The 72,089-nt window shown below is 38.6% G+C and overlaps 1 protein-coding gene, 2 non-coding genes and 1 pseudogene across 3 annotated transcripts; 2 read left to right on the plus strand and 2 right to left on the minus strand.

The window, feature by feature from the left end:
- Window positions 1-12,210: 12,210 nt before the first annotated feature.
- LOC107633241 (uncharacterized) lies at window positions 12,211-41,993 on the minus strand (annotated as a pseudogene).
- On the plus strand, window positions 24,187-24,294 carry LOC148570777 (small nucleolar RNA R71). The gene has a single exon (XR_015908024.1). It is a non-coding gene; the product is annotated as a small nucleolar RNA R71 (small nucleolar RNA).
- On the minus strand, window positions 32,169-32,276 carry LOC148570778 (small nucleolar RNA R71). Its single transcript, XR_015908060.1, has one exon. It is a non-coding gene; the product is annotated as a small nucleolar RNA R71 (small nucleolar RNA).
- A 4,131-nt stretch (window positions 41,994-46,124) lies between the features above and the next one.
- On the plus strand, window positions 46,125-46,478 carry LOC107633239 (uncharacterized). Its single transcript, XM_016336881.1, has one exon. It carries the CDS (start codon window positions 46,125-46,127, stop codon window positions 46,476-46,478), a length of 354 nt encoding a protein of 117 aa, XP_016192367.1.
- Window positions 46,479-72,089: the final 25,611 nt, after the last annotated feature.

Raw genomic sequence — 72,089 nt, forward strand, 5'->3', positions numbered from 1 at the left:
TGAATGCCCAAAAGAAGCACAGTTCTGGCGTTCAGACGCCAGGAACAGATGAGGAGTTGGCGTCTAACGTCACTCCAGCTTCTAACTCTGGCACTCAATTGCCAGAGAGGGATCAGACACACACAAGTGCTGATGACAACCCATCTAAAAAGGCTTCTTCAACCACTTCTGTAGGAAATAAACCTACAGCAACCAAGGTTGAGGAATATAAAGCCAAGATACCTTATCCTCAAAAACTCTGCCAAGAGGAGCAGGATAAGCAATTTGCTCGCTTTGCAGATTATCTCATGACTCTTGAAATAAAGATTCTGTTTGCAGAAGCACTTGAGCAAATACCTTCTTACACCAAGTTCATGAAAGAGATCTTGAGTCATAAGAAGGATTGGAGAGAAACTGAAAGAGTTCTCCTCACTGAAGAATGCAGTGCAGTCATTCTGAAAAGCTTTCCTGAAAAGCTTAAAGATCCCGGAAGCTTTCTGATACCATGCACATTAGAGGGAAATTGCACCAGGACAGCTTTATGCGATCTTGGGGCAAGCATCAACCTAATACCTACATCCACCATCAGAACGCTTGGTTTAACTAAAGAAGTTAAGCCAACCCGGATATGTCTCCAACTTGCTGATGGCTCCATTAAATACCCATCAGGCGTGATCGAGGACATGATTGTCAGGGTTGGGCCATTCGCCTTTCCCATTGACTTTGTTGTGCTGGAAATAGAGGAGCACAAGAGTGCTACTCTCATTCTAGGAAGATCTTTCCTAGCAACTGGACGAACTCTCATTGATGTTCAAAAGGGGGAAGTCACCCTGAGAGTCAATGAGGATGAGTTTAAATTGAATGCTGTCAATGCCATGCAGCATCCAGACACACCAAGAGACTGCATGAAAGTTGATCTTATTGACTCTCTGGTGGAGGAGATCAACATGGCTGAGAGTCTCGAATCAGAGCTGGAAGACATCTTTAAAGATGTTCCGCCTGATCTAGAGGATTCAGAGGAATTGAAAAAGCCTCTGAAATTTCCTCAGGGAGAGGAAAAACCTCCTAAATCCGAGCTCAAACCATTACCACCATCCCTGAAATATGCATTTCTGGGAGAAGGTGATACTTTTCTAGTGATCATAAGCTCTGCTTTAAATCCACAGGAAGAGGAAGTACTAATCCAAGTGCTAAAGACACACAAGGCAGCTCTTGGGTGGTCCATAAGTGACCTTAGGGGCATAAGCCCAGCTAGATGCATGCACAAAATCCTATTGGAGGATGATGCTAAGCCAGTGGTTCAACCACAGAGGCGGCTAAATCCAGCCATGAAGGAAGTGGTGCAGAAAGAGGTCACTAAATTACTGGAGGCTGGGATTATTTATCCTATTTCTGATAGCCCCTGGGTGAGTCCTGTTCAAGTTGTCCCTAAAAAGGGAGGCATGATAGTGATTCATAATGAAAAAAATGAACTGGTTCCTACAAGAACAGTTACAGGATGGCGCATGTGTATTGATTACAGAAGGCTCAATACAGCCACCAGAAAGGATCATTTTCCTTTACCATTCATAAACCAGATGCTAGAAAGACTAGCAGGTCATAATTACTACTGCTTTTTGGATGGCTATTCAGGCTACAACCAAATTGCAGTAGATCCCCAGGATCAAGAGAAAACATAATTCACATGTCCATCTGGAGTATTTGCTTACAGAAGGATGCCTTTTGGGCTGTGTAATGCGCCTGCAACCTTTCAGAGATGCATGCTCTCTATTTTCTCTGATATGGTGGAAAAATTTCTGGAAGTCTTCATGGATGACTTCTCAGTATATGGAGACTCATTCATCTTCTGTCTTGATCACCTGACACTGGTTTTGAAAAGATGCCAAGAGACCAACCTGGTTTTAAACTGGGAAAAATGTCACTTTATGGTGACTGAAGGGATTGTCCTTGGGCATAAAATTTCAAACAAGGGAATAGAGGTGGATCAAGCTAAAATAGAGGTAATTGAAAAATTACCACCACCTGCCAATGTTAAGGCAATCAGAAGCTTTCTGGGGTATGCAAGATTCTATAGGAGGTTTATAAAGGATTTTTCAAAAATTGCAAAACCTCTAAGCAACCTGCTAGCTGCTGACACGCCATTTGTGTTTGACACAGAATGCCTACAGGTGTTTGAAACTCTGAAAGCTAAGCTGGTCACAGCACCAGTTATCTCTGCACCAGACTGGACATTGCCATTCGAATTAATGTGTGATGCCAGTGATCACGCCATTGGTACAGTACTGGGGCAGAGGCATGACAAGCTTCTGCATGTCATTTATTACGCTAGCTGTGTTATGAATGATGCCCAGAAAAATTACACAACCACAGAAAAAGAATTTCTTGCAGTGGTTTATGCCATTGACAAGTTTAGATCATACTTAGTAGGATCAAAGGTGATTGTGTACACAGATCATGCTGCTCTTAAATATCTACTCACAAAACAGGATTCAAAACCCAGACTCATAAGATGGGTGTTACTTCTGCAAGAGTTTGATATAGAAATAAGAGACAGAAAAGGGACAGAAAACCAAGCGGCTAACCATCTATCCCGGATAGAACCAGTGGAAGAGGCATCTTCCCCCTCTATTGAGATCTCTGAAACCTTTCGAGATGAGCATTTGTTCACCATTCAGGAATTACCATGGTTTGCAGACATTGCAAACTACAAAGCTGCAAGGTTCATTCCCAAGGAGTACAGCAGGCAACAAAAGAAAAATTAATTACTGATGCAAAGTACTACTTGTGGGATGAACCCTATCTCTTTAAGAGATGTGCAGACGGAATAATCCGTAGGTGTGTGCCTAGAGAAGAAGTGCAGAGGATCCTATGGCATTGCCATGGATCACAATATGGAGGCCATTTTGGAGGTGAGTGAACAGCCACGAAGGTCCTCCAATGTGGTTTCTACTGGCCTACACTCTATAGAGATTCCCGAGAGTTTGTACGTAACTGTGACAGTTGCCAGAGAGCTGGTAATTTGCCTCATGGTTATGCCATGCCTCCACAAGGAATCTTGGAGATTGAGTTGTTTGATGTATGGGGAATTGATTTCATGGGGCCTTTCCCACCATCATACTCAAACACTTATATTCTGGTGGCAGTTGACTATGTATCAAAATGGGTAGAGGCCATTGCCATACCCACCAATGATACTAAAACAGTACTAAAGTTCCTCCAGAAACATATATTCAGCAGATTTGGTGTCCCTAGGGTACTAATCAGTGATGGGGGCACTCACTTCTGTAACAAACAGCTTTACTCTGCCATGGTCCGGTATAGGATTCGCCATAAGGTGGCAACTCCATATCATCCACAGACAAATGGACAAGCTGAAGTTTCTATCAGAGAACTAAAAAGAATCCTAGAACGGACTGTGAGTACCCATAGAAAGGATTGGGCACGAAGCTTGGATGATACTCTGTAGGCTTACAGAACAGCATTCAAGACTCCTATAGGGACCTCTCCATACCAACTTGTGTATGGTAAGGCATGCCACCTGCCCGTGGAACTGGAACATAAAGCCTACTGGGCAACCAGATTCCTAAACTTTGATCCTAAATTAGCTGGAGAAAAAAGATTGCTCCAGCTGAATGAGCTAGAGGAATTCAGATTCACTGCTTTTGAAAATGCCAAGCTTTACAAAGAGAAATAAAAAAGGTGGCATGACAGAAAGCTATCATCTAGAATCTTTGAACCAGGACAAAAAATTCTGTTGTTTAACTCTAGGCTCAGGCTATTTCCCGGGAAACTGAAGTCCCGGTGGAGAGGACCATATGTGATTACAAGTGTATCGCCATATGGTTATGTGGAGCTTCAAGATATTGATTCTGATAAGAAGTTCATTGTTAATGGACAGAGAATCAAGCACTATCTTGAAGGCAATGTTGAGCAAGAGTACTCAAGGCTGAGGCTAGATTAAAAACTCAACAAAGTCCAGCTAAAGACAATAAAGAAGCGCTTGCTGGGAGGCAACCCAGCCATGGGGCATCACTTCCTCTAAGCATTTTGCCCTATTCTTGATTTTATTTGTTTATATAAAGTTCATTGATACTAAGGTAAAGAGTCAATTGTATAAGTTTACAGGGTTACAGAAGGATTCTGCACACAAAACAGAGAAAAAGAGCTCACTGGCAAGAAAACGCCAGTAAAAGTCTATTTTGGGCGTTCAACGCCCAAAAGAAGAATCCACTGGGCGTTGAACGCAAGTAAGGATAGCCATCTGGGCGTTAAACGCCAGAAAGAAGCTCCTTCGGGGCATTTAACGCCAGATTTACAGCGTCCTGGGCGTTCAAAAAAATGCCTAGTGACAAAGGAGTTCCTGGCGTTCAACGCCAGAAAGAAGCAACAGCTGGGCGTTGAACACCCAGGAGAAGCAGCAGTTGGGCGTTGAACGCCCAAAACATGCAGCGTTTGGGCGTTCAAACGCCAGGATGGTGGGGAGGAGGTAAATTCGTTTTTTTCTTCATATTTTTCATTTTAATCTTAATTTTCATGTTTCAATTCATGATTTCTTGCATAAACATGTTACAAACCCTGATTTCTAAAATCCCTAATTTCTAAAAAAAAACCCTACTTTAAAAAAAAAATAATATATCAAATGTATCTTAATCCATAAGCACAAATCCTTTTTTTTCAATCCAATTCAACTCTTTTTCAAATTTTCAAAACAAATCTATCTCTTTTCATTCAAAAATCTTTTCAACTAATTAATATCTTTTTCAAATCTCCATATTATCTTTTTCAAAAATCCAAATTTATCTTTTTCAAATATCTTTCATATCTTTTCAATTTTAAATTATATCTTTTCTTATCATACTTATATCTTTTTAAATCATATCTTCTATCTTATCTTTCTCCCTATTTTCGAAAACCCACCCCCCTCCCTTTTAAAAACACATTCGGCCTCCTTCCTCTCATCCACCATTCAACACTAGCTCTCCTTCTATCCCTCTCCTTTCTTTGCTTTTGCTTGAGGACAAGCAATCCTCTAAGTTTGGTGTGTTTATCCGTGATCACTAAACCATACCCACTAAGATCATGGCTCCTAAAGGAAAACAACCCACTCCAAGAGGCAAGAAAGAGAGTGTTCCAAAACCACTTTGGAATCAAGGGAGGTTCTTAACCAAAGAACATTCAGACCATTACTACAAAATAATGGGTCTAAGATCTGTGATCCCGGAAGTCAAGTTCAATCTGAAAGAAGATGAATATCCGGAGATCTAAGAGCAGATTCGAAATAGGAACTGGGAAGTCCTAGCTAATCCTGAAACGAAAGTGGGAAGGAATATGGTTCAAGAATTCTACGCTAATCTGTGGCAAATAGACAGGCAGGGAATATCTGGAGCTGCCCTCTATGACTATAGGACTGTGGTCAGAGGAAAGATTGTTCACATCCACCCTGACAAAATCAGAAAGATCTTTAAGCTACCTCAGCTGAAAGATAACTCAGACTCCTTCAATAGGAGAATGATGAGAACAAACAAGGGCCTGGATAAGATTCTAGAGGATATATGCATCCCTGGAGCCAGGTGGACCACCAGCACGAAGGGTGCTCCAAATCAACTCAAGAGAGAAGATCTCAAACCAGTCGCCAGAGGATGGCTGGACTTCATTGGGCATTCTATATTGCCCACCAGCAACCGTTCTGAAGTCAATATTAGAAGAGCAGTGATGATCCATTGCATTATGTTGGGAAAAGAAGTAGAAGTTCATCAACTGATCCCATCTGAATTCTACATACTTGCCAACAAGAACTCCAAGGATGCCAGGTTGGCTTATCCAAGCCTAATCTCTATGCTCTGCAAAGATGCTGGAGTAAAGATGGGAATAATAGAGTATATCTCAGTGGAGCAACCAATCATTAAAATCACAATGGAAAAACAACAAATGCAGGATGACCCCATCAAGAGGAGGGCGCAAGAATTCCTACCAGAACTCCCTCAATTTGAATACTGGGAGCATCTTGAGGCATCTGTCACTAAGTCGCAAGAAACCATGGACCAATTGAAGGAAGAACAGCAAAATCAAAACAGCATGCTTTGCAAACTGCTCAGAGAACAAGAGGTGCAAGGGCGTAAATTAAGAGAACTAAAGTGTCAGAAACTATCTCTTGAAGGGCCAAGCACCCCACAGACTAAAGAGGCATCCGCTTCCCAAACTCAAGGTTGTTGAGTTCTGATCTTAACCTTAACCCTGTGATAACTTTTTTTTCTATTATTTGAGTTTCACCTTAGGAGTCATATAATGGTAATTAGTATTTATATTTTGATTTTATCCCCAATTAAGCTATAATTTATTTTTTTTTATTATCATTAAACATGAATAAAATAGAAGATTTTCTTTAGAACAAGGAGGCAATAATTTTCGAGTTTTTAATAAAACAAATTCTAATTGTTTACATGTGGTGGCAATGCTTTCTGCCTTCTGAATGAATGCTTGAACAGTGCATATGTCTTTGGAATTTGATGTTCTTGAATGTTGAATATGTTGGCTCTTGAAAGAATGATAAACATGAGACATGTTATTGGTAATCTGAAAAATCATAAAAATGATTCTTGAAGCAAGAAAAAGCAGTGAATACAAAGCTTGCAAAAAAAAAAAAAAAAGAGAAGAAAGCAAGCAGAAAAAGCCAATAACCCTTAAAACCAAAAGGCAAGGGTAATAAAAAGGATCCAAGGCTTTGAGCATCAGTGGATAGGAGGGCCTAAGGGAATCAAATCCTGGTCTAAGCGGCTAAACCAAGCTGTCCCTAACCATGTGCTTGTGGCGTGAAGGTGTCAAGTGAAAACTTGAGACTGAGCGGTTAAAGTCAAGGTCCAAAGCAAAAAGAAGAGTGTGCTTAAGAACCCTGGACACCTCTAATTGGGAACTTTAGCAAAGCTGAGTCACAATCTGAAAAGGTTCACCCAATTATGTGTCTGTGGCATTTATGTATCCGGTGGTAATACTGGAAAACAAAGTGCTTAGGGCCACGACCAAGACTCATAAAAGTAGCTGTGTTCAAGAATCAACATACTGAACTAGGAGAATCAATAACACTATCTAAATTTTAAGTTCCTATAGATGCCAATCATTCTGAGCTTCAATGGATAAAGTGAGATGCCAAAACTGTTCGGAAGCAAAAAGCTACTAGCCCCGCTCATTTAATTAGAATCTGAGCTTCACTCAAAAACTCTGAGATATTATTGTTTCTTGACTCATTTATATTCTATTTTATTTATCTAGTTGCTTGAGGACAAGCAACAGTTTAAGTTTGGTGTTGTGATGAGCGGATACTTTATACGCTTTTTGGGGTTAATTTCATATAGTTTTTAGTATGTTTTAGTTAGTTTTTAGTTTATTTTCATTAGTTTCTAGGCAAAATTCATATTTCTAGACTTTACTATGAGTTTGTGTGTTTTTTTGTAATTTCAGGTATTTTCTGGCTGAAATTGAGGGAGCTGAGCAAAAATCTGATTCAGGCTGAAAAAGGACTGCTGATGCTGTTGGATCCTGACCTCTCTGCACTCGGAATGGAATTTCTGGAGCTACAGGAGTCCAATTGACGCGCTTCCAATTGCGTTGGAAATTAAACATCCAGGGCTCAACGCCAGTTCAACGCCAGTTCAAGGATAGATGACGTAAACTGGCGTTCAATGCCAGTTCCATGTTGCAGTCTGGCATCCAGCCCAGAAACACGTTACAAGTTAGAGTTCAACGCCAGAAACAGGTTACAGCCTGGCGTTGAATGCCCAATACAGCCCAGGCACGTAAGAAGCTTTAGTCTCAGCCCCAGCACATACCAAGTGGGCCCCAGAAGTGGATTTCTGCACAATCTATCATAGTTTACTCAGTTTCTGTAAACCTAGGTTACTAGTTTAGTATTTAAACAACTTTTAGAGACTTATTTTGTATCTCATGACATTTTTAGATCTGAATTTTGTACTCTTTAATAGCATGAGTTTCTAAACTCCATTGTTGGGGGTGAGGAGCTCTGCTATGTCTCGATGAATTAATGCAAGTGTTTCTGTTTTCTATTCAAACATGCGTGTTCCTATCTAAGATATCCATTCGCACTTCAATATGAATGTGATGAACGTGACAATTATCATTATTCACCCATGAACGCGTGCCTGACAACCACTCCCGTTCACCGTAGAATGAATGAATATCTCTTGGATCTCTTAATCAGAATCTTCGTGGTATAAGCTAGATTGATGGCAGCATTCAAGAGAATCCGGAAAGTCTAAACCTTGTCTGTGGTATTCCGAGTAGGATTCAGGGATTGAATGACTGTGACGAGCTTCAAACTCGCGAGTGCTGGGCGTAGTGACAGACGCAAAAGGATAGTAAATCTTATTCCGGTACGATTGAGAACCTACAGATGATTAGCCATGCGGTGACAGCTCACCTGGACCCTTTTCACTGGAAGGATGGATGGTAGCCATTGACAACGGTGATCCACCAACACACAGCTTGCCATAGGAGGACTTGCGTGCGTGAATCAGAAAACAGAGGAAAGCAGAATTTCAGAAGACAAAGCATCTCCAAAACTCCAACATATTCTCCATCATTGCACAATAAGTATTTATATTTATGCCCTCTCATTTTTTACAATTGAACTTGAAAAACACTGTTGTTGGCATCCTGACTAAGAATAATAAGATAACCATAGCTTGCTTCAAACCAACAATCTCCGTGGGATTCGACCCTTACTCACGTAAGGTATTACTTAGACGACCCAGTGCACTTGCTGGTTAGTTGTGCGAAGTTGTAAGAGAGTAATGTGAACATTGACATTACAATTTCGTGCACCAGTGACAGAGGCGCGATTCATGGCTCCGTGGACGGGACGACCATGGCAACACGGATTAGGTAGCAGCAGCAAGTGACGGCACGAGCAACTCTTCCCTCTCCCTTCCTTCTCTGTTCGGTGGTGCCAAGTTTCCTTTCCACTATCAATGGGTGTGGGATGCGCAGGGAAGAGGGTGAAGAGAGAGGTTGGAGCTGCTGTGTGTTTTGGTTTGAGGAAAGGGGGGAGCATTTGTGTTGCTGCCGCTGGGTTGGGGGAGAATGTAATTGGGTCACGGGTTAGAGTTTCAGGGTTAGGGTTTCATTTTCAAAAATTAGGGTTAGGGACCTTATGGTAATTTCACATAAAATTGGGAATAATATAATAATTGAAACCCAAATTAAATCCAACACTAATTATATATAGAAAATACTATTTGCTTATCAATTTCACAAGTTATTTTTAATTAAATGTCCAAATCTAAAAATTAGAAATAATATAATTAATTTCTCTATTTTTCAAAATAGCAGTTTTAATATTTAAAATATTAATTATTTAATCCAAATCATATAGAAATCCTTATTATTTCACAACTACCAACTTTATAATTTGAATGTAGAAAACAATCCAATAATTATAAAATTGGATAATAATCTCAATTTATTTCAAATTCAATAAATCAAAACTTGCTTTAAATTTCTTTAATAGAGAAATTTCTAAAATTAAAGCTACAGAAACACTGAATTTGAAATTAGCTAATGATATCCCTTTTTCAAAGGTTTTGGGTCTTACATTCTACCCACCTTATAAAAATTTTCGCCCTCAAAAATTGATACAAAACAAAGGAAATTTCATAACAGTTCATCCTGGAACACATTTCAGGAAGAAGCAAAAATAGCTCAACATATAAACACATATATACAGTTTTAAAATACTTTGATTGTTATATGCATAAGGATGCAAAGGTAGGAGTATGGTTGCAAAGCAAACATTACAAGACAGGCTCAATGCAAAAAGGTGACATGGTTCAACATGTGGTAGAAGAGCAAGGCATCGAAGGCTATAAAATAGGATGGAGTTAAAACGACGTGCTTAACATCTGCGCACTAATCTCATAACAACCTCAAGGCTTTAACTTTCAAACCCCATTAAGCACTTTACAATCCTCATATCCGATCATAAGCCTGACAACTGCAAGCCCGTTCGCAAGGAATGAAACACCCAAAACACATAACGTTGCACACCTACCGCTTCAACTTTTGTATACACATGTCACCTCTTAAAGAACTAACGCATTGCGTTACTACGTCTACAAGTCGCACGTGATATCAAAACAATTCTCGAGTCTACTAAGAAGGATACAAGATTCTAGCAAGGAGAAACAATATCAAGGATAATGCTCATAGATTTAAGAGAATGTATCCAATTCCCAGATAAACAGAGACGCTCAAGTAATGAAGTTTGCTAGAAATAAATCAATTGACAACTTCAAAGATAACCCTTGGAACCAAGAAATTCAATAGGACCAATAAGAAGAGAACCAGTGCCTTAGTTCGAAACAAATTCAAATTGAGTCGAAGAAGTAGGAGGTTTACAGGAAAGAATATCTCGAACCCAAGACAAAGCTCACAGAACTCAAGAGCACGATTACAAATACTTTCGGATACATTGTTCATGAAAGAGTCGAAAACTTGCGAAAAAACCACTTTGTAGTCTAGAAGAAAAGTTGAGCAACAAACATTCTTCAAGAGAGTAGCAAAAGCATAAATGTGGCTTTACTTCAATACAATTTCATGTTGAAGTAGATCATGTAGAGTTTTAAAAACAAAATGCATACAAGTTTCGCTAACAGCTAAAATATTTCCTCAAATATTTTAGGATAGTTAGGTGCACGACCTAACCAAAAGCAATTTATAAAAACTCGGAAGTAATCAAATGCTTGTTCAAAATTCTCAAAATTTCATATTCAAACAAGCGTGTATAACATTTATAGCAAGTACAAAAGAGGAAGTTAAAGTCTTTTTAGAAAAGAAACTCCGAAGTAAAAATTTGCTTACAATTTGGTAAAGGAAATAAGTGGTGTGTTACAAACGAACCGATTTCCACTAAACAAGGAAGCTTTCCAAAACTTCATTTAAAATAGTGTATGCCAACTTTAAATTAACTTCATCAAAATTGAACAATGGTTTCAATCTCAATCAAATAACAGAAAATAAATTCTGTTTAATATTTCTTCAAAAAGAATTCAAAACTTCTTTAAAAAGTTCAGAACAAGACTCCAAAAGTGTTATTGAAATCACCATCTCAGAAGAACATTCAAGAAGTTTAAGATGTACTAAATAGGTGTCAAGCCATACTAGAAAGGATCTTAAATCAAAGTAGTTCAAACAAGATTCACTAGGCATGAGTCATCAAACAAGCTTTCAATTGATCCAAAAGAATACAAAAGTCATTCGAAAGACAAATCAATCATTAGTAATTTCTCAAGGATAAATCTTTGACTAAAAACTCTGGTAGAAACAATGAGAGGATAAATGATGCACTATTTTGAAACGAATCAAACTGACTCATAAGAATGAGATTCACCAGAGAAGGAAAGTTGAGATTGATTGTAGTGCTCCCAAAAGGTACATGTATATTTAAAAACAAAACCACGTATGACATTCATAGAGGTGAAAATCTTAAGAAGGAGTGATAAGGAATAAAGTTGGGGTTTAAGGGTTTAATACATTCAAAGTAATAAAATCCTAATGGAAGGGGACAAGAAAAGAATGACATCAAGAAGAGGAATTTATTGGCATAAAGAGACACAGCGGAAACATAAAAGATAGATAAAGAGAAAACAAAGGATAGATAAAGTTTTCCTACTAGACCTCTAAGGTACCTGTTCTTAGCAACTTGGTCACCGGAAAGGATTCCCTACTAGACCTTCAAAGAACCTGTCCTTGACAACCTAGAACAGAGGGACGAAAACTGAAAGAAACCACCACGCAGATAACCTTAGTGTTGGATCCTCCAATCTTCCTCATGCAACAGGTGAAGCAAATCACTCACCTCACTTCTCACACAATAAAAAGTGCTTAAAAGCAACTGAAATTTATTCATCAAAGTTATGTAAATTGTCTCACCAAAGGTGTTTAAATAGGCACCTAGCAACTAACTAAAAGATAAGATAACTAATTTAAATCAGATTTGATTTTATTGGATTAGATCAGATTTGATTTAAATTTTAAAATCCTAAAGATATGATAACTAATTTAAATCAGATTTGATATTATTAGATTAGATCAGATTTGATTTAAATTTAAAATCCCTAAAATACTACTAAGCATAGCAGATTTAAAATAAGTATTCTAACAAACTTTTGACCACATGACAAACTAAAACAAAAGTCTAGAATTTCGAAATTTAAAGATAAATTATGCCTCCCATTGAATTCGGAAAGCATTATTGGGCTTCTTGCTGTCCTGACTTAGCCCAATGGGCCTTGCCCATTCTTCCTTGGTTAGAACTTGATGTAACTTCATATGCACAAGCACTGCCAGGTTCCCAAAACTCTCCTTGAGCTTCTTTGCACGTGCTCTAGTGATGGGGCCCTCTGGAAGTGTGAAATTCCCATTCTGCCCTTTTGTCTTAGAATGTCTTTCCGAGCATGTATCATTCCCTCCTTCCTCAAAAAGATTCGTCCTCGAATCTGTCTCTATATCAAAAGGAGAGAGATCAGTAACATTGAAAGTAGCAGAGACATGATACTCACCTAGTAGGTCAATCTTGTAGGCGTTGTCATTGATCTTCTCAAGCACTTGGAATGGGCCATCCCCTCTACCATCAAGTTTAGTCTTCCTCTGAGTAGGAAATCTCTCTTTCCTCAAATGTACCCAAACCCAATCTCCTGGTTCGAAGACTATATGCTTTCGACTCTTGTTAATCCTTTCAGCCGTGGTTTTATTCTTCCTCTCAATTAGGTCACGAGCCCTTGCATGTATTGCTTTAACTTTCTCAGCCTTGCTAGCTCCATCTAAACTAATAAGATCACTCAAAGGTAAAGGCATTAAATCCAAGACAGTGAGAGGATTAAAACCATAGACAAGTTCAAAGGGTGAAAAACCAGTGGAAGAATGGATTGTCCTGTTATAAGCAAACTCAATAAAAGGTAGACAATCTTCCCAGGTTTTCAAATTCTTACCAACAATAGCATGCAATAAGGTTCCCAATGTCCTATTTACGACTTCAGTTTGACCATCAGTTTGAGGGTGACAAGTAGTTGAGTATAACAATTTTGTTCCCAACTTGCTCCACAAAACTTTCCAAAAGTGACTTAAGAATTTGACATCACGATCAGAAACAATAGTTTGGGGAACACCATGTAAGCGCACAACTTCTCGAAAGAATAGGTCAGCAATATGTGTGGCATCATCAGTTTTATGGCAAGCAATGAAATGAGCCATTTTACTAAATCTATCTACCACAACAAAAATGCTATCTCGACCTCTCCTAGTTCTAGGCAAACCAAGAACAAAATCCATAGAAATATCAACCCATGGATGCACAGGAACAGGTAAAGGAGTATACAAACTATGTGGTAAAGACTTAGATTTAGCTTGTTTACATGCAATGCATTTGGCACAAAATTTATCAACATCTTTACGCATGTGGGGCCAGTAAAAATGCTCAGATAAAACATTCAAAGTCTTATGCACACCAAAATGACCCATCAAACCCCCACTATGTGATTCTAGAACAAGTAACTCCCTAATAGAATAAGTAGGTACACAAATCTTATTACCCTAAAAAATAAAGCCATCATGCTTATAGAATTTGTTATATGCACCATGTTCACATGCAGTATAGATAGAGGCAAAAGCAGAATCAGTTGCATACAATTCCTTCATACACTCAAACCTAACAGTTTAGAAGTAAGGGTTGTGATTAAGGAATACCTTCTAGATAATGCATCAGCAACCACATTCTCTTTACCTTGCTTATAGGCGATTACATATGGAAAGGATTCAAGGAATTCTATCTATTTTGCATGTCTCTTGTTCAGCTTCTCTTGGCCCTTCAAGTGTTTGAGGGATTCATGGTCAGTATGTACCACAAATTCCTTAGGTAGCAAATAATGCTGCCACACTTCCAAAGCTTGCACCAAGGCATAAAGCTCTTTATCATAAGTGGAGTAGTTGAGACGGGCCCCATTCAACTTCTCACTGAAATAGGCGATTGCTTGCTTTTCCTGCATCAAAACAGCACCTATACCAATTCCAGAAGCATCACATTCGATTTCAAAAGTTTTAGAAAAATATGATAAAATAAGAATGGGGGCAGAACACAATAATTCTTTCAAGGTGTTAAAGGTAAGTTCTTGTTCCTGATCCCATTTAAAGTTGACATGTTTCTTGATGATTTCAGTTAAAGGTGCAGCAATAATAGAAAAATCTTTAACAAACCTCCGATAAAAACCCGCAAGACCATGAAAACTTCTAACATCAGAGACATTCTGAGGTGTGGGCCATTGTCTAATAGCCTTCACCTTCTCGTCATCTACCTCAATTCCTGCAGAACTTATCACAAAACCTAGGAATACGACTTTACTAAGACAAAACGAGCACTTTTGGAGATTAGCATACAATTTTTCCTTTCTAAGTACCTCTAAAATAGATTGAACATGCAAAATATGATCATCAAGACATTTACTGTAGATAAGGATATCATCAAAATAAACAACCACAGATTTACCTAAAAACTCTCGCAACATATGATTCATTAGTCTCATGAATGTACTAGGTGCATTTGTCAAACCAAATGGCATAACTAACCACTCATACAAACCATATTTAGTTTTGAAAGCTGTTTTCCATTCATCACCAAGTTTCATTCATATTTGATGATAACCACTCCTTAAATCTATTTTAGTAAAAATAACAGAACCATGCAATTCATCAAGCATATCATCAAGTCTAAGAATAGGATGGCGATACTTTACCGTAATCTTATTTACAGCTCTGCAGTCAACACACATCCTCCATGAGCCAGCCTTCTTGGGCACCAATAGTACCAGAACAGCACAAGGACGCATGCTTTCTCTCACAAAACCCTTAGCCAAAAGGTCCTCGACTTGCCGTTGTAGTTCCTTCGTCTCCTCAGGATTGGTCTGGTAAGCTGGCCGGTTAGGAATACTTGATCCGGGGACAAAGTCAATCTGATGTTCTATGCCTCGTAGTGGAGGTAAACCTGAGGGCATCTCATCCGGAAATACATCGCCAAATTCCTGCAAGAGTGAAATAAAAGTACTAGGCAGGTTATGGTTAGTTTCAATGGTAGAAAGGAAAGACTCTCTAAATCGTACTAACACCAATGCTTTTTTTTCCTAAACTAGCATGTTTCAGATCCCTCTCTTTTGCATAAAAACATATTTGGTGAGCACTCTCACTCTCCAGAGATGCTTCTCTTTTAGAAATCTCTTTTTTACTCAGACCCTGAATCTTTTTCTCACACGTTTCATCTCTCAAAGCCCTCTCTTTACCCTCTTATTTTTCAATTTTCTCACATCCTAAAGACTCTTTAGTAGATTTGCACATGCTCAGTTGCTCCAGGTATACTTCTTTAGGTGTCAAAGGTGCAAGGGCAATCTTCTTCCCAAGATAAGTGATGGAGTATCAGTTTGTGAAACCATCATGGACCACCTTCCTATCATACTGCCATGGACGGCCTAGGAGTAGATGACAAGCCTGCATGGGAACCACGTCACAAAGTACCTCATCACTATATCTCCCAATAGAGAACTGTATGCGGGCTTGCTTCATAACCTTCAATTCACCAACATCACTTAGCAACTCCAGCTTGTAAGGGTTATGGTGTTTGGTGCATTTCAACCCCAATTTTGTGATCAAAGTAGAGCTAGCAACGTTTGTATGACTTCCAGCATCAATGATCATGAGTCCAACCTTACCTCCCAATAAAACTTTTGTATGAAAGATGTTCTCTCGCTGTTCTAGACGATCATCTTTGGCTTGTACATTTAAGATCTGCCTAGTAACAAGGGTATCGCCACTAACAGCATACTCAACTATATCTTCATTATCTGTAGCATCATCCGCATGTGGCATGTTTTCATACCCATCTGAGTTATCAGATTCTAAGAAAATATCATTTGCTTTAATTACCATGGTCCTTTTATTTGGACACTCGGAAGCATAATGGCCTAATCCGCGGCACTTAAAGCAGGTAATATCACGATGCCGTGTAGGAGGTTTAGAAGTGGAATTAGGCGTGTGCGTCTTCCTGTGCTGCTCTGTGGGCTTCTCCTTTAATTCGGTAGGTTTGGATCCAGTCTTCTCCCCGAAATTAGCACCTCTCGAATCCCACCTTGAAGTAGAATTACGCAGCCCTTTCGCCTTTTGCTGTCTTTCTACCTTGATAGCTAGGTTCACCAAGTCTTCTATAGTCACAAATGGGAGATGTTCTACAGTATTTGCAATGTCTTGGTTTAGCCCACTCAAGAAACGTGCCATAGTAGCCTCAGACTCCTCCTCAATGTTTGCTTGGATTAGCAGCATCTCTATCTCCTTATGATACTCATCTACAAACTTAGAACCTTGGTATAACCGTTGGAGCCATTGATGTAGCTCCCTGTAGTAGTAAGAAGGGACAAACCATTGTCGTAGGACCTTCTTCATCTTCTCCCAAGACAGAATTGGTAGTTTTCCATTCCACCTCCTCTGTTTGTCCAGCTCGGCCCACCAGACAAGGGCATAATCTGAGAATTCTACAGCCGCTAGTCTTACCATTTTTACATCAGAGTAGTTATGACACTGAAATAAGAGCTCTACCTTGCGTTCCCATTCCAGGTACGCCTCAGGGTCACTTCTGCCTTTAAATTCTGGGATGCGCATTTTGATAGCATTAAGGTTATTATCAACATCTGTCGGTTGTCTATGATGCCGGGATCTAGATGAAGTCTCCTCCTCAGACTCCGTAGAATCATTATGAATAGATTCTCGTGACCATACTTTTCGCCTAGGGGAAAAAAGTTAATTCGAGAATCCATGTCATCAAGACGTTGTTGAATCCCTGTAAGGATGCTGAAAAGTGCGTCGAGGCGAAAAGTTAGTTGTGGATCGGGGTTCCCTTCAGTGTTAGCCATCAATGAACCTGTAAAAAAGAAGACCTTACAGCACTCTTCTCACGTGTATCATTCGGAATAGGACACTCGTGTTTCACTCAATACGTGGCTTTTACCCTCTGATGAGCTCACCACTCTTGCCTTTTTCCACTCTTGGATTGCCTTAACAAGTTGCACTTCGGAAGATGAGGAATTGAGACACCAAACTAAGATAATCTGAATGATAGAAATGTTCAACTTGACAAGAAGACAATTAAAGTATGTGAAAAAGGAATCAAGGAGTGATACTAGGATGACAAAAACTAGCAAAATTGAATCCTAAGTGGAACCCAAGGAAAATTTGAAAAGATAAAACAAAGGGAAAATTTAAATTTTTTTTTTGCCTTTTTTTCGTTTTTTTTATGCTTTTTTTTTCATTTTTTTTTTGTTAACTAGAATAAACAGAAATTGCAGTAATAGAATTTAACGAGGAATTTTTTCTTTTTTTTTAATCTAAAGTAAATTTGCAGAAATTGAAGAGAAAAATAAAGAGATTAAACAAGACCCAAGGAACGTGTGGATAAATAAGAATCTACATACGACCTGTAATTGATACCAGATGATAAAGAATAAAGTTGGGGTTTAATGGTTTAATACATTCAAAGTAATAAAATCCTAATGGAATGGGACAAGAAAAGAATGACATCAAGAAGAGGAATTTATTGGCATAAAGAGACACAGCAGAAACATAAAAGATAGATAAAGAAAAAACAAAGGATAGATAAAGTTTTCCAACTAGACCTCTAAGATACCTGTTCTTAGCAACCTAGGTCACCGGAAAGGATTCCTGGTGCACGAAATTGTGATCATCAACAATGGCGCCAAAGGACTTGGAGCTCTTAAACGTGAATCACACTTTGTCACAATTCCGCACAACTAACCAGCAAGTGCACTGGGTCGTCCAAGTAATAAACCTTACGTGAGTAACGGTCGATCCCACGGAGACTGTCGGCTTGAAGCAAGCTATGGTCACCTTGTAAATCTCAGTCAGGCGAATTCAGATGGTAATGGAGAATTGATAATTAAAAGATAAATAAATCATAAAATAAAGATAGAGATACTTATGTAATTCTTCGGTTAGAATTTCAGATAAGCGTATGAAGATGCTTTGTTCCTCCTGAACATCTGCTTTCCTATTGCCTTCTTCCAATCATTCATACTCCTTTCCATGGCAAGCTTTATGTTGGGCATCACCGTTGTCAATGGCTACTTTCCGTCCTCTCAGTGAAAATGTTCTAAATGTGCTGTCACCGCACGGCTAATCATCTGTCGGTTCTCGATCATGTTGGAATAGGATCCATTGATCCTTTTGCGTCTGTCACACGCCCAACAATCGTGAGTTTGAAGCTCGTCACAGTCATCCCTTCCCAGATCCTACTCATAATACCACAGACAAGATTTAGACGTTCCGGATCTTAGGAATGACCGCCAATAATTCTAGCCTATACCACGAAGGTTCCAATCTTAGATTAGAAACCCAAGAGATATCATTCAAGCTTGTTTGCATGTAGAACGGAAGTGGTTGTCAATCATGCATTCATAGGTGAGAATGGTGATGAGTGTCACATAATCATCACATTCATCATGTTCTTGGGTGCGAATGAATATCTTGGAGAAGAAATAGACTTGAGTTGAATAGAAAAACAATAGTACTTTGTATTAATTCATGAAGAACAGCAAAGCTCCACACCTTAATCTATGGTGTGTAGAAACTCCACCGTTGAAAATACATAAGTGATAATGGTGTAAGCATGGCCGAATGGCCAGCCTCTAAGGTCTAGGGAGTAAACGTCCAAAGATGAAAATACAATAGCAAAAGGTCCTATTTATAGAAAACTAGTAGCCTAGGGTTAGAGAAATAGGTAATTAATGCAGAAATCTTCTTCCGGGCCCACTTGGTGTGTGCCTGGGCTGAGCATTGAAGCTTCCATATGTAGAGACTTTTCTTGGAGTTAAACACCAGCTTTTGTGCCAGTTTGGGCGTTTAACTCCAGCTTTTGTGCCAGTTTTGGAGTTAAACGCCAGAATTCTTGAGCTGACTTGGAACGCCTGTTTGGGCCATCAAATATTGGGCAAAGTATGAACTATTATATATTTCTGGAAAGCCCAGGATGTCTACTTTCCAACGCAATTGAGAGCGCGCCAATTGGGCTTTTGTAGCTCCAGAAAATTCACTTCGAGTGCAGGGAGGTCAGAATCCAACAGCATCTGCAGTCCTTTTTCAGCCTCTGAATCAGATTTTTGCTCAGGTCCCTCAATTTCAGCCAGAAAATACCTGAAATCATAGAAAAACACACAAACTCATAGTAAAGTCCAGAAGAGTGATTTTTATTTAAAAACTAATAAAAATATAATAAAAACTAATTAAAATATACTAAAAACATACTAAAAACAATGCCAAAAAGCGTATAAATTATCCGCTCATCACAACACCAAACTTAAATTGTTGCTTGTCCCCAAGCAACTGAAAATCAAATTAGATAAAAAGAAGAGAATATACAATGAATTCCAAAAACATCTATGAAGATCAGTATTAATTAGATGAGCGGGGCTTTTAGCTTTTTGCTTCTGAACAGTTTTGGCATCTCACTTTATTCCTTGAAGTTCAGAATGATTGGCATATATAGAAACTCAGAATCCAGATAGTGTTATTGATTCTCCTAGTTAAGTATGTTGATTCTTGAACACAGCTACTTTATGAGTCTTGGCCGTGACCCAAAGCACTTTGTTTTCCAGTATTACCACCGGATACATAAATGCCACAGACACATAACTGGGTGAACCTTTTCAGATTGTGACTCAGCTTTGCTAGAGTCCCCAATTAGAGGTGTCCAGGGTTCTTAAGCACACTCTTCTTTTTGCTTTGGACCTCGACTTTAACCGCTCAGTCTCAAGTTTTCACTTGACACCTTCACGCCATAAGCACATGGTTAGGGACAGCTTGGTTTAGCCACTTAGGCCAGGATTTTATTCCTGTGGGCCCTCCTATCCACTGATGCTCAAAGCCTTGGATCCTTTTTATCACCCTTGCCTTTTGGTTTAAAGGGGTATTGGCTTTTTCTGCTTGCTTTTCTTTTTCTTTCTTTTCTTTTTTTTTTCGCATATATCCTTTTTTTCTACAAGCTTTTCACTGCTTTTTCTTGCTTCAAGAATCAATTTTATGATTTTTCAGATTATCAAATAACATTTCTCTTTTTCCCATCATTCTTTCAAGAGCCAACAATTTTAACATTCATAAACAATCAAATAGAAAAATATGCACTGTTCAAGCATTCATTCAGAAAAACAATAGTATTGCCACCACATCAAAATAATTAAATTGTTTTAAAATTTGAAATTCATGCACTTCTTTTTCTTTTTCAATTAAAAACATTTTTTTCATTTAAGAAAGGTGATGGATTCATTTTCATAGCTTTATGGAATAGACACTTAGACACTAATAATCATGTAATAAAGATACAAACATAAATAACATAAGCATAAAAATTCGAAAAATAGGAAAATAAAGAACAAGGAAATTAAAGAACGGATCCACCTTAGTGATGGCGGCTTGTTCTTCCTCTTGAAGATATTATGGAGTGCTTGAGCTCCTCAATGTCTCTTCCTTGCCTTTGTTGCTCCTCTCTCATGGTTCTTTGGTCTTCTCTAATTTCATGGAGGAGGATGGACTGCTCTTGATGCTCCACCCTTAGTTGTCCCATGTTGGAACTTAATTCTCCTAGGGAGGTGTTGATTTGCTCCCAATATTTTTGTGGAGGAAAATGCATCCCTTGAGGCATCTCAGGGATTTCATGATGAGGAGTTTCCTCATGCTCTTGGTGAGGTTCTCTCACTTGCTCCATCCTTTTCTTAGTGATGGGCTTGTCCTCATCAATGAGGATGTCTTCCTCTATGTCAATTCCAGCTGAATTGCAGAGGTGATAGATGAGATGAGGGAAGGCTAACCTTGCCATAGTAGAGGACTTGTCCGCCACCATGTAGAGTTCTTGGGATATAACTTCATGAACTTCTACTTCCTCTCTAATCATGATGCTATGAATCATGATAGCCCGATCTATAGTAACTTCAGATCGGTTGCTAGTAGGAATGATTGAGCGTTGGATAAACTCCAACCATCCCCTAGCCATAGGCTTGAGGTCATGCCTTCTTAGTTGAACCGTCTTCCCTCTTGAATCTCTCTTCCATTGAGCGCCCTCTTCACAGATGTCCATGAGAACTTGGTCTAACCTTTGATCAAAGTTGACCCTTCTAGTGTATGGGTGTGCATCTCCTTGCATCATAGGCAAATTGAATGCCAACCTTACATTTTCCTGACTAAAGTCTAAGTATTTCCCTCAGACCATTGTAAGCCAATTCTTAGGGTCCGGGTTCACACTTTGATCGCGGTTCTTGGTGATCCATGCATTGGCATAGAACTCTTGAACCATTAAGATTCCGACTTATTGAATCGGGTTGGTGAGAACTTCCCAACCACTTATTCGGATCTCATGTCGGATCTCTGGATATTCGCCCTTTTTGAGCTTAAAAGGGACCTCGGGGATCACTTTCTTCTTGGCCACAACTTCATAGAAGTGGTCTTGATGCACCCTTAAGAGGAATCTCTCCATCTTCCATGACTCGAAGGTGGAAGCTTTTGCCTTCCCTTTCCTCTTTCTAGAGGTTTCTTCGGCCTTTGGTGCCATTAATGGTTACAAAAAAGATTTAGCTTTTACCACACCAAACTTAGAAGGTTGCTCGTCCTCGAGCAAAAGAAGAAAGAAGAGAGTAGAAGAAGAAGAAATAAAGGAGATGGAGGGGCTTTGTGTTTTGGCCAAGGGGGATAGGTAGTGTTTAGGTTGGGTGAAAATGAAGGAGTGAAGATGAGTTTATATAGGAGTGGAGAGGGGGGGGTATGGTTCGGCCATTATGGGTGGGTCTGGGTGGGAAAGTGGTTTGAATTTGAATGGTGAGGTAGGTGGGGTTTTATGAAGGATGGATGTGAGTAGTGAAGAGAATGGTCGGATTTGATAGGTGAGGGGTTTTTGGGGAAGAGGTATTGAGGTTATTGGTGAATGGGTGAAGAAGAGAGAGAGAGGTGGGGTAGGTGGGGATCCTGTGGGGTCCACAGATCCTGAGGTGTCAAGGATTTCTCATCCCTGCACCATGTGGCGTGTAAAACACCAAGCTGCTGCCCATTTCTGGCGTTTAACACTAGCTTCTTGCCCATTCCTGGCGTTAAATGCCAGTCTGGTGCCCATTTCTGGCGTTAAACTCCCAGAATGGTGCCAGACTGGGCGTTTAACGCCCATTCTGCTACCCTTACTGGCGTTTAAACGCCAGTAAGTTTCTCCTCCAGGGTGTTCTATTTTTTCATTCTATTTTTCCTTCTGTTTTTTCTTTTTCAATTATTTTTGTGACTTCACATGATCATCAACCTATAGAAAACATAAAATAACAAAAGAAAATAGAAATTTAACATAGATAATTAAAGATTGGGTTGCCTCCCAACAAGCGCTTCTTTAATGTCAATAGCTTGACAGTGGGCTCTCATGGAGTCTCACAGATGTTCAGAGCAATGTTGGAACCTCCCAACACCAAACTTAGAGTTTGAATGTGGGGGTTCAACACCAAACTTAAAGTTTGGTTGTGGCCTCCCAACACCAAACTTAGAGTTTGACTGTGGGGGCTCTGTTTGACTCTGTATTGAGAGAAGCTCTTCATGCTTCCTCAGCATGGTGATAGAGGGATATCCTTGAGCTTTAAACACAAGGGAGTCTCTATTCACTTGAATGATCAATTCTCCTCTGTCAACGTCAATCACAGCTTTTGCTGTGGCTAGGAAGGGTCTGCCAAGGATGATGGATTCATCCATACACTTCCCAGTCTCTAGGATTATGAAATCAGCAGGGATGTAATGGTCTTCAACCTTTACCAAGACATCCTCTACACGTCCATAAGCCTGTTTCTTTGAATTGTCTGCCATCTCTAGTGAGATTCTTGCAGCTTGTACCTCAATGATCCCTAGCTTCTCCATTACAGAGAGAGACATAAGGTTTATGCTTGACCCTAGGTCACACAGAGCCTTCTCAAAGGTCATGGTGCCTATGGTACAAGGTATTGAGAATTTTCCAGGGTCTTGTCTCTTCAGAGGTAATTTCTGCCTAGTCAAGTCATCCAGTTCTTTGGTGAGAAATGGAGGTTCATCCTCCCAAGTCTCATTACCAGACAACTTGGCATTTAGCTTTATGATTGCTCCAAGGTACTTAACAACTTGCTCTTCAGTAACATCTTCATCCTCTTCAGAGGAAGAATACTCATCAGAGCTCATGAATGGCAAAAGTAAATTTAATGGAATCTCTATGGTCTCAGTCTGAGCCTCAGATTCCCATGGTTCCTCATTAGGGAACTCCATGGAGGTCAGTGGACGTCCATTGAGGTCTTCCTCAGTGGAGATCACTACCTCTTCCTCCTCTCCAGGTTTGGCCATGTGAGACGTGTTTATGGCCTTGCACTCTCTCTTGGGATTCTCTTCTGTATTGCTTGGGGGAGTATTAGGAGGGAGTTCAGTAATTTTCTTACTCAGCTGACCCACTTGTGCCTCCAAATTTCTAATGGAGGATCTTGTTTCAGTCATGAAACTTTGAGTGGTTTTGATTAGATCAGAGACAATGGTTGCTAAGTCAGAGTGGTTTTGCTTAGAATTCTCTGTCTGTTGCTGAGAAGATGATGGAAAAGGTTTGCTATTGCTAAACCTGTTTCTTCCACCATTATTGTTGTTGAAACCTTGTTGAGGTCTCTGTTGATCCTTCCATGAGAGATTTGGATGATTTCTCCATGAAGGATTATAGGTGTTTTCATAGGGTTCTCCCATGTAATTCACCTCTTCCATTGCTGGGTTCTCAGGATCATAAGCTTTTTCTTCAGAGGAAGCTTCCTTAGTACTGCCTGTTGCTGCTTGCATTTCAGACAGACTCTGAGAAATCATATTGACTTGTTGAGTCAATATTTTATTCTGAGCCAATATGGAATTCATAGTATCAATCTCAAGAACTCCCTTCTTCTGAGTTGTCCCATTATGCACAGGATTCCTTTCAGAAGTGTACATGAATTGGTTATTTGCAACCATTTCAATGAGTTTCTGAGCTTCTGCAGGCGTCTTCTTCAGATGAAGAGATCCTCCAGCAGAGCTATCCAATGACATCTTGGATAGTTCAGACAGACCATCATAGAAAATACCTATGATGCTCCATTTAGAAAGCATGTCAGAAGGACATCTTCTGATCAATTGCTTGTATCTTTCCCAAGCTTCATAGAGGGATTCACCTTCTTTCTGTCTGAAGGTTTGGACTTCCACTCTAAGCTTGCTCAATTTTTGAGGTGGAAAAAACTTTGCCAAGAAGGCATTGGCTAGCTTTTCCCAAGAGTTCAGGCTTTCTTTAGGTTGTGAATCCAACCATGTCCTAGCTCTGTCTCTTACAGTAAAAAGGAAAAAGCATAAGTCTGTAGACTTCAGGGTCAACCCTATTGGTCTTGACAGTGTCACAGATTTGCAAGAATTCAGCTAAGAACTGATGAGGATCTTCCAATGGAAGTCCATGAAACTTGCAATTCTGTTGCATTAGAGAAACTAATTGAGGCTTAAGCTCAAAGTTGTTTGCTCCAATGGCAGGGATTGAGATGCTTCTCCCATAGAAGTCGGGAGTAGGTGCAGTAAAGTCACCAAGCACCATCCTTGCATTGTTGGCATTATTGTTTTCGGCTGCCATGGTTTCTTCTTCCTTGAAAAGCTCTGTTAGGCCCTCTAGAGAGAATTGTGCTTTACCTTCTCTTAGCTTTCTCTTCAAGGTCTTTTCAGGTTCAGGATCAGCTTGAACAAGTATGCCTTTATCTTTGTTCCTGCTCATATGAAAGAGAAGAGAACAAGAAAGTAGGGAATCCTATGTCACAGTATAGAGATTCCTTGAGGTGTCAGAGGAAAAGAAGAATAGAAGGGGGAGGTAGAGAATTCGAACTTATCAAGAGGGATAGAGTTTGAATTGCACCTTGAGGAGGAGTGTTAGTCCCTTAAATAGAAGGATGTGAGAAGAGGGGAAGAATTTTCGAAAATAAATTAAAAAGATTTTGAAATAATTAAAAGAAACTTGAAATTTTGATTGACATTTTTGAAAATTAAGATTAGGAAAGAAATTAAGTGATTTTTGAAAAGATTTTGAAATTAGAAATTAAAAAGATATGATTGAAAATTAATTTTGAAAAAGATGTGATTGAAAAGATATGATTGAGAAGATATGATTGGAAATCAAATTAAAAAGAGAAAGTTTTAAAATTAAAGTTGATTACTTGACTAACAAGAAATTAAAAGATATGATTCTTAAAATTTAAAATTTGATCATTTCTTAATAGGCAAGTAACAACTTGAAAATTTTGAAGTAAATCATTAATTTTAGCAAGGATTTTCGAAAATAGTAATAAATAAAAAAATGGAAAGAAATTGATTTTGAAGAGATATGATTGAAAAGATATGATTTGAAAAAGATTTGATTTTGAAAAATTATGAAGATTTGAAAAAAATTTGAATTAAAAACAAAATCTTCCCTCTAGTGTCATCCTGGCGTTAAACGCCCAGAATGGCATCCATTCCTTCTTCACTGGGCGTTTTGAACGCCCAGCTTTTTCTGTTTGATTCCTCTGCTGAATGTTTTGAATCTTCAATTCTCTGTATTATTGACTTGAAAAGACATAGTTTTGAAAATATTTTTGAATTTTTAATGATGAGAAACAATCAAAATACAACTAATCTTAGGAAACTCAAATCAAACAATGCATGCAGGACACCAAACATAAACATTTGATACTAGACTCAAACAAGAAACATAAAATATTTTTAATTTTTTATGGTTTTATAAATTTTTTTTGTGATTTTCGAAACTTATATGGAAAGGAAAATAAAGAGATTCAAAACTTTTAATAAGAATTCCAAGAATCATGCAATGTTAGTCTAAAGCTTCAGTCTAAAAAGATTAGACATGTTTGGCCAAGCTTCAACAGGACATTACATTCAGCAGCTAAATTGATGAGAATCAATCAGCTTTTGTGATGATAAGAACATCACCTTGAAACTCTAGAATTCATTCTTAAAAATTCTGAAAAGTACCTAATCTAAGCAACAAGATGAACCGTCAGTTGTCCAAACTCGAACAATCCCCGGCAACGGCACCAAAAACTTGGTGCACGAAATTGTGATCATCAACAATGGCGCCAAAGGACTTGGAGCTCTTAAACGTGAATCACACTTTGTCACAATTCCGCACAACTAACCAGCAAGTGCACTGGGTCGTCCAAGTAATAAACCTTACATGAGTAAGGGTCGATCCCACGGAGACTGTCGGCTTGAAGCAAGCTATGGTCACCTTGTAAATCTCAGTCAGGCGAATTCAGATGGTGATGGAGAATTGATAATTAAAAAATAAATAAATCATAAAATAAAGATAGAGATACTTATGTAATTCTTCGGTTGGAATTTCAGATAAGCGTATGAAGATGCTTTGTTCCTCCTGAACCTCTGCTTTCCTATTGTCTTCTTCCAATCATTCATACTCCTTTCCATGGCAAGCTTTATGTTGGGCATCACCGTTGTCAATGGCTACTTCCCGTCCTCTCAGTGAAAACATTCCAAATGCGATGTCACCGCACGGCTAATCATCTGTCGGTTCTCGATCATGTTGGAATAGGATCCATTGATCCTTTTGCATCTGTCACACGCCCAACAATCGCGAGTTTGAAGCTCGTCACAGTCATCCCTTCCCAGATCCTACTCAGAATACCACAGACAAGGTTTAGACGTTCCGGATCTCAGGAATGACCGCCAATAATTCTAGCCTATACCACGAAGGTTCCAATCTTAGATTAGAAACCCAAGAGATATACATTCAAGCTTGTTTGCATGTAAAACGGAAGTAGTTATCAATCACGCGTTCATAGGTGAGAATGGTGATGAGTGTCACGTAATCATCACATTCATCATGTTCTTGGGTGTGAATGAATATCTTGGAGAAGAAATAGACTTGAGTTGAATAGAAAAACAATAGTACTTTGTATTAATTCATGAAGAACAGCAGAGCTCCACACCTTAATCTATGGTGTGTAGAAACTCCACCGTTGAAAATACATAAGTGATAATGGTGTAAGCATGGCCGAATGGCCAGCCTCCAAGGTCTAGGGACTAAACGTCCAAAGATGAAAATACAATAGCAAAAGGTCCTATTTATAGAAAACTCTTGGAATGCCTGTTTGGGCCATCAAATCTTGGGCAAAGTATGGACTATTATATATTGCTGGAAAGCCCAGGATGTCTACTTTCCAACGCAATTGAGAGTCTGCCAAATGGGCTTCTGTAGCTCCAGAAAATCCACTTCGAGTGCAGGGAGGTCAGAATCCAACAGCATCTGCAGTCCTTTTTCAGCCTCTGAATCAGATTTTTGCTTAGGTCCCTCAATTTCAGCCAGAAAATATCTGAAATCATAGAAAAACACACAAACTCAAAGTAAAGTTCAGAAGAGTGATTTTTATTTAAAAACTAATAAAAATATAATAAAAACTAATTAAAATATACTAAAAACATACTAAAAACAATGCCAAAAAGCATATAAATTATCCGCTCATCAATTCCCTACTAGACCTTCAAAGAACCTGTCCTTGACAACTTAGATCAGAGGGACAAAAACTGAAAGAAACCACCACGCATATCACCTTAGTGTTGGATCCTCCAATCTTCCTCATGCAACAAGTGAAGCAAATCACTCACCTCACTTCTCACACAATAAAAAGTGCTTAAAAGCAACTGAAATTTATTCATCAAAGTTATGCAAATTGTCTCACCAAAGGTGTTTAAATAGGCACCTAGCAACTAACTAAAAGATAAGATAACTAATTTAAATCAGATTTAATCTTATTGGATTAGATCAGATATTATTTAAATTTTAAAATCCTAAAGATATGATAACTAATTTAAATCAAATTTGATCTTATTAGATTAGATCATATTTGATTTAAATTTAAAATCCATAAAATACTACTAAGCATAGCAGATTTAAAATAAATCTTCTAACAAACTTTTGACCACATAACAAACTAAAACAAAAGTCTAGAATTTCGAAATTTAAAGATAAATTATGCCTCCCATTGAATTCGGAAAGCATTATTGGGCTTCTTGCTTTCCTGACTTAGCCCAATGGGCCTTGCCCATTCTTCCTTGGTTAGTACTTGATGTAACTCCATATGCACAAGTGCTGCCAGGTTCCCAAAACTCTCCTTGAGCTTCTCTGCACGTGCTCTAGTGATGGGGTCCTCTGAAAGTGTAAAATTCCCATTCTGATCTTTTGTCTTAGAATGCCCCTGTTGTCTTTCCGAGCATGTATCAAGGAGCGAGTCCGTTCATAAGAAAAAAGTTATGAGTCCAACATTTTCAAAAGAACAACAATGACATAAACCATGTAGTATACTAAATCAAACTCAATTCAAAATGAATTAAGTAAAGTTTATCAAACGAAACTCAACCGGGATAAAAGCAAGAAATCCCCTTTCTTTCCAGAATTTTGAAAAATACCCCAAATACATAATCAATTGAAGATGTGCATTGGAACTATAGTAAAATTACTAGAAAGTTAATTTACTTTTAAAGTAAGTGCAATTCCGTAAACCAGTAAAAGTACAGGCGAGGTATTAGAAAGAAATAATTGTTAAACTGTATAAGTAATCTCAAAGTTTCATATATAGAAAAGTATATATCTAATCAACAGCAATTTATAAAATCTCAAAATTGGCTATGATCACTGTCAAGTAAGAGAAAAACTGATTCAACAATTTCTCAAAAAATGGACTCAGAACCCGGAGTTAAAAGGCACAGCATATTAAGACAAGTTTAAAGCTATATCAAAGAATACCTGAATCAAGAAGAACTCAAATAGAGGAAGATAGACGCAACAAGGATTCCAAACAAGCATATACAATTAAGATCAAACAAGAATGCATATGAATAGAGGAATAGAGTTGAAAAATTGATGAGCGGATAATTTATACGCTTTTTGGCATTGTTTTTAGTATGTTTTTAGTAGGATCTAGTTACTTTTAGGGATGTTTTTATTAGTTTTTATGTTAAATTCACATTTCTGGACTTTACTATGAGTTTGTGTGTTTTTCTGTGATTTCAGGTATTTTCTGACTGAAATTGAGGGACTTGAGCAAAAATCAGATTCAGAAGTTGAAGAAGGACTGCTGATGCTGTTGGATTCTGACCTCCCTGCACTCAAAGTAAATTTTCTGGAGCTACAGAACTCAAAATGGCGCGCTTTCAATTGCGTTGAAAAGTAGTGCAGTGACAGTGCATCAGATTATTTTCACAGAGAGGATGAAAAGTAGCCATTGACAATGGTGATGTCTTTACATAAAGCCAGCCATAGAAAGGAGTAAGACCGATTGGATGAAGACAGCAGGAAAGCAGAAGTTCAGAGGGACAAAAGCATCTCTATACCTTTATCTGAAATTCTCACCAATGATATACATAAGTATTTCTATTTTTATTTTCTGTCTATTTATTATTTATTTTCGAAAACTCCATAATCAATTATTATCCGCCTGACTGAGATTTACAAGATGACCATAGCTTGCTTCATACCAACAATCTCCGTGGGATCGACCCTTACTCACGTAAGGTTTTATTACTTGGACGACCCAGTGCACTTGCTGGTTAGTTGTATCGAAGTTGTGAATGAAAAACAATTTATTAAGACGTGTGTACAGAGTTTTGGCGCCGTTTCCTGATATCACAATTTCGTGCACCAAGTTTTTGGCGCCGTTGCCGGGGATTGTTTGAATCTGGACAACTAACGGTTCATCATGTTGCTCAGATTAGGTAATTTTCTTCTTATTTTGTTTTCAAAAAAAAAATATATTCAAAAATTTTTCCTTTATTTTCGAAAAAAATTATAAATCTTTTCAAAAATATATTGTTCTTCAGAATTTTTAAGAATGAATTCTAGAGTTTCATGAAGCATGTTGAAGCCTGACTGGCTGTAAAGCCATGTCTAAATTCATTTAGACTGGGGCTTCCAACCATCAGCATAGAGGCAAGTTAATTTGATAATTAATGAGCAGTATATCTGAGTTACATTCTAAAGCTTGGCTGGCTATTAAGCCATGCCTAACCCTCAGATTGGAGGTTTAGACTAAGAGTACAAGATTCCTGGAATTCATATTAAAAATTTTAGAATCCTTATTTTTCTTTTTCACATTAATTTTCGAAAAATCCGAAAAAAAATCATAAAATCATAAAAATCAAAAAAAAATATTTTGTGTTTCTTGTTTGAGTCTTGAGTCAATTTTAAGTTTGGTGTCAATTGCATGTTTTAAAGTTTGCATAAAATTTTCGAAAAATTCATGCATTCATAGTATTCATCATGATCTTCAAGTTGTTCTTGGCCAATCTTCTTGTTTGATCTTCATATTTTCTTGTTTTTCATATGCATTCTTGCATTCATAGTGTCTATACATGAAAAATTTCTAAGTTTGGTGTCTTGCATGTTTTCTTTGCATCAAAAATTTTTCAAAAATATGTTCTTGATGTTCATCATGATCTTCAAAGTGTTCTTAGTATTCATCTTGACATTCATAGTGTTCTTGCATGCATCACATGTTTAGATCCAAAATTTTCATGCATTGCATCATTTTTCATGTTTTTCTCTCTCATCATAAAAAATTCAAAAATTCAAAAAAAAATATCTTTCCCTTTTTCACTCATAAATTTCGAAAATTTGAGTTGACTTTTTCAAAACTTTTTAAAACTTAGTTGTTTCTTATGAGTCAAATCAAATTTTCAATTTAAAAATCTTATCTTTTTCAAAATCTTTTTCAAAAATCATATCTTTTTCACTTTTCTTATTTATTTTCGAAAATTTTTAAAATATTTTTCAAAAATCTTTTTCTTATCTTTACCTCCTAATTTTCGAAAATAACATCATCAATTAATGTTTTGATTCAAAAATTTCAAGTTTGTTACTTGCTTGCCAAGAAAGATTCAAACTTTAAGTTCTAGAATCATATCTTGTGATTTCTTGTAAATCAAGTCATTAATTGTGATTCTAAAAATCAAATCTTTTTCAAAAACTAATTTCAATCATATCTTTTCAAAAATATCTTCTTATCTTATCTTTTTCAAAAATTTGATTTTAAAATATCTTTTCCAACTTATTATCTTCTTATCTTTTCAAAAATTGATTTTCAAAATTTGTTTCAACTAACTAACTAACTTTTTGTTTGTTTCTTATCTTTTTCAAAACTACCTAACTAACTCTCTCTCTCTAATTTTCGAAAATATCTTCCCTCTTTTTCAAAAATTCTTTTTAATTAACTAATTGTTTCAAATTTTAATTTTAATTTTAATTTTAATTTTCGAAAATCACTAACCATTTTTCAAAAATAATTTTCGAAATTCCTCTTTCTCTCTCATCTCCTTCTATTTATTTATTCATCTACTAACACTTCTCTCCCATCCAAAAATTCGAACACTACCTCCCTCTCTGTGTTCGAGTTTTTTTTCTTTCCTTCTTTACATTACATTCTTTTCTTCTTCTACTCACACAGGGGAACCTCTATACCTGGGTAAAAAGGATCCCTATTATTATTATTTTTCTGTTCTCTCTTTTTCATATGAGCAGGAGCAAGGACAAGAATATTCTTGTTGAAGCAGATCCAGAACCTGAAAGGACTCTGAAGAGGAAACTAAGAGAAGCTAAAGTACAACAATCCAGCAAGCACCTTTCAGAAATTTTCGAACAAGAAGAGGAGATGGCAGCCGAAAATAATAATAATGCAAGGAGGATGCCTGGTGACTTTACTGCACCTAATTCTAATTTACATGGAAGAAGCATCTCCATCCCCACCATTAGAGCAAATAATTTTGAGCTGAAACCTCAATTAGTTTCTCTGATGCAGCAGAATTGTAAATTCCATGGACTTCCATCTGAAGATCCTTTTCAGTTTTTAACTGAATTCTTGCGGATCTGTGATACTGTTAAGACTAATGGAGTAGATCCTGAAGTCTACAGGCTCATGCTTTTCCTGTTTACTGTAAGAGACAGAGCTAGAATATGGTTGGACTCTCAGCCCAAAGATAGCCTGAACTCTTGGGATAAGCTGGTCACGGCTTTCTTAGCCAAGTTCTTTCCTCCTCAAAAGCTGAGCAAGCTTAGAGTGGATGTTCAAACCTTCAGACAGAAAGAAGGTGAATCCCTCTATGAAGCTTGGGAGAGATACAAGCAACTGACCAAAAAGTGTCCTTCTGACATGCTTTCAGAATGGACCATCCTGGATATATTCTATGATGGTCTGTCTGAATTAGCTAAGATGTCATTGGATACTTCTGCAGGTGGATCCATTCACCTAAAGAAAACGCCTGCAGAAGCTCAAGAACTCATTGACATGGTTGCTAATAACCAGTTCATATACACTTCTGAGAGGAATCCTGTGAGTAATGGGACGCCTCAGAAGAAGGGAGTTCTTGAAATTGATACTCTGAATGCCATATTGGCTCAGAACAAAATATTGACTCAGCAAGTCAATATGATTTCTCAGAGTCTGAATGGAATGCAAGCTGCATCCAACAGTACTCAAGAGGCATCTGTTGAAGAAGAAGCTTATGATCTTGAGAACCCTGCAATAGCAGAGGTAAATTATATGGGTAAACCTTATGGAAACACCTATAACCCCTCATGGAGAAATCACCCAAATCTCTCATGGAAGGATCAACAAAAGCCTCAACAAGGCTTTAATAATGGTGGAAGAAACAGGTTTAGCAATAGCAAGCCTTTTCCATCATCCACTCAGCAACAGACAGAGAACTCTGAACAAAATACCTCTAATTTAGCAAATTTAGTCTCTGATCTATCTAAGGCCACTGTGAGTTTCATGAATGAAACAAGGTCCTCCATTAGAAATTTGGAAGCACAAGTGGGCCAACTGAGTAAAAGAATCACTGAAACCCCCCTAGTACTCTCCCAAGCAATACAGAAGAAAATCCAAAAGGAGAGTGCAAGGCCATTGATATAACCATCATGGCCGAATCCAAAGAGGAAGGGGAGGACGTGAATCCCAAGGAGGAAGACCTCCTGGGACGTCCAGTGATCAATAAGGAGTTTCCCTTTGAGGAACCAAAGGAATCTGAGGCTCATCTAGAGACCATAGAGATTCCATTGAACCTCCTTATGCCATTCATGAGCTCTGATGAGTATTCTTCTTCTGAAGAGAATGAGGATGTTACTGAAGAGCAAGTTGCCAAGTTCCTTAGTGCAATCATGAAGTTTAATGCCAATTTATTTGGTAATGAGACTTGGGGAGATGAACCTCCCCTGTTTACCAATGAATTAAATGCATTGGATCAACTGAGATTGCCTCAGAAGAAACAGGATCCTGGAAAGTTCCTAATACCTTGTACCATAGGCACCATGACCTTTGAGAAGGCTCTATGTGACCTTGGGTCAGGGATAAACCTCATGCCACTCTCTATAATGGAGAAGCTGGGAATCTTTGAGGTACAAGCTGCTATAATCTCACTATAGATAGCAGATAACTCAAGAAAAGAGGCTTATAGACAAGTAGAGGACATGTTAGTAAAGGTTGAAGGCCTTTACATCCCTGCTGATTTCATAATCCTAGATACTGGGAAGGATGAGGATGAATCCATCATCCTTGGAAGACCCTTCCTAGCCACAGTAAGAGCTGTGATTGATGTTGACAGAGGTGAACTAGTCCTTCAAGTGAATGAGGACTCCCTTGTGTTTTAAACTCAAGGTTATCCTTCTGTGAACATGGAAAAGAGGCACAGTAAGCTTCTCTCAAAACAGAGTCAACCAGAGCCCCCACAGTCAAACTCTAAGTTTGGTGTTGGGAGGCCCCAACCAAACTCTAAGTTTGGTGTTGAACTCCCATATCCAAACTCTAAGTTTGGTGTTGGGGAGTCTCAACAATGCTCTGAATATCTGTGAGGCTCCACGAGAGCCCACTGTCAAGCTATTGACATTAAAGAAGCGCTTGTTGGGAGGCAACCCAATTTTTATTTATCTAATTTTATTTTTATTGTTCTTTCATGTTTTATTAGGTTCATGATCATGTGGAGTCACAAAATAAATATAAAAATTGAAAACAGAATCAAAAACAGCAGAAGAAAAATCACACCCTGGAGGAGGATCTTACTGGCGTTTAAACGCCAGTAAGAAGCATCTGTCTGGCGTTCAACGCCAGAACAGAGCATGTTTTTGGTGTTGAACGCCAGAAACAAGCAGCATCCTGGTGTTCAGACGCCAGAAATGCACAGTGAGGAAAGCTGGCGCTGAACGCCAGAAACAAGCATAGAACTGGCGTTCAACACCAGATATATGCTGCATCTGGGCGTTGAACGCCCAGAACAAGCATCAATTCGGCGTTTAAACGCCAGAATTGTATGCAAGGGCATTTTACATGCCTAATGGGTGCAGGGATGTAAATCCTTGATACCTCAGGATCTGTGGACACCACAAGATCATCTCAGGATCTGTGAATCTCACAGGATCCCAACCCACCTCACCTTCTCTCTCTCCATTCATGGTCATCCCTTCTATTTTCCATTCACCACTCACATCCATACACACATCCCTCTATCTCCTCCATACCTTCTTCTTCTTCTTCTTCTATTCTTTCTTCTTTTGCTCGAGGGTGAGCAACATTCTAAGTTTGGTGTGGTAAAAGCATAAGCTTTTTGTTTTTCCATTACCATTGATGGCACCTAAGACCGGAGAAACCTCTAGAAAAGGGGAAGGAAAGACAAAGGCTTCCACCTCCGAGTTATGGGAGATGGAAAGATTCATCTCAAGGGTCTATAGCTCAGTGGTAGAACATGTGGCTGCAAATCAAGAGATCCCTGAGATACCTCAGGGGATGCACTTCCCTCCACATAATTATTGGAAGCAACTGAGGATAGGAATACCAAAAATCACTAGGGATCAAGCCACAAAGGAAAGGAAGAGACATAGAAGAGATCAAGGACATCATTGGTTCCTCAAGAAGGAAACGCCACCATCACTAAGGTGGACTCATTCCTTGTTCTTACTTTCTCAGTTTTTCGTTTTCTTTATGTTAAGTGCTTATCTATGTTTGTGTCTTATTACATGATCATTAGTAGTTAGTAACTTTGTCTTAAAGTTATGAATGTCCTATGAATCCATCACCTCTCTTAAATAAAAAATGTTTTAATTCAAAAGAACAAGAAGTACATGAGTTTCGAATTTATCCTTGAACTTAGTTTAATTATATTGATGTGGTGACATACTTTTTTGTTTTCTAAATGAATGCTTGAACAGTGCATATGTCTTTTGAAGTTGTTGTTTTAGAATGTTAAATATGTTGGCTCTTAAAAGAATGATGACAAGGAGACATGTTATTTTATAATCTGAAAAATCATAAAAATGATTCTTGAAGCAAGAAAATGCAGCAAAGAATAAAGCTTACAAAAAAAATTAGAAAAAAAAAAGATAGCGAAAAAAAAAGAGAGAAAAAGCAAGCAGAAAAAGCCAAAAGCTCTTAAAACCAAGAGGCAAGAGCAAAAAGCCAATAACCCTTAAAACCAAAAGGCAAGGGTAAATAAAAAGGATCCAAAGGCTTTGAGCATCAGTGGATAGGAGGGCCTAAAGGAATAAAATCCTGGCCTAAGCGGCTAAATCAAGCTGTCCCTAACCATGTGCTTGTGGCGTGAAGGTGTTAAGTGAAAGCTTGAGACTGAGCGGTTAAAGTCAAGGTCCAAAGCAAAAGAAGAGTGTGCTTAGGAACCATGGACACCTCTAATTGGGGACTTTAGCAAAGCTGAGTCACAATCTGAAAAGGTTCACCCAGTTATGTGTCTGTGGCATTTATGTATCCGGTGGTAATACTGGAAAACAAAGTGCTTAGGGCCACGGCCAAGACTCATAAAGTAGCTGTGTTCAAGAATCAACATACTGAACTAGGAGAATCAATAACACTATCTGAACTCTGAGTTCTCATAGATTCCAATCATTCTGAACCTCAATGGATAAAGTGAGATGCCAAAACTATTCAAGAGGCAAAAAGCTACAAGTCCCGCTCATCTGATTGGAGCTATGTTTCATTGATAGTTTGGAATTTATAGTATATTCTCTTCTTTTTATCCTATTTGATTTTCAGTTGCTTGGGGACAAGCAACAATTTAAGTTTGGTGTTGTGATGAGCGGATAATTTATACGCTTTTTGGCATTGTTTTTAGTATGTTTTTAGTAGGATCTAGTTACTTTTAGGGATGTTTTTATTAGTTTTTATGTTAAATTCACATTTCTGGACTTTACTATGAGTTTGTGTGTTTTTCTGTGATTTCAGGTATTTTCTGGCTGAAATTGAGGGACTTGAGCAAAAATCAGATTCAGAGATTGAAGAAGGACTGCTGATGCTGTTGGATTCTGACCTCCCTGCACTCAAAGTGGATTTTCTGGAGCTACAGAACTCAAAATGGTGCGCTACCAATTGCGTTGGAAAGTAGACATCCAGGGCTTTCCAGCAATATATAATAGTCCATACTTTGATCGAGTTTAGATGACGCAAAAGGGCGTTGAACGCCAGTTCTATGCTGCAGTCTGGAGTTAAACGCTAGAAACACGTCACGAACCAGAGTTGAACGCCAAAAACACATTACAACTTGGCGTTCAACTCCAAAAGGAGCCTCTTCACGTGGAAAGCTAAAGCTCAGCCCAAGCACACACCAAAGTGGGCCCTGGAAGTGGATTTCTGCATTTAAACTTAATTCTGTAAACCCTAGTAACTAGTTTAGTATAAATAGGACATTTTACTATTGTATTAGACATCTTGGGACGTCTAGTTCTTAGATCATGGGGGCTGGCCATTCGGCCATGCCTGAACCTTTCACTTATGTATTTTTTAACGGTAGAGTTTCTACACTCCATAGATTAAGGTGTGGAGCTCTGCTGTTCTTCATGAATTAATGCAAAGTACTACTATTTTTCTATTCAATTCAACTTATTCCGCTTCTAAGATATTCATTCGTGCTTCAATATGAATGTGATGAACGTGACAATCATCATCATTCCCCCATGAACGCATGCCTGACAACCACTTTCGTTCCACCTTAGATTGAATGATTATCTCTTGGATCTCTTAATCAGAATCTTCGTGGTGTAAGCTAGATTGATGGCGGCATTCATGAGAATCCGGAAAGTCTAAACCTTGTCTGTGGTATTCCGAGTAGGATTCTGGGATTGAATGACTGTGACGAACTTCAAACTCGCGAGTGCTGGGCGTAGTGGCAGACGCAAAAGGAGGGTGAATCCTATTCTAGTATGATCGAGAACCTCAGATGATTAGCCGTGCTGTGACAGAGCATTTGGACTATTTTCACAAGAGGATAGGATGCAGCCATTGACCACGGTGATGTCTCCAGATGATTAGCCATGCAGTGACAGCGCATCGGATCATTTTCACAGAGAGGATGAAAAGTAGCCATTGACAATGGTGATGTCCTTACATAAAGCCAGCCATAGAAAGGAGTAGGACTGATTGGATGAAGACAACAGGAAAGCAGAAGTTCAGAGGGACGAAAGCATCTCTATACCTTTATCTGAAATTCTCACCAATGATATACATAAGTATTTCTATTTTTATTTTCTGTCTATTTATTATTTATTTTTGAAAACTCCATAATCAATTATTATCCGCCTGACTGAGATTTACAAGATGACCATAGCTTGCTTCATACCAACAATCTCCGTGGGATCGACCCTTACTCACGTAAGGTTTTATTACTTGGACGACCCAGTGCACTTGCTGGTTAGTTGTATCGAAGTTGTGAATGAAAAACAATTTATTAAGACGTGCGTACAGAGTTTTTGGCACCGTTGCCTGAGATCACAATTTCGTGCACCAAAAATCAAACTACTTTTCAAAAGGATTAGCAAACAAGAACTTCAAATTAAGACATGAAAGAACAGGTCGACTCGAACAGAATTCAAGAAACAACTGAATAGCCTCGACAAATAGTCTCCAACGTTACCAAAACCCGCGATTCGCTTTACTCAAAACTCGTATATCATTTATGATAACCCATCAGTGCTTTCATATACATAATTCACTAGTATTAAGCCAGCCAAACTTACTACCAAGAATTATGCAATGCAAGACTAATGGTGTTAATCAATAGATCGTCATGTGCATAAAGCTCTAATTCTCGTCATTCGACAAGACCTATTACATGACAAATACTCAGAGTATGCAACTGAAGCATAGTCGGTCCATTCCTCAGGCTCTACAGGAAGGACTACTCTGATACCATAATGTAATACCCTAACTACCAAAGCTCACGCTTCCGGCTGCGCGACTCTGATAGCTCAGATATTACGACGACACTTATACTATTTAATACTAAAATATGAGCCTGTTTAAAACTTTAAACCATAATACCGCTCCCAAAAATACTTTCATTCGATAACGTACATCCATAAATACCATACAACTTACAACAACTCATAAAGAGTACATCCATATATATACATAAATATATATAAATAACTTTACAAGCATTAACCAATACAATTCCTATCCTTCTTACAGAATATATCAAGATAATGGCAAGGGTTCAATAAACCATAACTAAAACAATACAGAGCATCTCAACAACAACTAAATAAACTTCTCGTGACTTCTGCGCCCATGTCCTGAAAGGGGAAAAATGTAGGGGGGTGAGAACATCATCCTCGAAAGGGTTCTCAGTAGAGGGTTTTTGGGAATTACTGTAATAGGATACGTGAAGATAAACCGTACTAGTGATTAATAACCGTCTTATGTCTCCTTTTCAAAAACAACGGTTTACAATAAAAGTAGAGTCTAAAAATCTTTTCTGAAAGAAGAACCGTTCAATTCTCAAAAACTCAAAAGCTTTTCAAAACGGTTTATCTATGCGGAACCAAAATAGCCTTTCATATTTTATTCCAAACCGGAAACACAAAACCGAAATCAACCATCGGTTCATCTCATTTCAACCACGGCCCTAGGCCCAAACAAATCCAACCGACAACCAATCACCACAGTCCAACATAGGTTCAGCAGCAAACACAAATAGGAAGATGCAAGCACAAACAAACAGTTATTGCAAGTAGAACAATAAGCAGTTAATCACAAGTAGTCACAAAGGCAAACCAAATACAATATGCACACCCAAACAATGTCACATAGATGCATATGATGCACGCCTATCCTAGTGGCTGATGATATCATCTGTCGGTTATAAAGCCCACCCGACAAGTCCTGGTAGCTAACCATTGGACTGTCCCTCTGTCGTGCATCCCAACTCGAGTTATACTCAATATAATCGTGATCATAATCATGATCCATATCCATCACCCTCACTGGTGAATATTCACGGGGGCGAGCTCATCTGGGGATTTCACAGTGCCCGGCCACCCTTACGACATAGGGTCAGCAGAGTATCAAGTCTCAACCTGGAGCACGTGGTGGCTAGCCACTGCTACTACCCAGGGAAACTCATATCTCAGATAGTGGAAGTGCAAAATCATAATTATCAATATCTTAGCATATATGCATTCATTCTCAGCCATGGATCAACATCCATCTCAGCCATCCGGCTCACGGTTCAATCCAGAACCAGCAAATATTGATAATCATACACAACCAATCCGGCTCACGGTTCAATTCAGAACCAGCTAATATTCATAATCATACACAACCATTCCGGCCCATAATAAAACAGCACTTCCACCATTCAAAATCATTAAATTCATAAAATCGGCATTTAAGCCATAAATCATTTTTCTCAATTCATTTCACTTTGAAATCAAGTTTTAACTCTTTTCAGCCTTGGATTTAAAGATCTCATTTCTCAAATCATCTCAGGCTCATAAACCACTTTTACTAAAGGTAAATTCCCCTTTGAAAACAATGACACTCTCGGCATCCTCTTTCCAAACTTCCATAACCATGGTAAGTAAAAGATTTATTTTGAAACATTCACAATCATCCATTCAACAATGGGATTTCATAACAAAAGTTCCTTGGCAGAGTCCCAAGTCTTTAGAGGAGATTAACATAACTCATTTCCTCAAATTCACTTAAAATCATTAAAACGTTGGCTTCCTGATTTGAGTAACAAAATAGGATCTAAGCCAAACCGAGTCACGTAATCATTTACTTCTTTTAAAGCTGTTTCCCTTACTTAGGCAAAACCAGCTTTAACCCCCATGATAAATTCTAAAGCGTTTCAACTATTCAAAATTGTTTTAGTCTTGCAAAAATTCAGAATTCAAACAGTACTTAAAACCTTTCTCAAAACATTTCAAAATGAAACTTCTCAATAGACATTTAGGTTCTTTCAAAGTCATTGAAACTTCTTTAATTGAAACCCCCAAGTCAAATTCAAAGGCATAAACCCTTTTCACATTCAAACAGCTTTAAAACACAAGTTTCATCTAAATAACTTTCTCCTGAAAGAGATACAATGCCTTTCTTAAGAAGCAAGACTAAATCACAATTTCCTCTTTACTAATTCATTTCGAAAGCATGAATCATCCTTTTCTCGATAATTCAAATAATATAGTAGAAGTCTTTAACTCATCATTTTCCAGACAACATTTCAATAAAGACTCGGATTTTATTGAAATTTTGGCAGCACCTCCCCTAAAACTTGGACTTTGCCACCCGGTTCAGGTCCCAACTAAACCGTTCCAAAATCCTTTTCAACAGCCCAAAATCCAAAATCAGTTCAAGGCAAGCCAAATCCAACAGTCATCTCAATTCCATATTTCAAGGAACCGTTTCAAAAATCAAATCGTTATCAGCCGAATAAACTCATTTCTAAAGCTTTAAAGAAACGGTTCAACAATAGTCATTTATCAAACCAGATCATTTAAAGCAAACCAGGCTGGATTCAAGAGTGTATTCTATTTTCACATTCTCAAGAAAATCAACTCAACCCAAATCAATTCCCAATGGATTAAACTCAATCTCAAAGCTTTAAAAGAATCAACTTCAAAAGCATTTCGTTTCACAAAACCACACAACAATCAAGACAAATCAAACCATACATAAGGCCGATACAATCACCAAATACACATTTTCTCACTTCAGTATCCATATGTAATAATTCCAATATATATAGAATATAGTTTTTGGAAAGCGCCCCTACCTCAAAACACAATTCCATAACCCAAACGTCTCACAGAGTCCTTTCCGCCTCAACCCGAACTGATGGCAACCAAAACCTTAGCTCCCAGTCATGTTCGCAATAACCATAGCATCACTAATCGCAACATACAATAAACAGGACTCGACCCCACGTTATCAAAACTCATATTCATTAACCGAACACAACAGAATACTAACGCGAGGTTTTTCAAAACATACTTACTGAACTAGCGAAACGAAGCAGCTGCGATTTCGAACAGGCCCAGCAACAGCTCCAGCGGCGGCTAGAAGCTCCGGTGGATTAACTATAAAAATCACGCAGCATTAAAACCTTCTCGAAATCCAAAAAGGCAGAAACCTCAATTAAAACCCTTTCCGGCAAACTTTTCCAGCGACGGTAGCAGGGTCTCAAGTGGCAGAAGCTCAGCCCGGAGCTCCGGCGGTGATCCCGGAAGTCACAGAACCATCCCTGGCGGCTCCCTTCTCCAGTAACGACACCTGCGTCGGCAAGAGTGGCGGTGGCGGGTGCAGATCTCCCCTCTCTCTCTGTTCCCGTGCTTTCTCTCCCTCTTACTCTGTGTGGCTGGACAGCCTTCTCGATGGCACGGCGACGGCGACTCCACACGCGGTGGTGACAGTGTCGGCTTCGGCCCCCTCCATGCGCCTCAACCTTCCGTCAGTCTCTCTCTCTCTGACGGTGGATCGGCGGCTCTGTAGTGACGGCATGGCAGGATGAGATGGCGACTGAGCACGGCAATGCATCCACACGCGACTGCGACACTGGCGGCGCTGGCATTCCCCTTGCGACGACGAAGGCGGCATGGGCCGTAGTGGCTGCACGATGCAACAGTTACTGGGCAGCTCCTCCAGCATCGCGTCTCCTCCCTCCTCCTCTCGGTGACAAAGGCGTGATTCATGGCTCTGTGGACGGGACGACAATGGCAACGCGGATTAGGTAGCAGCAGCAAGTGACGGTGTGAGCAACTCTTCCCTCTCCCTTCCTTCTCTGTTTGGCGGTGCCAAGTTTCCCTTCCACTATCAATGGGTGTGGGATGCGCAGGGAAGAGGGTGAAGAGAGAGGCTGGAGCTGCTATGTGTTTTGGTTTGAGGAAAGGGGGGAGCATTTGTGTTGCTGCCGCTGGGTTGGAGGAGAATGTAACTGGGTCACGGGTTAGGGTTTCAGGGTTAGGGTTTCATTTTAAAAAATTAGGGTTAGGGACCGTATGGTGATTTCACATAAAATTGGGAATAATATAATAATTGAAACCCAAATTAAATCCAACACTAATTATATATAGAAAATACTATTTGCTTATCAATTTCACAAAATATTTTTAATAAATGCCCAAATCTAAAAATTAGAAATAATATATTGATTTTTCTATTTTTCAAAATAGCAGTATTAATATTTAAAATATTAATTATTTAATCCAAATCATATAGAAATCCTTATTATTTCACAACTACCAACTTTATAATTTGAATATAGAAAATAATCCAATAATATAAGATTGGATAATAATCTCAATTTATTTCAAATTCAATAAATCAAAACTTGCTTTAAATTTCTTTAATAGAAAAATTTCTGAAATTAAAGCTACAGAAACACTGAATTTGAAATTAGCTAATGATATCCTTTTTTCAAAGGTTTTGGGTCTTATAGTTCAGATTGAATGACCATTGACATTGTGTTTGATGTGGATCAGAGGAGATTAATGACCATTGACGTGGCGTCAATCACTTACAACTTGCCATGGAATGAATTATCCATTGTTGGAACAGAAAGTAAGAAAAGTTGATCCGGAAAGATAAAGCATCTCCAAAGCCTTAATCTTCCTCTCACTGTTGTTTCTTGGCTATTTCTTTATTGCTTTCTTGTTTTATTTACGCACATTCAACAATAACCAATCAACTTTCTATTCGTCTAACTAAGATCTATAGGATAACCACTGCTTGCTCAGTCCGAAAATTCTCGTGGGATCGACCCTCACTCACCTGAGGTATTACTTGGATGACCCAATGCACTTGTCGGTTAAGTTGTGTGGAGTTCTAAATTTTGCGCACCAAGTTTTTGGCGCCGTTGCTGGGGATTGTTTGAGATTGACAAACTAACGGTTGTCTTATTTCTTAGATCAGGTACTTTTTACTGTTTTTCTTTTTGTTTGTGTTTCTTGTGTTTTGGTTTCTTATTAAAATTTTCGAACTTTCTTGTTTCTTTTTCAAAAAAATTTTTCAAAAACTTTTTCTTTTGTTTGAGTCTTGTGTCAATCTTTAAGTTTGGTGTCTTCTTGGTTTTTCTTTCCTTAAGTTTTTGAAAAATTTGTTCTTGATTGTTCTTTCTTTTGTTCGAATTGTTCTTGGTGTTTTTCTTTGTTTGATTTAAAATTTTTTAATTTTGGTGTCTTGTTGTGTTCTTCCTTCCAAATTTTTTAAAATTGTTTAATTTGATCTTAAAATTTTTAAGTTTGGTATCTTTTTGTGTTTTTCCTTTCAATTTTTCGAAAATCTTATCTTGTGATTTCAAAAATTTTAAGTTTGATGTCCTAATTAGTTATCTTTTTGCTTATCTTTTCAAAATTTAAAATTTATCTTGCTTATCTTATTAATCTTTTTCAAATCTTTATCTTATCTTTTTATCTTTCTTTGAATTTCAAAGAATCTTATCTCATCTTGTTTTAAATTCAAATTTTAAAATTTTAAAATTCAAAATTCAAAAATTAAAATTCAAATTTCAAATCTTTATTATATCTTTTTCCTTTTCTTTGAATTTCAAATTTTGTCATCTTATCTTGTTTCAAATTCAACTTTCAAAATTCAAAGTTTTAAAATTTAAAATTCAAAATTTAAAATTCAAATTTCAAATTTCAAAAATTTAAAACTTTCAAAATTCAAATTTCAAAATTTTAAAATTCAAAATCTTTTTAAATCTTTCAAATCTTATCTTTCCTTGTTTGACTTTCTCTTTCCACTTTTTAAACTTCAAGATCTTCTTTTGAATTTTCCTTTTTAAATTTCAAATTTTCAAAATCAAATCTTTTATTTTATTTTCAAATGTTGTCAGTTAGTTAGTTACCTGTTTTATCTTATTCTCTTTTTGTTTTCCTTTCTCTTTTCTCTTTTTCAAAACCTCCTAACTACTTTCTCTTCTTTTTTTTTTTGAAAATCCTAACCTCTTTATCTCTCTTCTTTTTCAAAAATTTCATCCCTCCTTCCCTCTCTATTTTTGAAATTATTCTTTCAAATAACAGACACCTCTATTTTCTCCCCTCTCACAAGGAATCCTCTATACTCTGACATAGAAGATTCCTTTCTTGTTTTCCGGTTGGTTTCTTCTACTTTTATGAGTAGGAATAGGGATAATGAACCCTTCCTTAATCTTGACCCTGAACCTGAAAGAACACTAAGGAGACGCCTACAGCAAGCTCAAAGAGCCAGAGGTAACCTCATAGAAGCTCTTGAGCAAGAAGCTGAAGAAACAACAATGGCAGCAAATCTAGATAATGGGGGAGATGCAAGAAAGGTCCTTGGATCTTACACTATACCCAATTCTGACTTCTATGGGCGCAACATCTCCATTCCTGCCATTAATGCCAATAACTTTGAGCTAAAAGCTCAACTGGTCACTCTAGTTCAACAAAACTGCCAGTTTCATGGACTTCCACAGGAAGATCCCAACAAATTCCTATCTGACTTCTTGCAGATATGTGACACTGTTAAAACTAATGGAGTAGATCCAGAAGTTTACAAGCTTATGTTCTTTCCCTTTACGGTCAGAGACAAAGCTAGGCTATGGCTGGATTCTCAGCCCAAGGAGAGCTTAGATACCTGGGAGAAGGTGGTCAATGAATTCTTGACCAAATTCTTTCCACCTCAGAAGCTGAGCAAGCTTAGGGTGGAAGTTCAAACCTTCAAATAAAAAGAAGGTGAATCCCTCTATAAACCTTGGAAAAGATATAAGCAACTGATCAGGAGATGTCTCCTGACATGATCTCAGAGTGGACCATGATGGAGATCTTCTATGATGGTCTCTCTGAGATGTCCAAGATGTCATTGGACCACACTGCAAGTGGATCAATCCATTGGAAGAAGACGCCTGAAGAGGCGCAAGAGCTCATAGACATGGTTGCTAACAACCAATACATGTACACCTCTGAGGGAAACCCTGTAAACAGTGGGGCCACTCAGAAGAAGGACGTCCTAGAGGTAGACACCTTAGACGCTATCTTGGCTCAGAATAAACTCATGTCTCAACAGATCAACATGATATCTCAGCACTTGAGCGGGACACAGAGCCTAGATGCTTACTGTCCAGAGACAGCATATCAGTTGGACGCTACTAACAATACCTGGACCACCATGGAGGAGGTGAATTACATGGAAAAACCATCCAGACCCTCCAACAATAATCCCTATTCGAATATATATAATCAGGGATGGAGGAACCACCCTAACTTAGGGTGGAAAAAGCAGCAGAGGCCTCAACAAGGCTTCAACTACAACCAGAATGGAATGAACCAGAATAGGTTTAATAACAAATCATACGAATCATCTCAACAACAGATGGAGACACCCAAGCAGACCCTCTCTGACTTGGCCACCATAGTCTCTAATCTCACTAAGACCACTCACAGTTTCACGACAGAAACTAGGTCTTCCATCAGGAATTTGGAAGTACAAATTGGTCAACTGAGCAAGAGGATCCCAAAGATCCCCTCCAACCCACTTCCTAGTAACACAGAGATAAATCCAAAGGAAGAGTGCAAGGTTCTCATTGTGGAAGCCAAGGCCGAACCCACAGAGGAACCTCCTAAGGAGGAACTGAAGGAAATCAGGGCTCATGAGGATATCCTCATGCACGCCCCTCTAGAATCAGAGGAGCCTGAAAAATACTCCTCCTCAGATGAGGAAGAAGAGACCAAAGAAGAGTGAATTGCTCGCTTCCTGGCCATCCTCATGAAGCTGAAGGCCAGTACCTCCGATGCAGAGACATTGGAGAATGAGCCTCTAGTGCTGACCAAGGAGATCAACACCTTGGTTCAGAAGAAGCTGCCTCAGAAGCTACCAGACCCCGAAAGCTTCCTGATTCCCTGTACCATAGGGACAATCACCTTTGAGAAGGCACTATGCGACTTTGGGTCCAGCATCAATCTCATGCCTCTATCTATAATGAAGAGGCTGGGAATTCTAGAGGTCCAACCTGCTAAGATCTCGTTGGAGATGGCAGACAAGTCCTTGAAAAGGGCATATGGTATGGTGGAGGATGTCCTGGTAAAGGTTGAAGACTTTATCTTCCTGCAAATTTCGTGATCTTAGACATAAGGGAGGACAGAAATGAATCCATCATCCTAGGAAGGCCTTTTCTAGCCACTGTTAGTGCCTTGATAAATGTGGAAAAGGGAGAACTAGTTCTGCACCTAGGGGAGGATTGCATCCTATTCAAGATCCCCAATCCTTAGTCTCCCTCTAAAGGAGGTACCATTGTACAACACTTAGTATTCCAACCTTCACTTTCAGTCTAGAGCTGTACAGAACCCCCAGACACCAAAACTAAGTTTGGTGTTGGGGAGCCATCATCATCTGCTAAGGAAGGAGATACCAAAAAGAAGGTACCTAAAGGCTGGAGGGATAAAAAGATTTCCACTGAGGATCTCTCACCTAGCTTGAGAGTAATCTTCACCACAAATCTAGTCATTCCATATATTGTGCATAGAATCCTGTCTCTAGAACATATGGAGCTCATCCATGAGAGCACAGGAAGAAAATTCACTGTAAGGGGCAAAAATCTAAGCCCCTATTCACCTCCGTAAAGGAGCTGTCCGTCAAGCTAGTGACGGTAAAGAAGTGCTTGTTGGGAGGCAACCTAACCATGAGCAGAGTCCTATGGTTTTATTTCCTTTTGTTCATTTTTGTTTGAGTTAAGTTTTAATGTTTATCTTCATTGTTTTCCTTTGCTTTTAATGTGTGTGATCATGTGCAGTACCTAGAACAGAAACATTCAGAGATGAAAATAGAACACCCAGGGAAGATCTCTTTGCTAGCATTGAATGCCAGACAAGGAGGAAGCTGGGCGTTCAATGCCCTACAGGACATAAGCCTAGCATTGAATGCTAGCCAGGGAGCAAGGCTGGACGTTCAACACCCTTAAACGGGTAAGCATTGGCGTTGAATGCCAGCCAGGGAGTACCCTGGCGTTCAATGCCCTTGAAGGAGCAACTAAGACCCTATCTGGGCGTTCAATGCCCATTCCTGGCATTGAACGTCAGGCAAGGGGGCAGGCAGCTCGAGTTGAAAGCCCTCTCAGCCAATGGGTATCCCACCTATCCTTCTTTCTCCTCCTTTCTAAACCCTAAAACCCACACCCTCCTTTCCCTCTTCCCAACACACACTCTTCCCAAATCCTTCATAAATCCCATCATTCAAATCCCACCAACCCCACCCACTTCAAATTCAAACCTTCAACACCCAATTTTCCCACCCATATAGCCGAACCCTAACCTTTCCACCACTATAAATACTCCCTTATACACCCCTTCATACACACACCTCTTATACACTCTCATCTCTCTCCCATTTTACCCTCTACACACCACCTTTCTTCCCCATTTCCCCATACAAGGCCGAAGCCTCCTTCCACTCTCTTCTCCCTTTATATTTCTTCTTTCTTCTACTCCCTTCTTCTCTTTTTGTTATTATTTACTCGAGGATGAGCAAAGTTCTTAAGTTTAGTGTTGAAAAAGCTTCACTTTTTGCTTTCCATTCACACTTATGGCACCCAAATTCGGAGAATCCTCTAGAAAAAGGAAAGGAAAAGCCACCACTTCCACTTCTGAACCTTGGAAATTGAAGAGATTCCTCACCAAGGCTCATCAAGACCACTTCTATGATAGGGTAAAGCATAAAAGGGTGATCCCCAAGGTCCCCTTTAGTCTAAAAAAAAGGATGAGTACTTGGAGATCCAACAAGAAATCTGGAGAAGAGATTGGGAAGTTCTAACCAATCCTATCATTGCAATTGGAATCTTAATGGTGCAAGAGTTTTATGCCAATGCTTGGGTCACCAAAAAGTATGATACTAGTGTAAACACACAGCCCAAGAACTGGTGCAGCATGGTGAGAGAGCGACTTTTGGATTTCACCCCGAAAAGTGTAAGAGTGGAGCTCAAACTACCACAAATGCTAGGAGACCCACACTCTTACACTAAAAGGGTGAACACCAACCAAAGGTTGGACGAAGTGCTTACAGATATTTTTGTAGAAGGAGCTCAATGGAGGAGGGATTCGCAAGGCAAGCCTTACCAACTAGGAAGGCTTGACTTCAAGGCTGTAGCTAGAGGGTGGTTGGAGTTTATCCAACGCTCTATATCCTTACAAGTAACCGATCTGAGGTTACTATAGACCGAGCAATAATAATTCACTATATCATGCTTGGGAATGAAGTGGAGGTACATGAGGTGATACCTCAAGAATTGTACAAGGTGGCAGAAAAGCCCTCCACCCAAGCGAGGCTAGCATTCCCACATCTCATCTATCATCTATGCAATTCATCTGGAATTGTCATAGAAGAAGATATCCCCATTGAAGAGGACAAGCCCATCACGAAAAGAAGGATGGAGCATACTAGAGAGCCTGCACACGCACCACAACAAGAGCCTGTGCAGCCGCCTCCAGCAAAAATTCCTGAGCTGCCTCAAGGGATGTATTTTCCTCCCTATGACTATGTGGAACACCAAGAGCAGTCCTCCATCCTCCATGAAATAAGAGAACATCAGAGAATCACGAGGGAGGAGCAACAAAGACAAGGGCAAGACATCGAGGAGCTCAAATGCTCCATTGGATTTGATGAACCACTATTTTATGGTTTATCTTGTACTAAATTGAGTGGTTTTTATCAAGTCTTTGCACACTTATTCATACAATTTCCATGATTTTACAATTCCTTCCTAATTTTGTTCAATGGTTGAAAACTTACTTCCTAACCCTTTAAATTGTGTATTTTAGTTCCCCTTTATACCATTCGATGCCGTGATCTGTGTGTTCAGTATTTTCAGGCTTTATAGGGCAGGAATGGCTTAGAGGATGGAAAGGAAGCTTGCAAAAATGGACGAAACATAAGAAACTAAGGAGATAACCAGCGAGCATCGACGCGCATGCATGGCTCACACGAAGGTAAGGATCCCTTTATAATTGCTTATGCGTCTAAGACCTTAGACGCTGCACAGTCTAACTACACTACCACTGAAAAAGAGCTTCTGGCTATTATTTTTGCTCTGGATAAATTTCGAGCCTATTTACTTGGTACTAAGGTGGTAGTGTACTCAGACCATGCAGCTCTAAAATATTTATTAGCTAAAAAAGAGTCCAAACAAAGGCTAATACGTTGGATATTGTTGCTGCAAGAATTTGATTTAGAAATTAAGTATAGGAGTGGTACCCAAAATTTAGTGGTGGACCACTTGAGTCGCCTAGAGCACATTAAGAGTGACTCCACTCCTATCAATGATGCTTTTCCATTTGATAGCTTGCACGCAATATCTGAAGTAGTTCCTTGGCATGCACCTATAGCTAATTATCTAGTCAGTCATACATTCCCTCCTAATTTTACTAAGTATCAGAGGGACAAGCTGAAAAACGAGTCCAAATATTATATATGGGATTACCCATATTATGGAGGTATGGTGCTGACCAGATAATTAGAAGATGTGTACCTCAATTAGAATTCCAGTCCATTTTAGAGGCCTGCCACTCCTCTGAGAGTGGTGGACATTTTGGCCCTCAAAGAACAGGTAGAAAAAATTTGGACTATGGATTCTGGTGGCCCACTCTTTTTAAGGATGCTACTGCCTTCTATAAATCTTGCTCTTCATGCCAATGGTTTGGGAATATATCCAAGAGGGATGAGATGCCCCAACAGCTTATGCTGTTCTGTGAAATTTTTGATGTTTGGGGCATTGACTTCATGGGTCCATTTCCAAACTCTAGTGGTTTCTTATATATATTGTTAGCTGTAGATTATGTTTCTAAATGGGTGGAAGCAATTTCTGCCCATACTGATGATGCTAACACTATTGTCTCTTTTGTTAGAAATCATATTATCTGTCGCTTTGGATCACCATGAGCAATCGTGAGTGATCAAGGCACTCATTTTTGTAACAGGAGATTAACTAGTCTACTGAAGAAACATGGCATAGTGCACAAGGTAGCAACAGCTTACCATCCTTAGACCAATAGGCAGGCAGAGGTGTCTAATAGGGAGATAAAGCGTATTCTGGAGAAGATAGTCAAGCCTCATAGGAAGGACTGGAGCACTAGGCTTGTTGATGCGCTTTGGGCTTGTCGGACAACATACAAGACACCCATCGGGATGAGTCCCTTCCGCCTGGTCTATGGAAAGGCTTGTCACCTCCCAGTGGAGGTGAAACACAAGGCTTTCTGGGCTGTAAAGAAATGCAACATGGGATTTGAGAAGGCTGGCACTAAAAGAAAGCTGTAACTAGCAGAACTGGAGACCCTTCGACTCGAAGCATATGACAACTCTAGACTATACAAGGAGAAGGTGAAGGCTGTGCATGACAAGCATATCAATAGATGAGAGTTCAGACCTGGGGAGCTAGTTCTCCTTTACAACTCCAGACTGAGGCTCATGCAAGGCAAGCTGAGATCCAGATGGGAAGGTCCCTACAAAGTAGAGAAGGCAGAGCCATACGAAGTCTTCCATCTAAGTCATCGTTCAAGTTCCAATTTCATCAAGGTCAATGGTCATCGCTTAAAGCTGTATCATGGTGAGAAGATGAAGGACAATAAGGAGCTAGAGGCCTTCCTCTTAGAGGACCCACCAACAGAAGCCGACTGAGCTTGTGGACCGTCCAACTTAAGGACGTAAAGGCAAAGTGCTAGGTGGGAGACAACCCACCATGGTATGATCGTTCCTTTTCTTTCCAAGTTTTATTTTATTTAGCTTTTCACAGTACTCTTCGTAATTTCTGCATTCTGCATTCTGCATAAAAAAGTGTGCGACGCGCAAGTGTCGCTGACACGTACACGTCATGCGTGACTTCGCACCACCAAGAAAGTGAACAGAAAGATGGGCTGGAGTGGTGCTGGAAGCATGCCTTGCGCACAAGCAAGACCACGCATACGCGTACCTCACGCGTACGTGTCGCTTGCACTTTTAGCCCATCACGCATAAGCATCCCTGACACGCACGCGTGACCATGTAAAATCGGCGTAAAAGGTGTTTGGCCAGAAAGTTATGATGGTATGGGGCTGGAACTGTGCTGGGAGCACAAGCCCTATCACGCATACGCGTCCCTGACGCGTGCGCGTCATTTTTCCTAAAATGGCCATCCACGCGTACGCGGCCCTGATGCGTACGCGTCACATACAGTTTTGGCTCTCGTGCGTAGCTGAACAGAGAGATGTGCGTGCGCAGGGCTGCCTTCGCGCCATTCGCACAACCAACATCACGCGTACACATCCCAGACGTGTACGCGTCACTTGAAATTAGCGCGACCCACGCGTACGCGTGCCGTATGCGTACGCGTCGCATGCGACGCACACTTAAACCAGTATGCCGCCTGACTTCAAATCTTCCTTCCCCGAATCCTAATTATCTTTTTATTATCATTCTTTCTTCTTTCTTCGCCCTTCTTTCTTCTTTATTTCTTCCTACTTTTTACTACTTTCTTCTTCCCTCTTTCATCATCCACATCAGGTTCTTTTCTTTTCTTCCTTCATTCTTCTTTCAATTATTGCATTTAATTACTTTTCTTTCTTCTAAAATTTTTCTCTTTCATGCTTAGTTATTTATGGTTTCCTTTTCATTCTTTTCTTTTTCATGCATTCTTATGTTGGTTTTGGAATTTTATTTGGGTATTACCTTATTATACTAATGCTTGTGGATACTATCTGGAGTGAATTGACAATTGACATATTAATTTGGCTCTCACGTACATTTGGATTATATTATTTTCATTCCTATTTTCACTTGCACACCAAGTGTTTGTGAAAAAGCTTTTATGGTATTTTGAATCCTATTTTCTTCTCCTCTATTACTTGAATGCCTCTTTTTCACAACACTTGCAATCCATATGTATTTAGGATTATCATTCACAATTGTCATCATTACAAGTGCTCTTTAATTTGGCACATTTATTACTTGATGCTTGAGCTATGCTTCTCATGCCTGTTTCTGCATGCTTTTACCTTCTTGCATCTGATTATTATGAATTGCCTTTTTGCTCTTAATTGATGTCTTACCCACATGTTGTAGCTACCATGTATGTAAGCTATTATCTATTATTTGGCATTCATTATCACTTGGAATTTTCTTCCCCTGGTTTGGAATTATATATATTTCACATTCTTCCTCTTTCTTTCTTCCTTATGCATGGGTACCAAGAAAGGAAAGGAGAAATATTCTGAAATGCCACCGGCAAGGAGAGGAACTAAGAGACCACCGGCTAAGGCGCCACTTTCTACCAGCGTCAAGCCACCTACAAAGTGGGTAAAATCATTAAAGTTGATGAAGCAGAGAAAGCCTTTCCCACACGGGACTCCACACGGTTCACTAACCGTTACTGCGAACAGATGTTCCCAATCCTAGCTGAGAGGAACTACAACAATGAGCATCTACTCATTGTCCCAACACATTTTGTTGATTTTGTGGAGCCCCACATCGAGAGGAGATAGTGGGGATTTTTAAGACGACAGCCACGAGTGGTTAACCTCTCATGGGTGGTTGAATTCTACGCTAACTTCCACTCGCCTACTCTGCAGTCTGTCTATGTTTGTCAGAAGCAAGCCCTGTCTCCGAGGGTGCCATACAGAGAGTACTAGAGTTTCCACCTAGTCCAGAGAGGCTAGAGGCCTATCAAGAGGCCTCCCTTAAGCGCCAGATGTATCAGTTTGACTAGGCTAGTGTCCTTGGAGTTATAGCCCAATCTGGCAGCACCTGGATCTATGGGTAGCACCGGTCAAAATCCAAGAGCATCTCAGCCCAATCACTTACCGTGGAGGCTCACGTGTGGGCACAGATTATGTCCCACTATCTCTTTCCGAGCACTCATGAGTCGACCTTCACAGCAGACATGGCTGTTCTTCTCTGGTGCATACTGACAGAGCAATCCTTCAACCTGCCCCGACACATCCGGCAAGCCATGGAACACGTGCAGATAGTGGGTAACCTGCCTTTCCCTGCATTGGTTTCAGATTTAGTCTCTGCAGCAGGTGTCTCCTATAGAGTTGGGGATACCAAGACCATGATCCCTAGGGCCGATCAATATGTCCCAAATAGGAAGTACATCAGACCCCCAGCTCCTTCTGCAAGCCGGCCAGTAGGCCCATCTTTGGATACTCCTCCTTCTTCTACTCCACCACCATCCACACCGCAAGCACCATCCACTACTCAGATGTTCTTTCAGATCCTTCAGAGGTTAGACCGGCAAGACCAGCAGATGGAGCAAATGTACCGCCGTAACAAACGCCGATACACCTATCTGAAGGAGCTCATTGCTAGTACTCAACCACCTCCAGAAGAGAAGGACACCCCGGATTCCCCTTCATCTAGTAGCACAGGGAGCCATGGCGAACCAGACAACGGAGGCGATGCTTCCAGCCCTACCTTGCTCCTTACTGATAGCACGGAGGACCGTGCCAAGCCTTAAGTGTGGATAGGTCAGTCCTTGACTTCCGGAGGTAACTTCTCTCTCTTAACACCAACATTTGACTTTTTCTTTTGTTAAGATAGGATAGATTGCATTAAAATAATTGTTTTCATGTATGTTTTACTTGGTTAAAGTAATTAGTTTCCTTTCAAGACCCTTTTTATAGCATTTCACTAATTTAAATTGAAAATTTGTGTTAAACTATTTGAAGATTGTAAATTGGAACATGAATCATAGCTAAGAACACACAACCTATGAGATTTGAGCTTAATTATATGGTTACATTATTTAATTATAATATTTTATTCTTGTGTATTTTCTTCTCTATGATTGCAATCTTTGCTTTGTTCTATTCTATATGTTCATTGTTTAGTGTATTTACATGCATGCATATGATTGAGGCCATCATTTGTTATTAGCTCACTTATCCCAAATAGCCTACCATTTCAATTACCTTTATTTGCCACTTTGAGCCTTTTAATCCCCATTTGTTCTTTATATTACTACATCACTAGTCTTAAGTGGAAAAATAATTAATTACCTCATTTGAATCTTTGGTTAGCTTAAGATAGAGATTGTGTGTCAATTAAGTATGGGGAATTGTGGGAAACCTGGGTTAATGGGAATGTGTGGTGTTTTTACTTTATTTAAATATTGGGAATTTTGGTGCTTACTCATGTGAAACCCGAAGAACCATATGCATTGAAATGTTATGTTAAAAAAAATGGCGCCCGACATAAATAAATAAATAAATAAATAAATAAATTGGGGACAAGATTACCCCAATGTTAAGTTTAATAAAAGATCAAGGCATATATGTGGTGAAATTAAAGAAAAATTTGATACACGAGTATGTGATGTAAAAGTGGGAGTTTTGGGTAGCTAGGCATGATTTTAGAATTACATAGAGTGTGTGTGTGTGTGTTAGGTGAGAGCTTAGGTTAGTCAAAGATTCACATTTTACCTCACTTAGCCATACATATATTCTCACCGTACCTTAGCCCCATTACAACCTTGAAAAGACCTCATGATATTTGTATTGGTACACTAAATTTTTGTTGATTGGTTAGATAAAGAACAAAGTTTTAGAAAGCATAACTAGAGAAGAGTAGAGTGATTAACCCTAGACACTTGAGAGATTAGAGTGCATATACACTACCAGTGAGGGTTCAATGCTTGATTCTATGTTCCCTGCTTTCATGAGCTACCTTCTTACAAGTTTACTTGTCTTTTATTGTATGATTTGAATTAGTGGAATTTGATTTATATTTGTCTTGGAGAACTTGTTTGCTTTTAACCAAGCAGGTAGAAATATCTTAGCATATAGTTGCATTCATATACATAGGTTGCATTGCATGAGTCTTACTTTTCCTCATTCATTCTTTTTATCTCCTTGAGCTTAGCATGAGGACATGCTAATGTTTAAGTGTAGGGGAATTGATGAACCACTATTTTATGGTTTATCTTGTGCTAAATTGAGTGGTTTTTATCAAGTCTTTGGATACTTATTCATACAATTTGCATGATTTTACAATTCCTTCCTAATTTTGTTCAATGGTTGAAAACTTGCTTCTTAAGCCTTTCAATTGTGTATTTTAGTTCCCCTTTATACCATTCGATGACGTGATCTGTGTGTTCATTGTTTCCAGTCTTTATAAGGCAGGAATGGCTTAGAGGATGGAAAGGAAGCTTGCAAAAATGGACGGAACATAAGAAACTAAGGAGATAACCAGCGAGCATCGACGCACACGCATGGCTCACGCGTGCGCGTGACTTGGAGCTTTCCATGGCGACGCGTGCGCATACTTGATGCGTACGCGTGATAAGCGAGATTGCACAACGACGCATGCGCGTACCTGACGCGTACGCGTGCGACGCGAAGAAGACCATCGATGCGTACGTGTGACTGACGCGTACGGATGACATGCGCCACGTGCAAAAAACGCAGAAAATGCTGGGGGCGATTTTGGGCTGAGTTTGGACCCAGTTTTCGGCCCAGAAACAGAGACTAGAGCCAGGGGACAGTAGAAACTCGACACACATTCACATTACGCATAATTTTAGTTTTAGTTTTGAATCTTAGAGAGAGAATTCTACTACTTCTCTAGGTTTTCTTCACATTCATAGTTTTAGAGTTTATGCTTTTGATTTGGATATTGAGAAGAGTTACTACCTCCATTGAAGTCGCTATTCTAGTTTGTTTTCTATTCCTTTACTCTTTGGATATCCTATTAACCCTGTTCAGATAGGTATGTTAGGATTTTGGGATTTAATAATGCAAAGAAGTACTTTTATCTTTAATTAATTTTCGGTATTATTTTGTTTCATTTCTCATGTCTTCTTATTATTCCCTTTACATGCCTGTGAACGTCACATTCATGTCAATGGAGTAGACTCCTAACTTGACTTGGGGGTCGATTAAGAAGAGACCCTTGAGTTGGAATACTCAACTGTCAATCTCAATTGGACGTTGTTGGCTAATTCTCTATTTGCTAACGCTAATTCTTCCGTAAGGAGAGGATTAGGACTAGTGAATAAGAGTTAGCTTAATCACTGACTTTCCTTTATTTAGTAAGGGTTAACTAAGTGAAATAATAACCTCTTGCTATTACACTTGGGAAAATCCAACAAGGATAGAACTTCCAATTAATCTTTCCCCGATCAAGGCTTTTATTTGATTATATAAATTTTCTTGCTAATTTTCATTGCTTTAAATTACAATTACTTATTTTTCTGTTCTCCAACTCTCAAAACTTCTCGAAAAACTCCTGACTAATAAAATAGCACTCTTTTGTCAACTCGTTGGGAGACGAACTGGGAATTCTACTCCCAGTATTTTGTTCTTAAATTTGTGACGAATCTTTTCTAAATTGATAAGCAGAATTTTTGTCGGTTAAGAACTGTACTTGCAACGCTGTTCTATTTATAAATTTTTAATCGGCAATTTTCCGCACGTCAGGATTCACTAGAGGAAGCAGTAGCCACCGACACTAAAGGTGGTCACGTTCCATTGTCACCTTGCTTATGTTAATTACTGTTTTCCATTTTATCTTATTGCCTAATCCCTATTTCTAGTGCATGATTATCTTCAGCATTTTGTCCTTTACTTGTTTTGTCTTAAGCTATAAAATATCCTATATATCCCTCACCATGCTTAAAAGAAAAATTTATTTGAAAAAGAATAGTGAGATATATAAATTTTGAGTTATATAATAAGATTAGTCCAACTGTGTTGATGTGGTGGCCTTGCATTTACTTTCTGAATGTATGAATTAACAGTACATATTTGATATTGGAGTTAAGTATATTGGCTCTTGAAAGAATGACGAATGAAGAGAAGTATTATTGGTAATCTGAAAAATAAAAAACATTGGTTCTTAAAGCAAGAAAAAATAGCGAAAAAAAAAGCAAGAAAAAAGCAAGATAAAATGCTCAAAAGAAAAAGCAAATAGCAAGGATCCAAGGCTTTGAGCATCAATGGTTAGGAGGGTCAAAATTGGCCTAAAAAGTTGAAATGAGCTGCTATCCCAAACTAAATTCTTGTGGTGTGAAGGTGTTAAGTAAAATACCTGAGACTGAGCAGTTAAAGTCGTGATCCAAAGCAAAAGAGCATGTCTAAGAACTCTAGACACCACTATCTGGGATTTTAAGAAAAGCTAAAGTAGAATCCAAAGGGTTCCTGACGTAGTGCAAACTGTCGGCTTAGAATTTTCCACAAATGTTGCAAGTATAGTCCTAGCCAATGGATAATGCTCATAGTCAAAGTTTGAATTCAAAACAATGTCACAATTTAAAACCAATTCAATTCCGGGAGTTTCAATTCCCGGGTCGTCTCCCAAGGACACTTGAGACCAATGAGTGTGAAATTTTAGTTGTGAGGATCATGGGATTTTCAATAAAGGGATAAACATATAAAGTAATAAAAGAACATGTAACATTGTAATAAATGAACTAATAAAGGAATTACGAAGTAACTATGCAATATAGACAAGTAAAGTGTAAAAGGAACTAATGTAAATGTGTATAAAGGAATTGAAGCATAAAAGGTATCTTGGCTTGGAGTGAGCTAAGGGTCCTTTCCTTGTTGGAACCGCAACTATGACAACTAGAATGGATCAATCTCACTTGATTAACCTTCACATCAGAGAGTAAGTTAAATGAGCATAAGTGTTCATAACTCACAAATCCTAAATTGCTTGCTAATTGCCTTAGCAACAACATAGCATTAGTGGGAACAAGAACAATTAACAATCCAAGAATTGACACTAAATGTTTGGCATTCCAACTCTAGGAACCCAATTGCTCACTTTTCCCAAGCTAAGAGATAGAAAACTAGCCCAAAATCATAATTGACATTTTGTCAAACACTTGGTGGGCAAGAACTCTAAACATGGGAAAAATGAGAAAAAGCTTTATACCAAAAGCAACAAATGATCTCAATCAACAATAAAGACTCAAGAAAGCATGTAACAATCATCAATCATCAAATTCATCAACAAGAAATAGAAATTGCAAAAGAGAAGTAAAATTGAACTATAACTTGAATTATAAGAAAGAGTAAGAACAATGTAACTATAAAGAGTAGTAACAAAGAGATACTTACAATGGAAATTAGCAAAATCCAAGATCAAAATGGAAATGGCACTTGAATGTAAAAACCCTAGTATAAACCCTAGTAGAGATGATGAAAAACTTAAAGAAAAACTATACTAAAGCTATCTACTACTACTCCTAAGCTACCCTAATATTATGCTATCGTATGGTCTTCATTCTCCCTTCCTTATGAGCTAAATGGCTTTAGAAATGGGCCTCCAAACCACCAAAATCATGAGTCACGGGAAATTTTAATGAAGGCATGTGCGGCCACCGATGCGGACGCACAAAAGTGTGCGCACGCACACTCTGCCGAAAATCTCTACCCGTGCGTACGCACAGGAGGTTGTGCGCACGCACGCTAGGCGATACCTAAATGGACGTGCAATGCGCACGATGCGGCTCACGCACACGCGTTGCTCTAATCTGATGGCTGTGTGTACGCACGCAGGTTTGTGCGTACGCACACTAGGCTGAGCTCTTCTCATTTGATTCTTCATGCTTCCTTCACTTTGAATGCTCTTCTTTCATTCTCTCCAAACCATTCCTGCCTTATACCTCTGAAATCACTCATAAATAACATCAAGGCATCGAATGGAAGGTAAATGGAATAAAATTAATCAAATTAGGCACAAAAGAGCATGTTTTCATAATTAAGCACAAATTAGGAGAAAAGTTTAAATGCATGCTATTTAGTGGAATAAGTGCAAGTTTATATGATGAAATCTATTCAATTTCAACCAAAAATCATCATCAAATATGGATTCACCAATTCCCCCACACTTAAATAATAGCATGTCCTCATGCTAAACACACTCAAAGGAGATAGATGAAAGGAAAACGATTTATTTTATGTACTACCTAAATGCATGCAACTATCCTAAAGGTTACTACCAATATGTACTATGCAAAGAGTTGATAAAACAAACCATGAAATTCCAATCCATCACAAGAAGGCTTTGGGGCAAATGCAAAGAGTTTATGCACTAAAACCAATGTCCAAGGAATTGAATTGAGCTTTTCAAAACTAATCAACAAACAACTTGCAAGAAGATACAACATGAGATGCAAGAACATAGAATTGAGCGATCAAACCCCTCACCGGATGTGTATTCACTCAATTCGCTCAGTGTTTAGGGCTTAATCACTCAATTCTCCTTTTATCATGCTTTTTAAAGATTTGCACTTCATCTAACAATCAACTAGTATTTGATGCATAAAGAACAAATATCATGAGGTCTTTGGAGGGTTGTAATGGGGCCAGGGTTTAGGTAGGATAAATATGGCTAAGTGGACTTAAAGAATTAGTTCTTTGATTAGGTTAAGCGTCCACCTAATCCTATATCACCTATATACTCATAACAATGCAATCTAGCTACCCAATTTTTCTCCTATCTCACCTTACTCATGCACTTTCTTTTTAAAACATTAACATATGCATCCTTTATTTCAACTTTTTATTTCACGTTCTATTATGCACAATTTTTTTTTAATTCTTGTCTTTGTTAGCACAATAGATGCATATGACCTAAAAAAAAGAACACATGAGCATTTTCCAATTTCCAATTTTTCACAATGAGTTTCATGCCTTTATCACCAATGCTTCCCAATAATTCTCCCCATACTTAGAATATACACACTAATCCACCTAAGCTAATCAAAGAGTTCAAAGACATCAATGGTTTTTCGCTTAAGGGGAAATAATGTGCTAAAATCAGAACAAAAGGGAATTATATGCTCAACAGGGGTTCACAATGGTGAGTACAAGGGTTGGCCATATAGGTTGGTGAGTTCAACATCAAAGATGGCCTCAATCATGCTAAATGCGTCCAAACAACAAGTACAGGATATAAAGAATTATGCAAATCAATGATCACAATAAAAAAGGAGTAAAATCACACTAGAACAAACATTATGGTTGAAAAATGCAACCATCTATCAAAGCTCAAATATTACAAGGTATGTTGTTCTAGCTCTTTTCTATGTTCCACAAACAGAATACTTCAAGCAAGTTGGAAAACACAAAATTTTTCTATGTTCCCTAAGAAAGATTTCATGGAAATTCTTTGGTGTTTCACCAAACTTATTCATTCTATCATGCACATGCAAACATTAACTACCATATAACTATGAACACTAAAGGGATATATACAGATAAACCAACTAAGATGCAATAAAGATAAAGCTACTAAAATTGAGTAAAAAGAACTAAAAGAGTATTGCAAAATGTTTTGAAAAAAGAAAATTTTTTACCCCACGAAGTCATCAATCCTTCCCCACACTTAGTTTGTGCACGGTCCTCTGTGCTTGCTTAGGATCTGGGAGAATGAGAATTTTGGGGCCACTATCAGCTGGTGGTATTGGGAATGGGTTGGTCACCTTTATCATGCTCCTCCCCAACTAGCTCGGATGAAGCCTCTGGAGTTGGGCCAGGGTCTCTTCTTTCTAGCTTTGCCGCTATCCACTCAAAACGCTTGTGCTCCAATTGCTCCATGCGGTGGATATCGTGCAAGATGTCTCGGAATAAATCTGGAAGAGACCAAAAAACCGGTAAAGGAGTCGATGAGGTTGGTAGACTTGATGGTGGTACTACGGGTGCCTTCCTCTTCGAGGGTGTTGGTGCACGAAATTGTGATTTACACTTTTCACAACTCCACACAACTAACCAGCAAGTGCACTGGGTCGTCCAAGTAATACCTTACATGAGTAAGGGTCGATCCCACGGAGACTGTCGGCTTGAAGCAAGATATGGTCATCTTGTAAATCTCAGTCAGGCGGATTCAAATGGTTATGAGGTTTTGATAATTAAAAGATAAATAAAACATAAAATAAGATAGAGGTACTTATGTAATTCATTGGTGGGAATTTCAGATAAGCATTTGGAGATGCTTTATTGCTTCTGAACCTCTGCTTTCCTATTGCCTTCTTCCAATCATGCATGCTCCCTTCCATGGCAAGCTGTATGATCCTCTCGGATGAAAAATACCAGGTACGATCTTTGCACGGATAATCAACTGTCGGATTTCTCGTCTCAGATTAAAAATAGCAGGTACAGCTACCGCACGGCTAATCACCTGTCGGTTCCCGCTAGCGTCAGAATAGGACCCTTATCCTTTTGCACACTGTCACTGCGCCCAACATTCACAGGTTTGAAGCTCGTCACAGTCGTCTCTTCCCAGATCCTACTCGGAATACCACATACAAGGTTTAGACTTTTCGGATCTCAGGAATGCTACTAATGGTTCTAGCCTATACCACGAAGATACTAATCTCACGGACTTAGTCCGTGTATTAGATACCCAAGAGAATATACTCCGGCTGTCGTCTAATGACTACGTTGAACATCATGTAGACCGCTTGTGGTTGTCAAGCACGCGGATCTTGGCTAAGCGAGTAACGAAGATAGTGGGTGATTATCACGGGTCATCTCTTCATTCTGACTTAACTGAATTAAGTACAAGAGTATATCTTGGAGAAGAAGTAAGCGTGAATTGAAGGAAAAACAATAGTACTTGCATTAATTCATGAAGAACAGCAGAGCTCCACACCTTAATCTATGGGGTGTAGAAACTCCACCGTAGAAAATACATAAGTGAAAATGGTCTAGGCTTGGCCGTGAGTCCAGCCTCCAATGGAGGTTCCCAAGTGTAAAAGTTACGTAAGATAAAAGTCATAAAATAAATCTCTAAAAGTAGTTTTTATACTAAACTAGTTACTAGGGTTTACAGAAAATGAGTAACTGAGTACAGATAGTACAGAAATCCACTTCTGGGGCCTACTTGGTGTGTGCTTGGGCTGAGCATTGAAGCTTTTATGTGCATAGACTGTTCTTGGAGTTAAACACCAGCTTGGGTGCCAGTTTAGGCATTTAACTCCAATTCTGGTGCCAGTTCTGGCGTTTTACGCCAAAAAGTTTTAGGCTGGCTTTGAACGCCAGTTTGGGCCATCAAATCTCAGATAAAGTATGAACTATTATATATTGCTGGAAAGCCCAAGATGTCTAATTTCCAACGCAATTAAGAAAGCGCCAATTGGGTTTCTGTAGCTCCAGAAAATCCACTTCGAGTGTAGGAGGGTCAGAATCCAACAGCATCTGTAGTCCTTTTTCAGCCTCTGAATCAGATTTTTGCTCAGGTCCCTCAATTTCAGCTAGAAAATAACCGAAATCACAGAAAAACACACAAACTCATAGTAAAGTCCAGAAATGTGATTTTTGAATAAAAATTAATAAAAATATAACAAAAAGTAACTAAAACATACTAAAAACTATGTAAAAATAATGCCAAAAAGGGTATAAATTATCCGCTCATCACAACACCAAACTTAAATTGTTGCTTGTCCCCAAGTAACTAAAATCAAAATAGGATAAAAAGAAGAGAAAATACAATAAATCTCAAATATCAATGAAGCTCAGTTCCAATTAGATGAGCGGGACTAGTGGCTTTTTGCTTCTGCACAGTTTTGGCATCTCACTTTATCCTTTGAAGTTCAGAATGATTGGCATCCATAGGGACTCAGAATTCAGATAGTGTTATTGATTCTCCTAGTTTAGTATGTTGATTCTTGAACACAGCTACTTTATAAGTCTTGGCCGTGACCCTAAGCATTTTGTTTTCCAGTATTACCACCGGATACATAAATGTCACAGACACATAACTGGGTGAACCTTTTCAGATTGTGATTCAGCTTTGCTAGAGTCCCCAGTTAGAGGTGCCCAGAGCTCTTAAGCACACTTTTTTTGCTTTGGACCATGAATTTAACTGCTCAGTCTCAAGCTTTTCACTTGACACCTTCATGCCACAAGCACATGGTTAGGGACAGCTTGGTTTAGCCACTTAGGCCAGGATTTTATTCCTTTGGGCCCTCGTATCCATTAATGCTCAAAGCCTTGGATCCTTTTTACCCTTGCCTTTTGGTTTAAAGGGCTATTGGCTTTTTCTGCTTGCTTTTTCTTTTTTCTTTCTTTCGCCATTTATTTTTTTTCGCAAGCTTTTGAATTTAACTACTTTTTCTTGCTTCAAGAATCAATTTTATGATTTTTCATATCATCAATAACATTTCTCCTTTTTCATTATTCTTTCAAGAGCCAACAATTTTAACATTCATAAACAGCAATATAAAAAATATGCACTGTTCAAGCATTCATTCAGAAAATAAAAAGTATTGCCACCACATCAAAATAATTAGATTATTTTCAAGATATAATTCGAAATTCATGTACTTCTTTTTCTTTTTCAGAAAACATTTTTCTTTTAAGAAAGGTGAGGGATTCATGGAATCATTCATAGCTTTAAAACATAGACACTAAACACTAATGATCATCTAATAAAGACACAAATATAGATAAAACATAAAGCATAGAAATTGAAAAACAGAGAAATAAGAACAAGGAAATTAAAGAACGGGTCCACCTTAGTGAGGGTGGCTAGTTCTTCTTCTTGAAGATCCTATGGAGTGCTTGACCTCCTCAATATCTCTTCCTTGCCTTTGTTGCTCCTCTCTCATGGCCTTTTGGTCCTCTCTTATTTCATGGAGGATGATGGAGTGCTCTTGGTGCTCCACTCTTAGTTGCTCCATGTTAGACCTCAAATCTCCTAAAGCGGTGTTGAGTTGCTCCCAATAGTTTTGTGCTGGAAAATGCATCCCTTGAGGCATCTCAGGGATTTCTCGATGAGGAATTTCCTCATGCTCTTGCTGAGGTCTATGAGTGGGCTCTCTTGTTTGCTCCATCCTTTTCTTAGTGATGGGCTTGTCCTCTTCAATAAGGATGTCTTCATCTATGACAACTCCAGCTGAATTGCATAGGTGATAGATGAGATGAGGAAAGGCTAACTTTGCTAAAGTGGAAGGCTTGTCAGCCACCTTGTATAGTTCTAGAGATATGATCTCATGAACTTCTACTTCCTTTCCAATCATGATACTATGGATCATGATAGCCCGATCTACAGTAACTTCAGACTGGTTGCTAGTAGGAATGATAGAGCGTTGAATGTACTCTAACCATCCCCTAGCCACGGGTTTAAGGTCAGGCCTTCTCAATTGAACCAGCTTGCCTCTTGAGTCTCTTTTCCATTGAGCTCCTTCCACACAGATGTCCATGAGGACTTGGTCCAACCTTTGATCAAAGTTGACTCTTCTAGTGAAAGGATGAGGATCTCCTCTCATTATTGGCAAGTTGAATGCCAACCTCACAATTTCCAGACTGAAATCCAAGTACTTCCCCCAAACCATTGTGAGCCAATTCTTTGGGTTCAGGTTCATACTTTGATCATGGTTCTTAGTGATCCATGCATTAGCATAGAACTCTTGAACCATTAAGATTTCGACTTGTTGGATGGGGTTGGTGAGAGTTTCCCAACCTCTTATTTGAATCCCACGTCGAATCTCCGGATATTCACTCTTTTTGAGCATAAAGGGGACCTCGGGGATCACCTTTTTCTTAGCCACAACTTCATAGAAGTGGTCTTGATGCACTTTTGAGATAAATCTCTCCATCTCCCATGACTCGGAGGTGAAAGTAATTGCCTTTCCTTTCCTCTTTCTAGAGGTTTCTCCGGCCTTAGGTGCCATTAATGGTTATGGAAAAACAAAAAGCAGAGCTTTTTCCACACCAAACTTAGAAGGTTTGCTCGTCCTCGAGCAAAAGAAGAAAGAAAGGAGGAGAAGAAGAAGAAATTGAGGAGATGGAGGGGAGGAGTGGATTCGGCCAAGGGGTTTAAGTGTGTAAAATGTGTGAAATTGAAGGTGGTAAAGAGGGGTATTTATAGGGTAAGAGAGAGGGGGAATTCGGTTATGAAGGGGGTGGGTTTGGGAAGGAAATGGTTTGAATTTGAATGGTGAGGTAGGTGGGGTTTTATGATGGATGGATGTGAGTGGTGAAGAGAGTATGGAGAAGAGGGTAGGATTTGATAGGTGAATGGTGTTTGGGGAAGAGGTATTGATTGGATTGGTCAAGGGTATTTGGGGAAGCGTATTATGGAATGGTGTGAAGAGGAGAGAAGGAGAGGTGGGGTAGGTGGGGATCCTGTGGGGTCCACAGATCCTGAGGTGTCAAGGAATTCTGCTCCCTGCACCTTTCTGGCATTTAAACGCCCACTGTGTGCCAATTCTTGCATTTAACGCCAACTCTGCTACCTTTTCTGGCATTAAACGCCAGTCTGATGTCCCTTTCTGGCGTTTAACGCCCAGAATGCTGCCAGACTGGGCGTTAAATGCCCATTCTGCTATCCTTACTGGCGTTTAAACGCCAGTAAGCCTGTCCTCCAGGGTGTGCTATTTTTTATGCTGTTTTTTATTCCGCTTTAATTTTGCAGTTATTTTTGTGACTTCACATGATCATCTATCTAAAAAAAACATAAAATGACAATGGAAAATAAATATATAAATATAATTAAATAACATTGGGTTGCCTCCCAATAAGCACTTCTTTAATGTCAATAGCTTGACAGTGAGCTCTTAGAGAGCTTCACAGAGACTCAGAGCTTAATGGTGGCCTCCCAACACCAAACTTAGAAGTTAAGTGTGGCGGCTCTGTTTGACTCTGTATTGAGAGAAGCTTTTCATGCTTCCTCTCCATGGTTACAGAAGAAGATCCTTGAGCCTTAAACACAAGGTAGTCCTCATTCAATTGAAGGCTAACTCTCTTCTATCCACATCAATCACAACTCTTTCTGTGGCTAGGAAGGGTCTTCCAAGGATGATGGATTCATCCTCATCCTTCCCAGTGTCTAGGATTATGAAATCAGCAGGGATGTACAGGCCTTCAACCTTTACTAAGACATCCTCTACAAGTCCATAAGCCTGTTTTGTTGATTTGTCTGTCAGTTCTAGTGAGAATTTAGCAGCTTGTACCTCAAAGATCCCTAGTTTCTCCATTATAGAGAGTGGCATGAGGTTTATTCCTGACCCCAGGTCACACAGAGCCTTCTCAAAGGTCAGGGTGCCTATGGTACAAGGTATTAAGAACTTTCTGGTATCTGGTTTCTTCTGAGATAATTTCTGTTGAACCAAAGCATTCAGTTCATTGATGAGCAATGGAGGTTCATCCTCCCAAGTCTCATTACCAAATAACTTGGCATTCAGCTTCATGATTGCTCCTAGATACTGAGCAACTTGCTCTTCAACAATATCTTCATCCTCTTCAGAGGAAGAATACTCATCAGAGCTCATGAATGGCAACAGTAAGTTCAGTAGAATCTCTATGGTCTCTGTATGAGCCTCAGATTTCTTTGGTTCCTCATTAGGGAACTCCTTAGTGGTCAGTGGACGTCCATTGAGGTCTTCCTCACTGGAAATCACTGCCTCTTCCTCCTCTATAGGTTCGGCCATGTTGGGTATATCGATGGCCTTGTACTCTCTCTTTGGATTCTCTTCTGTATTGCTTGGGAGAGTACTAGGAGAGATTTCAGTAAATCTTTTACTCAGCTGACCCACTTGTGCCTCCAAATTTCTAATGGAGGACCTTGTTTCAGTCATAAAACTGAGAGTGGTTTTAGATAGATCAGAGACTATGGTTGCTAAGTCAGAGAGGCTCTTCTTAGAATTCTCTGTCTGTTTCTGAGAAGATGATGGAAAAGGCTTGCTATTGCCAAACCTATTTCTCCCACCATCATTGTTATTGAAGCGTTGATTAGGCTTCTGTTGATCCTTCCATGAGAGATTGGGATGATTCCTCCATGAAGGATTGTAAGTGTTTCCATAGGATTCTCCCATGTAATTCACTTCTTCCATTCCAGGATTCTTAGGATCATAAGCTTCTTCTTCAGAGGAAGCTTCTTTAGTACTGCCGGATGCAGCTTGCATTCCAGTCAGACTTTGAGAAATCATATTGACCTACTGAGCCAATATGGTATTTAGAGTATCAATCTCAAGAACTCCTTTCTTCTGAGTCATCCCATTATTCACAGGATTTCATTCAGAAGTGTACATGAACTAGTTATTTGCAACCATCTCAATGAGTTCCTGGGCTTCTGCAGGCATCTTCTTCAGATGAAGAGATCTACCAGCAGAGTGGTCCAATGACATCTTGGACAATTCAGACAGACCATTATAGAATATACATAGGATGCTCCATTCTGAAAGCATGTCAGAAGGACACCTTCTGATCAATTGCTTGTAACTTTTCCAAGCTTCATAGAGGGATTCACCTTCCTTCTGTCTGAAGGTTTGGACTTCCACTCAAAGCTTGCTCATCTTTTGAGGTGGAAAGAATTTGGCCAAGAAAGCATTGACTACCTTTTCCCAAGAGTTCAGGCTTTCTTTAGGTTGTGAGTCCAACCATGTTCTAGCTTTGTCTCTTACAGCAAAGGGGAAAAGAATAAGTTTGTAGACCTCAGAATTAACCCCATTGATCTTAACAGTGTCACAGATTTGCAAGAATTCAGCTAAGAACTGATGAAGATCTTCCAATGGAAGTCCATGAAACTTACAATTCTGCTGCATTAGAGAAACTAATTGAGGCTTAAGCTCAAAGTTGTTTGCTCTAATTGCAGGAATTGAGATGCTTCTTCCATAGAAGTCAGAAGATGGTGCAGTAAAGTAACCAAGCATCTTCCTTGCATCTCCACCATTGTTGTTGTTTTTGGCTGCCATCTCTACTTCTTTTTCGAAAATTTCTGTAAGGTCCTCTCTAGAGTGTTGTGCTTTAGCTTCTCTTAGCTTCCTCTTCAGAGTCCTTTCAGGTTCAGGATCAGTTTCAACAAGAATGTCTTTATTCCTGTTTCTTCTCATATGAAAAAGAAGAGAACAGAAAAAAAGAGGAATCATCTATGTCACAGTATAGAGATTCTTTTATGTGAGTAGAAGAATAGAAGAATGAGGTAGAGAGAGAGTAAAGAGAATTCGAACACAAAGAGAGGGAGAGGGTTCGAATTTTTAAAAAAAAAGAGAAGTGTTAGTAATTAAATAAAATAAATAGAAAGAGAAGAGAGGGAGAGGATTCGAATTTAAAAAGAGGAAAAAGAAAAATATTTTTGTTTTTATTTTAATTATTGGTTAAAATTTGAATTTATTAAAACAAATAAAATAAAATATAAAACAATTAGTTGATTAAAAAGATTTTTGAAAAAGATGTTAATTATTTTTGAAAATTAGAGAGAGAAATAGTAAATTTTTAAAATCAAACAAAAAAATCAAGTGGTTAATTGAAAAGGATTTGAAAATCAATTCTGAAAAGATAAGAAGTTAGAAAAGATTTTGAAATTGAATTTTGAAAAAGATATGATTGAAATTTATTTTGAAAAAGATTTGAAAAAGAAATTAAAAATATTTGATTTTTGAAATTAAAGTTGATGACTTGACTAACAAGCAACTAAAAGATATGATTCTTAGAATTTAAAGATTGAACCTTTCTTAATAGGCAAGTAACAACTTGAAATTTTTTACTCAAAACATTAAATGTTAGCAATAATTTCGAAAATATGAAATAAAAATAAGAAAAAGATTTTGAAAATCAATTTTGAAATTTTCGAAAATGTTAAGAAAAAAATGAAAAAGATTTGATTTTTGAAAAAGATTTGAAAAGATAGAATTTTTAAATTGAAATTTTGACTTGACTAATAAGAAACAACTAAATTTTTAAAATTTTTGACTAAGTCAATCCAAAATTTCGAAATTTATGAGACAAAAAAGGAAAAGATATTTTTTTTATTTTTGAATTTTTAATGAGGAGAGAGAAAAATAACTAAATGACTCAAGACATAAAAATTTAAGATCAAAACTAATAATGCATGCAAGAACACTTTGAATGTCAAGATGAACACCAAGAACATATTTTTGAAAATTTTTAAGAAAAGAAACACATGCAAGACACTAAACTTATAAATTTTTAAACTTTAGACACTAATAATTCAAAAATGCATATGAAAAATAAGAAGAGACACAAAACAAGAAAATTTAAAGATCAAATAAAGAAAATCATCAAGAACAACTTGAAGATCAATGAAGAACACAATGCATATATTTTCGAAAATTTAAGAAAGATTAAAACATGCAATTGACACCAAACTTAAAATTTGACACTAAACTCAAACAAGAAACACAGAATTTTTGGTTTTTATGGTTTTATTGATTTTTTTTGTATTTTTCAAAATTATTTTGGAAATAGAAAATAAAGAAGTTCAAAATTTTTAATCAGAATTCCAGGATTCATGTAATGTTAGTCTAAAGCTCTAGTCCAAAAGAATTAGACATGGCCAATGGCCAGCCAAGCTTTAGCATAGAATTATAAATGAGAATCCCAAAGCTGATGCAATGTTATTCTAAAGCTTCAGTCCAACAGAGTTAGACATGGCCAGATGGCCAGCCAAGCTTTAGCATAACAAATACATACAACAATCCAATGAACATGATAAATTAAAGCTCCGGTACAAAAGATTAGACATGACTTAATAGCCAGCCAAGCTTTAACATACCATCATGAAGCTCGAAGATGGAATTCATTCTTAAAAATTTTGATGAATTTTTTGAAAACTAAATATATATTTTTTTATTTTTTCGAAAATAAAAAATATAAAAAGCCATAAAATAAAATTACCCAATCTAAGCAACAAGATGAACCGTCAGTTGTCCAAACTCGAACAATCCCCAGCAACGGTGCCAAAAACTTGGTGGACAAAATTGTGATTCACACTTTTCATAACTCCGCACAACTAACCAGCAAGTGCACTGGGTCGTCCAAGTAATACCTTACGTGAGTAAGGGTCGATCCCATGGAGACTGTCAGCTTGAAGCAAGCTATGGTCATCTTGTAAATCTCAGTCAGGCGGATTCAAATGGTTATGAGGTTTTGATAATTAAAAGATAAATAAAACATAAAATAAGATAGAGGTACTTATGTAATTCATTGGTGAGAATTTCAGATAAACGTTTGGAGATGCTTTGTTGCTTCTGAACCTCTACTTTCCTATTGCCTTCTTCCAATCATGCGTGCTCCCTTCCATGGCAAGCTGTATGATCCTCTCGGATGAAAAATACCAGGTACGATCTCTGCACGGCTAGTCAACTGTCGGATTTCTCGTCTCGGATGAAAAATAACAGGTACAGCTACCGCACAGCTAATAATCTGTCGGTTCCTGCTAGCGTCGGAATAGGAACCTTATCCTTTTGCACACTGTCACTGCGCCCAACATTCGCAGGTTTGAAGCTCGTCACAGTCATCCCTTCCTAAATCCTACTCGGAATACCACATACAAGGTTTAGACTTTTCGGATCTCAGGAATACTGCTAATGGTTCTAGCCTATACCACGAAGATACTAATCTCACAAACTCGGTCCGTGTATTAGATACCAAAGAGAATATACTCAGGCTGTCGTCCAATGACTATGTTGAATATCATGTAGACCGCTTGTGGTTGTCAGGCACGCAGATCTTTGCTAAGCGAGTAACGAAGATAGTGGGTGATTGTCACGGGTCACCCCTTCATTCTGACTTAATTGAATTAAGTACAAGAGTATATCTTGGAGAAGAAGTAGGCGTGAATTGAAGGAAAAACAATAGTACTTGCATTAATTCATGAAGAACAATAGAGCTCCACACTTAATTTATGGGGTGTAGAAACTCCACCGTAGAAAATACATAAGTGAAAAAGGTCTAGGCATGGCCGTGAGGCCAGCCTCCAATGGAGGTTCCTAAGCATAAAAGTTACATAAGATAAAAGTCATAAAATAAACCTCTAAAAGTAGTTTTTATACTAAACTAGTTACTAGGGTTTACAAAAAATGAGTAACTAAGTGCAGATAGTGCAGAAATCCACTTTCGGGGCCCACTTGGTATGTGCTTGGGCTGAGCATTGAAGCTTTCATGTGCATAGGCTGTTCTTGGAGTTAAACGCCAGCTTGGGTGCCAGTATGGGCGTTTAACTCCAATTCTGGTGCCAGTTCTGGCATTTTACGCTAGAAAAGGGTCTCTAGCTGGCGTCTGAACGCCAGTTTGGGCCATCAAATCTCGAGCAAAGCATAGACTATTATATATTGCTGGAAAGCCCAAGATGTCTACTTTCCAACGCAATTAAGATTCTACCAATTAGGCTTCTGAAGCTCCAGAAAATCCACTTCTAGTGTAGAAGGGTCAGAATCCAATAGCATCTACAGTCATTTCTCAGTCCCTGAATTAGACTTTTGCTCAAGTCCCTCAATTTCAGCCAGAAAATACCTGAAATTACAGAAAAACACACAAACTCATATAAAGGCCAGAAATGTGATTTTTGCATAAAAACTAATAAAAATATAATAAGAAGTAACTAAAACTTACTAAAAAATATGTAAAAACAATGCCAAAAAGGGTATAAATTATCCGCTCATCACAACACCAAACTTAAATTGTTGCTTGTCCTCAAGCAATTAAAAACAAAATAGGATAAAAATAAGAGAAAATACAATAAATCTCAAAAATATCAATGAAGATTAGTTTCAATTAGATGAGCAGGACTAGTAGCTTTTTGCTTCTGAACAGTTTTGGCATCTCACTTTATCCTTTGAAGTTCAGAATGATTATCATCCATAGGAACTCAGAATTCGGATAGTGATATTGATTTTGAAAACTTATTAATGTATACAAGAAAAATTAAAAAGAGTTGAGAAGAATTTGAAAAGATATGTAAGTTTTGAAAACGTTTTGGAAGAAATTGAAAAGAAATAAAAAAAAGAAAGAATTAAAAAGGATTGGA

The sequence above is a fragment of the Arachis ipaensis genome, chromosome B3, assembly GCF_059453495.1.
Source record: "Arachis ipaensis isolate K30076 ecotype BB chromosome B3, ASM5945349v1, whole genome shotgun sequence".
NCBI lineage: Eukaryota > Viridiplantae > Streptophyta > Magnoliopsida > Fabales > Fabaceae > Arachis > Arachis ipaensis.

Excerpts from the sequence above, each read along its gene's own strand:
- LOC107633239 (XM_016336881.1), top strand. The coding sequence starts at position 46,125 with ATGAAGCTGAAGGCCAGTACCTCCGATGCAGAGACATTGGAGAATGAG.